This window comes from Marmota monax, unplaced genomic scaffold (assembly GCF_021218885.2).
Source record: "Marmota monax isolate L192 unplaced genomic scaffold, Marmota_monax_Labrador192_F-V1.1 WCK01_AAM20220418_F8-fsc00043, whole genome shotgun sequence".
In the NCBI taxonomy this organism is placed as follows: Eukaryota; Metazoa; Chordata; class Mammalia; order Rodentia; family Sciuridae; genus Marmota; species Marmota monax.
Window position 1 is genome coordinate 2,077,591 of NW_026691982.1, and position 72,089 is coordinate 2,149,679.

The window sequence follows — 72,089 nt, forward strand, 5'->3', positions numbered from 1 at the left end:
TTTTAATGTTTTGAATATTTCTATAATTTCTTTAATCAACCTCAACATGTATATTTTAGTTTACATTGGAGAGTTCTATCACTTGAATTCATGAGGGTGGAGTTTCTAATGACATCACTGTATTTACTGTCCCTTGTTTATACTGATTTTTTCCATGTGTTCCATAGTTCTGGATTGTAAACTCATCATAGGGTGGTAATAAACTCTGAGAATCTCTCTCTGAAGTCTCATCTTTTGGGATGAACTTTTAAATTTGTTTTTGCCAGATAAAAGCAAGGCTTATGGTTGTCTTTGTGGTTATTTTTCATGTTAATTTCTTAACCTGGGTTTGCCAGACCATATGAATATCATAATTTCAAATCCTAAACTCATGGAAGGTGTTGTCTCATGATGAAGAATCCTCAGAGTAGGTAATTTTTACTACTGAGTCTAGACTAAGATATATGGGGTTTCTTATCTTCTTGGGTTATTGGGTAGATTATTATTTTCTAATTGTTACTAGGATTGTAGTTCTTTGACTTATTTGAATGTATATGGGGTTCTTACAAGTTTCTGTTCCTTGTAGGCACAGGCCACATTTTCTGTCCACAAAATGGCCATTAGAATTCAGGTTCTTTTTTTTGGCAGGGGTTGGTACTGGGGATTGAACTCAGGGGTACTCGACCACTGAGCCACATCCCCAGCCCTATTTTGCATCTTATTTAGAGACAGGGTCAGATTGATTTGCTTAGCGCCTCACTTTTGCTGAGGCTGGCTTTGAACTCGTGATCCTCCTGCCTTAAGCCTCCCGAGCTGCTTGGATTACAAATGTGTGCCACCTGACCCCGCAGAATTCAGGTTCTTGATAATTGACACCAACAGACACAGCCCCACAGAGTGGTTGCAGTTTTGGTTTGAAGGGTTGACACTTTGATGTGTTTGTGGTTTTTGGTTTTGGAATGTAAGAGCTCCTCTTAGTTCCTCACAAGCTTGCTTTGTGTTTGGGGGGTGCAGATGGGATTTTAGCCAGCACTTCCAGGTGCTTTGTGATGAGAGGATTGCCATTTCTTTTTGCAGATTGATTTTTCTGTCAATTTTCAGGACAGTGAAGTATACAATTTACTTTTTAAAATTACGTAAAAGCTATAATTTTAAAAATCTAGCTTTCCTACACAAAGCTTTAATGATCTTGTCATTTCAATATATCCTCTGTTCTTTGAAATAAAATTGTTTTCTGAAGAAAAAAATAAACAGCAAAATAACAAATTTTGAATACCTTTGAGTAATCTATTTTGAGTAAATCATGACCATTGCATCAGTTTTAATGGTCCTTCACTCTTGGCAAAATTTAGTTATTCCGACTTTAAATCACTTAAATAAATACCTTCCTGGATGTGAGAAGAAAACCTCATATTTTCAAAAACAATACATATTTTCTTAATAATGATAATATGCTTTTAACAGCTTCATTGTGCTACAACTGACAATAAATTGTGCATATCTAAAGTATATATAATTAAGTCACATATTCACCTGTGACATGTACATTCGCCATTGTAATCAAGATTGTGACCATACTCATAAGTCCTTGTGCCCTTAGTAATCACTCTCTCCTGCCTCTGTCTACCACCCTGAATCCAGACATCCATGTATATTTCCTATCACTACAGATTAATTCCAATTTTCTAAACTTTTGCATAAATAGACATAGTATATACTTATGTCTGTTTTCTTTCCCTCAGTATAGTTATTTTTAGATTTTTCCTTGTTGTGATATATGTGAATAGTTCTTTTTATTGGTGAGTAGCATTTGATTAATACCAGTAGGTCACACTTTGTTCATCCATTCTCCTGTTTGTGAATGTATGAGTTATTTTCAATAAAGTGCTCTTACAAATAAAGCTGCTATGAACATTTGTGTATAAATATTTTTAAGGCTATATAGAGATATTGAATTGAACACATACATCAGTTGTAGAATGTGAGAGAGAGGTCAAGAATGGCAACAAGATTTTTGATGTGAGCAATAGAAATCATGTGCCTACCACAGACTGAGAAGCAGAATGCTGCAGGAAGGACAGGTTTGTTGCAGGCAGGGCATTGAGTGTAAGTCAGTAGTTTGCCTTTGGACATACTGAGTCTGAGATGTCAACTGGAAATCTACGTAGAAATGTTGGGTAAACTATTGTGTGACTGAGTCTGAAGTTCAAGGGTGAGGTCAAAGTTTGAGATATGAATTTGGAAGTTGTAAAAAAAAAAGTTGTGATAGATAGAATAATGACCATTCAAAGATGGCCACTTTCTGAGCCCCTGGATCAGTGACTAGGTTAACATATAGGGCAAAAGGGGCTTAGCCAATGTGATTAAGTTAAAGATCTTGAAATGGGAATATTAACCTGATTTATGCCAGTGTGCCCAATGTAATTGAAAGTGTCCTTATATGAAGGAGGCAGATGTGCCATGTCAGAGAGAGCAGGACAGGAGGGAGAGAGGGAGGGAGGGGAGGGGGGGAGAGAGAGAGAGAGAGAGAGAGAGAGAGAGAGAGAGAGAGACCCAGAAGTGCTACACTGCTGGCTCTGAGGATGAGAAAGGGACCCTGAGCCAAGGATGTAGGTGTCTCTAGAAGGTAATCAAGGCAGGGAGATGGGTTCTCCTGAGAGCTTTCAGAAAGAATACAGCCCTGTTGACATGTCAATTTTAGCTCAGTGAATCTTCTGTCCTCCAGAACTTTAGGAAAATAAATTGATGTTGCTCAGCCAGTGAATCTGTGATAATTTGTTATAGCAGCAATAAAAACTACTATGAAGCCATAACTTGGAGAGCTCCACCTAGAGAGTGAACCACAACTGATGTCTATCTTTAGAAAATTACAGAATATACCTACAAAGTAAAAGTCTTTAAAATGTGTATATATCCCTAGAAGTGTCTTCATCTCCCTTTTTAAGGCTGTTCTCAGTGAGTGAATGTACAAGCAGCTTTTCCTTTATCTGGCACTTCTCAGTGAGACCATTCCATGAACAAGCTGTGGGTCAGGGACAAAACTATCATTTTTGGAACCTCATCTTCTTTTTGGTGGGGTGAGAGATACCAGGGATTGAACTCAGAGGCACCCGACCACTAAGCCGCCTCCCCAGCCCTATTTTGTATTTTATTTAGAGACAGAGTCTCACTGAGTTGCTTAGTGCCTCACTTTTGCTTTTATTTTTTTAAGTTGTAGTTGGACACAATACCTTTATTTTATTTTATTTTTTATGTGGTGCTGAGATTGAACCTAGGGCCTTGCGCGTGCTAGGCAAGCGCTCTACCGCTGAGCCACAACTCCAGCCCCAGTGCCTCACTTCTAATGAGGCTAGCTTTGAATTCGAGATCCTCCTGCCTCAGGCTCCCGAGCTGCTAGGATTTTAGGCTTGTGCCACCTTGCCCAGCTGGTACCTCATCTTCTGTTTCCTGCTGAGGCTTTATTCTTCATCTAAGTTGTCTTAATGACCAATGTATTCCACGATATCTTGATCCTGTTATTTTTTATCTTTTTTCTCACTGGTTACTGAAGCAAACAGGCCTACTTTAATTGTTACTTCAATTGTCTTTTTTTTTTTTTTGTACTTTGTTATGGAGATGATGTAATAACACCCTGACATTCTGGCCTTGGATCTGATGACTATTTTCTTTATTTCATATCCAGAATTTTGAATGATAATACATCTTGATCACTGAGCCCACTTCTTTGTCTCTTGCTGTTTGGGTACCTTTTTAGATTCTGAAAATGAAGACCTTGAATTTTGTCACTATAGCTCCTCATCTTTCTGGTTTTAATCACGACCTGTTTCTGATCATGGATTTTTTCATCTTTCTTTCAACTGGTTTGGGGAACTTTTGCTTATACCTAGCAACAGGTTATTCTGTTCAGCTAACTACTGTCTCATTTAGTTAGTACAACATACCCACAGATAGTTTCATGTGGGGGGCCACCCATGAGCTATATTAAGCATTTCTCTCAGCCTTGGCCCAAGGGGGTGTTGGTCTGGCATTGCTTGCTGTCTGGGCTGCACATGCAGGCGGCCTCCACCTTCACTCAGCAAAGAAGTCTGCTTTCTCCTGGCTCTGGACCTGGGCTTTACTTGTTGGGGCTTGGCCAGCCCACCCCCTGCCTTATTTGGTGAAGAACATTCTATTGAAACTCCTTTGTTAATTTTCCTATAAATAAAGGGATTCTGGGTGTGCACTCTCTTTTTCCAGTGCTCTCTTTCCAGGGTGGAAGCTGACCCATAAGGTCAAAGAGGCATCTTGCTCTCAATTTGAAAATTATGTCTGTGTATTGTGTGACTTTTCGCAGCCTACTTAGCTTAATGTTGCAGCCAGCTCTTTTAAACCCAGTCTGTGTGGATCGTGGTTGAGAGTTAAAAAAAAAAATTAGAGTTCCTGGTTCCTAGTGGCAGAACCAGGCTTGAATACAGATTGCTCCAGTGGAAAAGTCTGTGCCCTTGGATGCCATGGTCTTAGGACTCTTTGGACCTCTCAGCTTTCTGATAGTTGATTTGCTGTGACAGCTATTCTTTCCCAGGGAAACAGTGGAAGATTTTAATGTCACATGTGTCAATATCAACCCAGATCTCTGACTGTTGCTGATTGGCCAGATGAACATGCTTCTTCTATTACTTGCCTCTATCTATATTTGTAAATGTTTTATCACTATTTATACAATTTAGGTAAATATATTCAGAACATTTGAATTTGTGTCTGTTATGGTTTTGACAACTATGTTCAATAGTAAGCTGGCAGTTTTTTCTCTTGACAATGAAATTTGGACAGAGAGTACCCTCAGATGATTAACCATTTAGTCCCTTGCTAGAAACCTCCACAGTTCTCCTTAACAAAGATCAAACAAAAAATGTGACATTAACAATGTAACAGTTTCAAAACAATGCCATTAGGATTAACAGAATCATTTCTATAACCTGTTTCATTCATTTGCTGTTTCTTATTTTACCCCATATTGAAGACATGGCTCTCCACTGAAGACGGAAACCCAGGAGAGACACAAGCCAGTGAGTCAGTAATACAGTCACCCTCACATCTCAAGTTAGTTGTAAGAGATGAAATGTGACACTTCTATAATAAAAAAAAAGTAGTGACAGAATTGTTATTTTTATTCCACTTTTACATAATTTGAATATTCTCAGCCTCCAAATCTACACTGTTTCTTATAACTGTGGTGGGCTTCCCAGGGGAGATTTCCCTTGTCAGAAGTTCTGGTGGGTCTGAAGAGTGTCTCTTGAAGTTCATCCCAATTCCCTCAATGGGCCCTTCTAACCTCCCTTTAAATTCTGGGGGAAAACTAAGGCTCTGAAGGCAGGTATATGCTCAGAGCTCTTTGGGACAGGCCAGCATTACTGATGACTACGTAGCAGGTTGAAAGTGATCTTTGGGCCCTTTCCTATGTCAGCAATGCCTCCCACACAGCTGGTACTGGAGCCCTGGTAGGCCCCAGAAGCACCCCTCATGCTTGAGGGGGAGGGAACTCCTTCTCACACAACTCCTGACACACAAAGATGAATGGCCAGTCCGAATGACAGGGCTGCTTCTTTCTGCAGGCTGCATACAGAGCACTTTGTGTTCATGACGATTGCGATACTTCCCTTCTGGCAAAGGGAAGCTGGCTTCTGGAGGAGTGCGGAAAGTAACGCTTGTTTCTGAATTGGTTAGAGTTCAATCTCAATTATGTCTGGAAACAACACACGTTCCTTTCCCCTTCTGTATGACTGCAGTGTTAATTTCCAAGTAAACTCATGCACACGTTGCCTTCAAGTTGAAATAGCCACACAACATTGACATTTAATGGGCGCTCCCCTTGGAGCCTTCCTGGCAGCGTGGCCACAGACGTGTTGCCTCTATGCCGGGGGCTTAGAGGCTCACTCTTTCCAGTCTTCATGTACCACCCTAGAGTGAGGCTGGAAGAGATTATTTGAACAGGATCACATTCAAATCTGCCTTTCCTCCACCCACACAGAGCTGAATTTCAATTTTTTCTGCAAGTGGCATGAAGTTGGAACCCCAAACCAAGTCTAAGAAAGACAAGAAAAATAGTGCAACTTAATTTGCTTGTCATTTAAAAGTAATTTTTATCATGCAGATGGACGATCCTTGCATTTTCATAAGGTAGAACATTCACCAGCAGTAAAATAAAAGTGATCTCTTACCATTTCAAGTTGTGTTTTTATTGCTCTTTTTAAAGCTTTAGTATTTCACTTGACTGTATTTCTGAATTCCTTGATACACCTCTAAAACACACTTTATATAAAACTTGATCCCATGGAGAAACGAGTGTCATTTTTTTTTTTAAGGCACACAACACAACAGTCATGAGGTGCACCTGTTACTAGTATCTGCACATACTCAGCCAGGGTGTGTAGCAGAGTCTGCTCCTGCAGCTGTTGTTTTGCTGTCAAAAGCACTACTGTCTTCCTGTAGGTTTAAGCCCTCGTGAACTCTGAAACTTGGACTTGTAAAAGGGAGGTTCCAAGACTCTGTCTGGACTGCTGATAATAGGTTAGATAAAGATCTAACACTGACCCCTCACACTGCAGCATTCATTTAATGGGAGGAAGTCTCTGGAACAATGTACAGTTGGCAGACAGCATATGTGTACCATGCAAAATTAATGATTAACTGCATGCCTGTGTGTGTGTCAGGGAACAGTACTGCTCTTTAAGGGGCTTATATAGTCTATGAAAGAAATTAGCTCATGAGAGGGACTAATAAGGATAAAAGAAAAAAAACTTTAGTAGAGGCTTGACATATCCTGCTTTTCTCACAGGGCAAAAAGTTAAACATAATGGTCTCCTTTTTATAGTGTGAAGTTCTGACTGTGAAGTTGGGGCAGATCATCCACTTGTTAAAACAAGACATGAGCATTCTTGTTATTCCTTAAAGAGGGGAGGGGAACGTTGTGCACTCAAATTGAACTTGAAATGTACCAGGGAGAAGGGGAAAATTATGGAACAATTATCCTCGATGTTGAAGACCGTGAAACCAAAAATAATTATGAAAGTGACAGCAAAGAACTAAATAAGACTTAGATGTTCATAATTCATGATACTTGTGGATTATTTGGGCTTTGAAATGCCCAGAAAGTCTCATCAAAATTCACAAGTAAAACTAAGTAAGTATAAGTAACCTTGTAATTTATTGAAGGCATGTTGCAAGGAATATAATCTCCCAAAATATTGAGTCAAAATGAATTTCATAATGATAATTTCTTCCCATGACCTAAATTCTTTTCACAAATTCCAACTGTGGTTCAGCAGATTAAAGATAATAGGAATCCAGGAATTGCTAAGACAGATGTAAATCCCGTAATGTTCATTTAACTGAGCTCCCTTGGGACCATTGCAGCCTGCTAACCCCTGGGGCCCTCCAGAATGTCTTTACCTCTCTTGACCTGGCATATCTGCATACTGACAGATTCAAGCCATAAGCATTGAAAGACTGTTCACAAAATTTACAGTCTGGTACATTTTGCTTTTTCTGTTTTATTTAATGTAAGGAATAAATGAGTGAAATCAGGGAGAGAGAGAGAGAGAGAGAGAGAGATATTAGAGTTAGGGGAGGACATGCTAAAGGGAATTAATCAAAGAGGAGGGGATACTTGCAATTTTTACCTTACATCCAAGATCTTCTAGAAACTAGTCTCATCATTTAACTTCATTTGCTATGGCATCCTCCCCACCCTGCATCCTGCATCCTGCCATTTCCTTTCAGGAATGTAGGTTTCTTTGCTTTTTCTCCACATCTGCAGTCTTTCTAGTTATTCTCTACCTCCTGAGGTTCCTGAAATTAATCATTTCAATATATTTCTCCTTTTTTGTTTTAAAATTTAATTTTCTTTATGTTTACTACATTGTTTAACTAGTACATTCTCTTCCAGTATTTCTTTCTTTCTTATTTACCTGTTTTTACTGGGGATTGAACCCCAGGAGCATTTACTGAGCTACATCCCCAACCTTTTTATTTTCATTTTGAGACAAGTTCTTGCTAACTTGCTTATGGCTTCCCTAAATTTCCGAGACTGTCCTTGAACTTATGTTCCTCCTGCCTCAGCCTTCTGAGTGATTACAGGTGTGAGTCAACCATGTCCAGCCTTCTTTTTCTTCTTTGTTGTTATTCCTTGAGGTCAGGTTGTGTGTGTATCCCCTGAGAAATACCTGGCTTAGAACTAGACAAGATGAAATTCACATTTAATTGAAGCTGAAGAATATGTGCTTATTATATTTTATTGCATTTGTTGATGTTATTTCCTCTTTCAATTTTAGATGGTGTAGTCCTCTTCACATAAGAATGAAATAGCCTCATTGCAACTCTGAGACCAGTCCCCAGCCTACCAAACCTCATTTTCTGTAGCTCCTGACTTTGGATATCCTCCCCACTCCCAGATTTGTTTCATTCCCTCATTATTTGGGTCAGTGTAGGAGGATGTGAGATTAGATAATGCTTTTAAATTTTAATCCTTTGCTCACCTTTCTTAGTGTCTACAGTTGACAGCTGATGCTATACAATTTGGGAAAGGATGTAATATGGATGGGAAATTAACTTAGACATACGAAAACTTTTATTTTGAGTATTTCAATAGAGAGCCTAGCAGGGTTCTTAGGTAGCTGTGACGTTTGCTCTCTTGATAGAACATTTGAGAAAAAATCCACCATTGAGATTATAGTAGAGGTCCAGTATATCGCTGATGGGATGGCAAATCAGAAGTACATATCTAGAGAAGTAATTTCTAGACTTTGGGGACTTTACAATCTAGTAAAATTTTAAAAATTGGGGTCAGACTTTTAAACTGTTTTTCCTTTGGCCAGTGAGGGTATTAAAAATAAGCAAAACCCAAGATAATAACCAATCCACATTAAAAAGTATCAGAATAAAGAATAATTCATAAAATTCAAAAAAATTCAATCTGCTACTGAACAAGTGAAGAGAAGACTCCCTGGAGAGACTTGGGAAGAGGAGGGCTCAGACACAAGCAAGGAAAAGGAGAAACTCTACAAATTTCCAAGGAATAGTCTCAAATAGCTCATATTTTTGAGAACTCTTGTTCAGTGGAGCATCAATTGATAAGACACTGGTCCATAGGAGATATGTATACTCAGTTCTGTAATAATGTGCCATATGCTTTCCTAAGAATCACTGTGCTGTGTAAAATTATGTAATTGGACAGAATACTACAATACCAGATGCAAATGGGAATGGTTGGTAACATACACAATGAACTGAGATGGTTGGTGGGTGTTTGAAGTGTGTCTCTGTGTGTGTGTATGTTCATATGTGTGTTATATGTTCTTATCCTGGCTGCAGTACTGCATTTACCCTAATTTGGGGGTATGGATTTGTGCTTAATCAAATATGAGAAATTTGCACTCTGTTTAAATAGTTCCCTATTGTAGCAATCAATGTGAACAAATTTCTGTTTCTAAAACAAACTGTATTGGACAACTGTGCATGCATATTTCAAAACAATGGCAAAGTTAGTAAACAGTAGATGCGACTTCAAACCTAAGTGAATTCTTTACCTTTGGGCCAAACAGACATCAAATGGAGACTTTCTGACCCCTGGTATCTAGATAGTGTTAATCCTCTAATTCCATATTATGGGGAAGTCTAGGTCTCCATGAGATTTCCACATCCTCATTATCTTACGGGTCTCTAGTTTCTGAGGTTCTAATTTCTTAATTTTTGAGCTGCCCCCATCGATCCAGATGTGAAACTCTGGAGCCCCTAAGAATTTTGTCAATAGTGGTGGTGGTGGGTGATCCCATAGAAAGAGGGAAGTGTATATGTGTGGTCGGGGTATAAACCCACCGGCTTCCTCTCTGTGGTCATCAAGGGCTGGCTATGTCACAGCTTCTTAAAGATGGCCCTCTTTACACTGTTTACCATGCTCACCACTTCCTATGCCCCTCTGGAGCAATGGTAGTAATGGCTACCATTGGAATTAGCCTTGGCAAATTCCATACACCTTCTTCATACATTTATTTAAACTCTCCAAAATCTGATTTGCATGTGGCATCTGTTTCTTACTTCAGCCAGAATACTTGGATTGACTTCTGCTTTTATTAAACTATGTATAAAATGGAGGCAATATCACTAAAGATTGGAGATTTCTTGGAAAGCTGGGAATGGAGCCACCATTTGACCCAGCTATTCCCCTTCTCGGTCTATTCCCTAAAGACATAAAAAGAGCATGCTATAGGGACACTGCTACATCGATGTTCATAGCAGCACAATTCACAATAGCAAGACTGTGGAACCAATCTAGATGCCCTTCAATAGACGAATGGATAAAAAAAAATGTGGCATTTATACACAATGGAGTATTACTCTGCATTAAAAAATGACAAAATCATAGAATTTGCAGGGAAATGGATGGCATTAGAGCAGATTATGCTAAGTGAAGCTAGCCAATCCCTAAAAAACAAATGCCAAATGTCTTCTTTGATATAAGGAGAGTAACTAAGAACAGAGTAGGGTCGAAGAGCATGAGAAGAAGATTAACATTAAACAGGGATGAGAGGTGGGAGGGAAAGGGAGAGAGAAGGGAAATTGCATGGAAATGGAAGGAGACCCTCAGGGTTATACAAAAGTACATACAAGAGGAAGTGAGGGGAAAGGGAAAAATAATACAAGGGGGACAAATGAATGACAGTAGAGGGAGCAGAGAGAGAAGAGGGGAGGGGAGGGGAGGGGAGGGGGGATAGTAGAGGATAGGAAAGGCAGCAGAACACAACAGACACTAGTATGGCAATATGTAAATCAATGGATGTGTAACTGATGTGATTCTGCAATCTGTATATGGGGTAAAAATGGGAGCTCATAACCCACTTGAATCAAATTGTGAAATATGATATATCAAGAACTATGTAATGTTTTGAACACCCAACAATAAAAAATTAATAAAAAAAAAGATTGCTATAAGAATTCTATGGGATTAGACTGATCAGTATAGTACCTGGAATATAATAAACAGTGAGTGAAAATTATTACTACTGAGGTTGTTGAACTGTTGTTTTTATTACATTGCTCCTTCCTCATTGCTTCACATTAAATCTGAGTAATAACCAACTTTTCTTTGGCAAAAAAATTTGAAGTTTCAACTTAAGACAGCTGAAATGCAATTTTCTATCCGATTTAAATAGTCTCACAAAATTTTTCTAAGGCCACGATCTTAATAAGTCAAGCATTGATTATGAGAGTTACATAGCATATCCTCATACTGAGATATTTATCTTTTGCCTACCTCTTATGAATGTGCCATTTGCTTCCACAAGAGCCCTTTGTTATTTGGGAGAACAGGTGTTATTAAAATTTTATAGGGGAGAAGTTGAAGTGAATATTTACATCAATCATGTCACATGCTCTATGGTATGAGACATTTTTTCATCCTTTAAGTCTTTTCTGGGCCACTTCTTCTTCCTTGGATTCATTTGCTAGTTCTTTCTCCCTGGACTATTTCTCTTATACTAGCCTTTATATTTCCTCCCCTCCTCCCTACCCCCCATCAGGTTCTCCTCTTTACTCTCACATTTTAATTTCAGTTCTTCTTCCCTTAATATTTCTGGATCCTGCTCTTAAAGTGCAAACACAGCTCTTCACCAACAATGTCTACTTTGCTTGGATAGCAGGCAGAGTTTCAGATGGCGGACTGTTTTTTTTTCCTCTGATATATACCGCCCCCCCTTCCCCCCATAGACTTTAATCGCTTTTCACAGCAGCCCCTTCCCTGTAATGGATCATTGCACATGGCAGGTAGTGGAGTTAGTATTGCTTCAGGCATGCTTTCTCCCCTGTTTAGCATTTGAGATAATCTCAGACAGCTACAGTGGCTGGTGAAGATCAAAGGTTTTCTGCCTGCCTGAGGTCAGGATCACTCTTGCTTAGCAAGCCTCTGAGCCCTAAAGTTATGTCAGCAGAGCCCAGGACGCTGCTTTCTCTATCAAAAAGTTTTAGCATACAATACTAAGTGAAAAGTCAAATATTTCTAAAGCAGTTCCTAAGTCTCATAAATTCAGTTCTCTGTAGTCTTCCTGAAATAGTTGGAATTTATGGTAATTCTTGATTGCGTGCAAGGCACTTTGTAAAATACTTTTCTAGGTAGAGGAAATAAACAGACCATCTTCTAACCAATTCCATACCTAAGATTCCACCTTTACCCAACCTGTGTCCACAGGTTGTGTGAATGAGCCTAGAGACAACTTTTAGAGAGTTAGTTAACAATAAACACCTCCGCTAGGTAAGTTTTTGGAATTTTCAACACAGATAAATATAAAAAAGATATAGTATAGGGAAAAGAAAGGGAAAAATATCAAGATTATCTAGGCAATTCAGCACCACAATGTGTTTGAGGAAGAAGACTGGGAAAGCTAAAATGATTCAAATTGTCTTAACCTGATCCTGGTTTTCATACCTTGAATATTTGGGTGTAAATGAAAAATTCCAAACAAATAAGCATAAATGAGAAAGAAGAATTTATTGCAGGGATATGCACACATGCATCGTGGATTTTAAAGGCAAGAAAATGTTGACTCTTACTAGAGATGAGAACAAATGCCTAGAAAATAGATCCAGGTAGCATCCCCACTTTACTTTATTTCTGGGTTCCACTTCTGTCTGCATATCTACTTGTTTACTCTGTCTCTGTTTATAGGAGTTTTCTACTTCTCATATAAAATGATAGATCCATGATGTGCAACAAATTTCCATAGTGATGGAAATATTCTGTGCTTGCTCTGATCAGTATGGGAAGTCACTAGCCATAAGTGACTATTGAGCATTTGAAATATAGCTGGAGTGACTAAGAAATTTTAAATGTTAAATTTTAATTCATCTAACCTAAAATTTAAATGGAATTTAATTTTAATTCATTTAAACTAAAATTTAAATGACCACATGTGACTAGTAGCTACTCTACTAGACAACAAAATGGCAGTAGATGACTGTCTATCAATGTCTGAGTTTGCATCCTTGAATCCCAATTCCAGATTGTTAAGAGAAAAGCATTAATTGGCCTGGCTTATTTCAGTCTACCCCTGGTCCAACCAGCATTGCCTAAGTGATATAAAATACAAACTTAACAGCCAGGACCAACCCTTACGTATGGGAGCAGGGGAAACTTAGAGAAAAATGATTATCTTCTGGGTAATAACCCCAAAAGATCTCTGCTCCTCATATTAACTTGATCACCTGATTAATTTGATTGATTAATTTTCAAATTACCTTTACTTAGTCTATGCAGAATAGGCCTAGGATGCTTGTTCATGCAAAACTTGGAATTATACCTTCTCTGACTTCAGCGAGATAGGTCAGTGGAATGAAAGGCAAAGAAATAAAAACTTAGGAATGATTCAGAAATCAGTTTCTGGAGGCAGCTAGCCCCATTTCAATTTTCTCTTTTGTATACAATTTAGTTAGAGGGGAAAAAATACTGTTGGACTAGGCCTCTAGAAACAGAAATATTATTTGTCTATGACTTATTTTTTCTACTGTCAAAAGTTATCTTTAATTTTAAGCAATCAAACTGGTAGAAGAGTCCACAGAGCCCAGACAACACTTGACCTTGGGCTGAAGCTCTCTGCTCCAGGGTGAAGCAACCTTTTGAGTGTGGGTAGATGAGGAATGTCATGTACAATCTGAGGTCAAAGCTCTCTGGGAAGCCTGCCCTTGATGTAGTCTATCTGAGTGCTTTGGCCCTGCCTGTTGCCTACCTCATCCCTCCTGACCTATGAGGCCTGTTGGCTCATTAAGATCTTGGCTGTTGACATCTGACTTGCTCTAGCCTTAAGCTTTGCTTTCTGGCTTTCCACTCTGCATGTTCCTTGATCCCAATTTTTAAATCAGTTTCCCAACCTCTAGTTTGCCCTATCCATATCAGGCATGGTTCCTGATTACTCAGCTCTTCCCTGAGGGCTTCAGTCTGATTAGTCCCAGTGCCTAGAATGATGGATGTGTCTTGTGGCAAATATTTTCAGATGAATGCTTTTCTTTCTTCTTTCTTTTTTTTTCTGCTAAAAGTACCTAAGTACTTAAAAATGTACATACAGTACACTGATACCTCAACTAGCAACAACTGTGTTCTACTGATGCTTCTAAAATATTGTCGAAGTGTTAAAAACTGGATTGAAATAATGGCAGAGCAGTAGGATTTGCATTTCTAATCTAAAGAAAAATTACCCAAAGTCTGTAAATAAGGCCTAGAGGATGGCTGCATAATTTTTTAATATCATATTTTAGACCCACTGCCAAATTATTTAATTTTGTAGACCAACATACCACTGTTGACTTTGCCATTCACTATTGATTAGTGCATATACACCATGGAGTCATTTAACTGTAGTTTTTGCTCAATAGAGATGCAAATGGTTCCTGTCTGCTAGAAGAGAGAAACAATGATTTATATTGCCTTATAGGACATTAACCAGTTTTGTGTTTCAACTAGCCATCTTATTCTATTATTACTACTATTACTATTATTGCTACTTGCCTATAAACAGTTCCTCAAAATGTTTTTTTAAATAATTTTACATCTACTGGTTTCCTCATTAGTCAATGAGCTAAATAAATTTTGAACATGTTCTTTGTATGAGTCACATCCTTACGTTATGAAAAATATAATTTGCAACTGCACATGAGATACAAAGGTTAGTCACACTAAATTAGTGTTAGAAACAAAGTCAAATATGAACCTGTAGTCCTAGCAGCTCAGGAGGCTGAGGTAGGAGGATCACAAATTGAAAGCCAGCCTTAACAACTTAGCAAGGCCCTAAACAACTTAGCAAGACTCTTGTCTCAAAACATAAAAAGGGTTGGGGATGTGTCTCAGTGGTTAAGTGTCCCTGGGTTCAATCCCTGGTACCAAAAAAAAAAAAAAATTAAAAAAAATGTGAATCTTAGGAAGGTGGGGGAAGCAGCACTGAAGACAGTAAGATTGAATAAGGCCAGAGAGTGCAGATTGGCACTCAGTCAGGGTCCCATATGCCAGAGAGAACATTTAGACAAAGCAGCCAGCTCCCATACCCCACTGAAAGTAACCTCTGGGTTAATTTTTCCCCTCACCCTATCACTATGAAGTCATGAAGGAACAGCCTCATGTTTAAAATTACTTACACATCTGTATCTCTGTCTACTTGCTTACATCTGAACACCAGGCATTTTCTTTACAGGAGACAAAGATTTTAGTTCAATAGATTGAAAAACAAACCAATCTTTAAAATACTATTGCTCAGAGTGATATCCTGAAACTCTTTACACTTCAGTTGTCTCTGAATAACAGATATAAATCCTTTCATTTTATTAGAGGGAAGTAATAGACAGCTTTAGGGAGAACTAGAGTGGGAGAGATTGACATCAAAAGAGAGGGGAAAGATGAGAGAGGAAGAAAAGGCCATGCTTTCTCTTCAGATCTCTGCAATTTTAAAAAGTATTTTCATTTCTTTTTAAAATAGGGACTTCATTATTGAAAGAGTTTTCTCCCAAATAATTTATTAAATGAGGCATTGCCACAATTTCTTCCTTTTTCTCAAAGGAAAAAGAACAATCTCAGTGTCACTTCTGGTGTTATTCAGACTTACATTCCTAGGAGCCTCTGGACATCCTAGAAGGATGATCTATGAACTTTGGATGGCGCCATTCCTGAAGGCTTGAGGGCCTCTGGGATACTCTGATAAAGCCCTCTCTGCTTGGGTCTGTCTCTTACAATTGTGAAAGACAGGAGCCATAGATACCTGGATAAGCTACTTGCAAGTCCCAGGAGTCCTTCAGAGGAGCTGTAGGAAGGGGGTCGGCCTGAGATGGCCTCATTCCTGTCTGGCCTCCAATTCTATCCTTCCCCTTAAACCAATGTGTGCCTTGATGAATAAGTGGGTGAGCATCCATCCACAGGGAATGTGGACATTGTTGACCTGTTTCTGTCCTCTTCAATGAGGACAGAGAATATATTTCCCACCCAGAAGTCTAGTTGGATGGGTCTCAAGCAAATTACAGCTCAGTCATCAGATTCTTGGCAGTGAAGAAATGGAGGTGAACGTGACATTAGACAGATAAGTTTCCCCTCTGGGGAAGCAAGTAGGGGGGAAAAAAGGCAAGAAAAGCACTTCCACAGCCCCCACCCAGATTTCACATTTATTTTTATGTCTTTTAAATAGGTTGCTCCAGCTTTTTGGTAATGTGACAAAAAGAGGTTTTCAAATCTTCCTTTCACATTTCACAGATATGAATGGTACCAGATTTACCATTAAAAAAAAAGTCACAGTTGAGCTTCCAGCCTGTGCTTTTTCTTTCGTACTTTTTTTTTTATTATTATTAATGGGTTCTTTCCAAGGCAGGAAATCAACAAGAGAAAATTTATAGCTAGACTAAGAATGCTGTTCTGAGCACGAGATTTTCTTTTCTGCTTTTAAATATCCCCATTTGTCTTCACATATTCTTTTCCAACCCCCCTCCCATCCTATTCCATGCAGCTAGATGCTTAATATGCTAACACTTATGAGAACAGAAGGCTTTCTCCAGAGAGAGTCACAGAGCTGTTCTGTGTGGCTGCCAGAACCACCAACCTGAGCCTTCCCCACACAGACCCACCAGGGCCTGCCAGGATGCAATCTGTCTCCAGTCCCACAGCAGACGAGAGGCCCAGAGGCACCTGGACTGGCTTCCTACTTCCAGAATTGGAAGATGCCTTCAAAGATTGAGCAAAGTCTCTGGAGGCTTTTTTAAAAAATATATATGGCTATCTATTGAGGTAACCACATGTAACAGATTAGGGCTCAGGACATGCAACTTATTTTTATTGTTTTTTTCTCAGAAATTACTCTGTTTATTTCAGACCCTCTTCTCATCCAGTTAACCCTGAAAGAAGAACTTTAAAAAAATAGTATGGGTGCTTCTCATGTTCCCTATAGTAATATGTGCTGAAATAATTAAGATGAAGCTTAGATAATTAAACATGTCAATTGCATCATGATATAAGACAACTTTTAAAAAGAGAAGAAAGTAGAAATGTAATTTAATAACTTAAAAAAATTTTTCTTTTTATATATTTTTAGTTGTCAATAGACCTTTATTGTATTCATGTATATGCAGTGCTGAGAATCGAACCCAGGGCCTCACACATGCTAGGTAAGTGCTCTACCACCACTGAGCCGCAACACCAGCCCTAATTTAATAAATTTTGTTCTAGTAGTTTCTTGGAATTGTGAGAGATACAAAAGTGAGGAAAGAGGACATTATTTTGTATCTCAAGAATTCTCTTTTTCTTCATTTTTTTTATTTAAAAAATGAAAGAACTGAGACAATGGTCACCAATTGGCAAAGGTTATTTTTATATGATCCTATCTGTTTGTAGTAGATAGAAGGAAATGGGCATTTTAAATTCTGTTCTTTGTGAATATAAATTGCATAAATTTTTGGAGGAAAATTAAAAATTCAAATAAAACTTACTTTCAGATGAAATGCCTTCTATACCTCTCTTTTCACTCAGTGTGTGTTTATTATATGCATTTCTCAACTGTCTGTTACTGTGCTGAGGGTCCAGCAGGGAGTAAACATACCTCTGCACTCAATGAGCTTAATCCTAGGGAATTGAAAAAACTATACAGAGGTAAAAAATGAGCATAAAATATATCAAGGAGTGATAACTGCTGTAAAAAACAGGAACAGATAAAGTGAGTAGCAGGTATTGTTAGTTTTGTGTTTTTAAAGATAAGATCTTTATAGAATGCTTCTTGTTAGTATGACATTTATGCAGGAAGTTAAAGAAACTCAGGAAACAATCTCTGTGGATATCTCACAGAACATTCCAGAAACATTCCAGAAAGAGGAAACAACTCTGAGGTGAGAGTATCTTGGTGTGTGTACTTATCAGAAAGGACAATCTAAAGAGTGGTAAGAGTAGAGAGATACCCGCAGGCAAAGATCGTAGGGCTCTGTAGGTTATTGGAAAGACACTGTCATTATATTGAATGAGATGAGAAGCCACCAGGGTGTTGAGCAGATGTATAATATTATCTGGCTGTTCTAAGAAGAAACCTCCTTTGGAGGAGAAGACAAGTAAGAGTAAAAATATGGAGAGCAGTTCAGAGGCATTTCTCTCATCAATGTGAGAAATAACAATGGGAAAAATCTTTGAGAAGTCATTGGATTTTCATACACAGAATCCTGATGACAGAGTCAACAGGATTTTCTGGTAAATTGTATATGTACTAAGGGAGAAAGAAAGATGGTTTCAGACTTTTGACTTGAGAAGCCAGATAAATGGAGTTGCCATTTACACATTTGCAATTAAAAAAAAAAATCAGGTGAATCAGGTGTTAGGTTTTATAGATTTTTATAGATGTGAGAGTAGAAATAACTTCTGGGTAAGACACTGACTAAGCACTTGAGTATGAGTATGAAGTTTAAGGAAAAGGTATAGATTAGGTGTGTAAATTTGGAAGTAGTTGGAGAAATGACTGTTAAAGCCACGGGATAAAAATAAGTCACCAAGAATATATAAAGAAGAGAAAAGTTCTAAAAACTAGGGCACTGACAACTCAATGTTAGAGGTTAGGAAGAACCAGCCAAGTGTGAGGACATACAAATGGTATGCAGAAAGGGTTTATGCAGAAAGGACTCATTCACTAAACCAAGTGTTACTGATAGACCCTGAAAGACAAAGACAGAAGTCTGGGCTTTATCACTGGCAATGAGGGGTGTAGTGCTGTTTTTTTCTTTTTTTTTTTTTGTTTGTAGATGGATACAATGTCTTTATTTCACTTATTTATTTTTTTATTTGGTGCTGAGGATCGAACCCAGTGCCTCACACCTACTAGGCGAACACTCTACCACTGAGCTACAACCCCAGCCTATAGTGCTGTTTTTTAACAGTGGCGTTTTCCAAGATGGAAGAAGAAGGAAATTTTGACAGTGAGTAATCACAACTCAGGTGGAGAGTTTTGTTGTAATGGGGATGGCTCAGTCAGCAGCATGGTGGTGAATTGACGGCACTCTTAAATGAGTTAATCTGTTGTGTTAATAAGTGGACTACTTACAAAGGTTTAGACAGAAAGTAGAGAAACATGGATAGCACACTACCCTGAACTTACCTAATAGTGGATTCTGTTACTACTGAAGGTCTGATATGTGAGGAGAGGAAGCCATTATGAAAACCTGGAGACAGAAAACAAGAAGAGCTATGTGGGGAAGACTCTCTGACAGAAGGTGGTACTAAAAGAAAGGCAACCAGTCCAAGGCAAACCTTCTGCAGGAATATATAGCCAACTTTACTCTCCCACGTCCCTTCAGTCTCTTGTTACTGTGACTTGGGGGTCAGTCCCAACCTCCAACAAGAGGGCCTGGGATCCTGTTAATGAAGTCTATAAAGATTCATCTCCTGAGACACAGAGGGACAGGGAGTGTATCAGCAGAGTTACAGAGAAGATACCACACACAAAGAAGAGCAGAAGTAGACCAGAGACTGGAGGAAAGATGTAGTTACAAAAGCAAGAATTGATGGATAAACTTTATAAATGCATTACATAAATTATGATCCCATTTTTAAAAAATAAAATTATATCTGTTTACCTAAAAACAAGACTGATTTAGGCAGAGCATTAATTACCATTATTTTTGAGTAATGAGAATTTTAATAATTAGGTTGTTTTGCTACTGCTGTTCACCATGTAGTTTGCATGATAGTTCTCTGTTCTTTAATACACATGCACCCTGTCCATACTTAGTTTGTTCCCTAGATTGGTCTAGTCATGCTTCTTGCTTCTGTTAATTGTATAGATACCTTATATTATCTGAAGCTGAACTCCAAAGCATCTAGATGGGGTCTTAACAACATATTCTGCTTTGTCTTTCTATTTCTTATAATAAAAATCACTTAAATGGCAGGCTGCCACATATCTTTCTGATGAGGACTGAACAGGGGAAGCATCAGTTCAGTTTCAGGGAGCCAGAGCCACACATGAGTCCTGTCATGGTGATGCTAGGATGTAACAGATAGTCACTGTAGTCAGTTGAGAAAGAGGGAGCAGACAAGATATCACCATGGCTGAAGCCTCATTTATGGACCCTCTGTTTAGGTGGTTGCTGTGAAGCTACATGGTGACTGCAATGAAATCAAATCAGTTATCAGTTTAATAAAAGGAAGTACTTATGAAGAACCTACTCTGTGCTGAATGCTAAGTTGAGAATTATGGTGGAGGAATCCATGAAATGGTATTAAAGAACTTCTTAAGATTTTGCTCAAGAAACAATTGACACAGGAAACAATAAGGACAGTGAGATAAGATATAATTAAGTGCATTTTTTTACTGGCGATAAATTCTATGCATTCCAGAGCAAACAAGGGGTGTTGAATTAATTAGGGATGTGCTGTAAAGAAGGTGATGTGAACTCTGAGGGAAGAGTGGGACTTGAAGAGTCAGGATGGAATCCCGCAGGGAAACTCCACAGCCAACAGCTTGCCAGGGTTGGGGTGAAGGGCTCAAGGAGCAAGCCAGAGCAAGGACGATGGCAGATAAAAACTTAAAAAAAATAAATAAATAAATTTGAACTTTCCAAAGTTAACATATGTGGATCAGAATACTTCTGTCCTGGGGGGAAAATTACATTCTTTAGCCAACTGACCGTAACATGACATGAGAATTAACTTCTTTAAAAATCTTTGAAGAAAGAGAGCCACTTGGTAGGGAGGTGATTTAGTTTAACAGGTCACTGAACAAGTTAGGAAACATGAATGTTAGTCCCCATAATGACTCTCTTTTGATACCAAGTCCATTAACCACTTTGACCTTACATCAGGGGAGACCACTATTTAGTGACTGCCTCCCCTAAGCCGAGTTTCCTAGATACATCATATCATTTCATTCTCATAACAATCCTGGGAGTACGATATTTGTTTCTGTACACACACACACACACACACACACATACACATTATGTATATTATACAAACAAGGAAGCTAAGACTCAGAGAAGTTAAGAAACATTCCCAAGTTCACACAGCTAGAAGAGATGAAGCTGGGATTCAAACTTGAGCCATCTGACTCCACGGCACCACTGTGTCTCAAGTAGCCCTGGTTTCAGAATGTCAAAGTGTTCCATAATGGGCAGTGGAAACACATATGGGAAGGTTTACATAAATTCCACCTTTTCTAGCCCTTGTAGATTTCTGTTTTTCCATCTTGCGATAGGGCATGACTTAAATCATAACATAGCTGCACGTTTCACAAGAGAACTCCTTAAAAACTGAAGTATCTGTTTTCAAATAGCACTGAAATTCTACAGGCCAATATGTTTTCTAAGAGTGAAAAGTTCTTGGCCCAGTACCCAGGCACAAGAGTCTCCTGCTATGAGCTTCCATGGAAACGGGCCAGGGATGTCCACAGCTACACAGCAGAGGAATGCAGTCCTTGCAGAGATAGTCAGGGACTGCGCTCAGCAAGAGGAGGAAATGGCTACATTTCAGTAACCTGCAGGACTTGGAATTCACAGGAAATGATTTCTTCCCTTGTGGGAGCTGAGGCATTCCACTAAATCTGAGCTCCTGTCAGAGCAGCAACCGCCAGTAGGCTTGCTGATTACATTTGCAGTTAAAACCCCAAACCAAAACAAAACAAAACCCCTCGCTCATAATAGTTCTTACTTTGAAAATTATATCTTACAAGAATCTTTGCTAATGTCTTCCTTACAAAACGTGTTTCATTTTTACTGAAAAATCCCTTCAGCCACAGAGATAAGCCACCAATATAGGGGCCAAAATAGTGAGTTATCCCCCGCATATGTAGGGGGAATTGGACTTTGGTGTGTTAATCAATTTCTACATAGCTAGATCTGCCTGGAACGTTGGGTAATTTTTAACAACACCACCCTTTACCTCGAATTCACAGAAGGCCATTCATGTTACTCCTTGAGTTTTGAGTCTGGTGTCTGATTGGTTCCCCAGAGAGGCCATGATTTAGTTAAGAGCACGGTATTTGTAAGTCAATGAAAAAGCAAACTATTCTTTGACAACCCAAAAGATGTTGGTGTAGATTGTTGAAAATTCCTTGTGAAATAATGCTGGTTCTTCTGGAAGCCTAGCTAACCATCCAAAAAAATACGTCAGTCCTGTCTTGTTAACTGCAGGGAACTTGGAATTTTAGAAGATATTTCTTTTCTTCAGAACCAACACATCTTTATGCAATTTTAGAAATTTCAGATATGTGGGAGGGTGAAAAAAGCACCTGGTAGGAAACAAATTCTCTAAGTAAAACATGTCTGCTGAGCACACATCCCCCATAGAATTGTGAGGAGGCCCCTGCAAAGACGTCAAACTAAGAATAATGATTCAGTGCTGTTCCCTTAGTCTGAGTTCTACAACAGAAATCTCCATCAAATCTATAAAGGTATCAGTGGCCAGATTCAGCTTCAGAGTGAAATCCTCCTGTAAGTTACTCACGTGCCCCTGTTGGCATTCCTGAGATCAGGCAGGCAGGATGTGTACTGGGACCTCTTCTGTGCAGCCTGAGAGCCACAACACACTTCCCTTTCTTTGTATCCCCATTCCTTCCTCACAAGTCCTTCTCTTCCCCTGCACCTCTTTCAGGTCACCTTCCTGCCATCTTCTTTTGCTCTGTTCTCATTTTTTCACTTCTTCCTCCCTACTTCCTTCCTTCTTCCTTTTTATGTTGTTCCTCTTCCCATTCTCTCTCTAGCCCTTCCTCCATTCCTCTCTCAAAACACAAATAAACACACAAGGACACTCATATTCATTGGAATGTTCACTGGGGGGAGCATCAGGGCTTACAAGCAGGCAGACTTTATATTTGGCTCAGTTTAGCCTTTTCCGGTATGTCCCGAGAAGGGCGGGGCCTCTTGCTGGCACACTCTTCTTGCTTTTGGGCTAATCTCCTAAAATTATTCAAATAGCAATGGAAAAGTGAACAATTTCAAATACTGTCAAGGATCATTATCTTCCTACAGTTTTAAGAGTTGAATTGGCAGAAGTCATGTCTATAGAAAGAGTAGATACAGAATGATTAATGACTGAAAATCAAACATAAAACTGTAAAAATAATCACCAAAATACTATTAAATTTCTATTATTTTTAAGATGTTGTAATAAGCAAGACAAGGCATGTAAGAAAACATATCACGAGTTATCAGGACTTCTGAACCTCCAGTAACTTATGATCATGTTTGGGTTGACAGAGAACTTCCACAATAAAAACTAGCTAGAAGTGGATTTAAGTAATATGTATCGAGTGCTTACTAATTGCTAGACACTGTGAGACACTCCTTATATGTGTTCTTTCCTGTAATTCTTTAATCAACTTTATAATGGTTGCCATATACCATCCAAATTTTGTGGATGTAGAAGATAAAGCTTAGAGATGAAGTGTCTTGTTCTAGGTCTCACAGCTGGGATATGGCAGAGCCAGGACTTGAACTAGTATAAGTCAGTGAATGTTAGGTACCAAATGAATGGGACAGAAGAATATTCTTGCAGTTTAGAGCTGGAATATCATTGTGTCCTTGGGAGGTTGCAAAGAGGTAGTATCCCAGAACTAGAAGAGGCCTTAGAAATCTGTCTCTTCCCCACTAATATCACACTTGGGGAAAGCGGAGCCGAGGCAGGGATAAGCTGCTAACAGAGGAGGAATGTGAATGGTATTTGAGAGATGAGTAGGGATTTGACAGTCTGAAAGGGCCAGAGAGCATTTCTAGGTTGGAAAACAGGAATTTTTGTCTCTCGAATGATATTAAAATTGTGTTTTATTTTTACTAAGAAACTTTCTTCAATGTCTGGTATCTAGGGAGAAGAGCTCAGGGAAGAGAGGAAGAAAAGGCACATTTTTAACTGTTGTCACCTCCTGCAGTTTAAGAGTTCTAGTCCCCCTGGAACTCTGGGTCAGTCAATGTTGCCAGTTGTTCCTGTCCATCTGATGAAGGATCATGGGTGTAAAAGAGTCTAACCAGGGATAGGGAATAACATGAATGAAATAAAACTGTGATAGAAAGAGAAATACAATAGAACATATATCAGAACACAGTTTAAAGTATTGAAGCTGAAAAAGTCAAGCTTACAGGAAAATCTGCCACAGTCCCTTTATTCCACATTATCCTTGAACAGAGCGCGCAGTTTTATATAGAATGTTTGCTGAAAAACGAGACACAAATAGTTCTGAGGATTAACTTTGAATTTCCTGGATTTGGTGGGTATAAATCAGAGCCTTCATGCTATTTTAACACTTTTTGGAAAACAAGGTCCTTGTGAATAAATGGCAAAGTGGGTCAAGAAATGCTTTATTCATTAATAAGTAAAATCTAGAACTTGGAGTAATGCTCCCTAATTATGAAATGGGCAGTGCTCTGTACTGTTTTTTGATTGGCTGACATCAGTTTGAATGCAAAGCTTTATTTCACTGCAGAGCCCTGGCATACTTCACACATTAAAATTCTAAGCTGTCTAAGTAGGTGTGAAACTAATTTTGTGTTTATTTTTTAAAACCCACCTATGATCATTTAGGACCATCCACTTCACTTTGGGAGGGCAGCACCCGGTTGTAGGTGGGCCCTGAGAGACAATAAAGGAGAGGATAATTTCTTAAATGGCTTAAACCAGAATATTTATAGCTTCCTGGAATAGTTGTAACTACTTATCCATTTTTCCAGCCACAACTCTTCTTAATAAGAAGGGCTTTGAAAAACCTGCTAAATCTGGGTATAAAAGGAAACAGAAGTTTTCCTAGAGCAGTGGAATTTTTTAAAAGTCACATAGTAACCTTATTGATGAAATCAGGAAGAGAGCACTTTCAGATCAGACTTGAGGGTGGTTATTTACAAAACACGGACTTTTCCTCAGCACACCAGGCGCATACTGCAAGGTTTCCTGCTATGCAGAGACACGTATGGTGACTGGTTTTCAACCAGGTCCAGTGGTCCTGCAGATTCTTCTTCAATGGGGAATGGTAAATGCTATCATTAGTCACTGATTCTCTCAGAACCACCAGGAAGACTGTTTGGAGAGATGGGATGGTGCTTTTAAAAAGGAAAAATAATAAAGTTTGCTTCATTAGAAGTTAAATTGGGGGAAAAAAAGTATGTACCTTTTTTTCTGCTTGGGTAGAATGTAACTTCCTTAGATTTGTCTTCTCATAACAGCATTTTCTTGTTTGTGAATGCCTATTTTGATAAAATTTAGATTTAAAATGTGTCTCTTTGTTGTGCCATGGACAGCCTGACCTAATGTACCTTTTGGAAAAGTTATATTCATACTGATCATCATTAAAAACAGATGGTGTAGTTCCTTATCCCGGGAGATTTTAACTGTTCCCCACCCCCCCAAAGGAAAAGCCTATGTAAAGCCATGATCTTGAGTAGTTTTTTGGTTTTTTATTTTTTTAAATTTTTTGTCTCTTTTTCTTTTTCCTAATCTTCCTCTTTCTTAAAAAAATAACTAAGTATTGAATATTGTAAAATGTTGTAGAATAACATCTTCCACTCCAGGTTAGAGGTCTTCTACTCTATAGGTCACCTCTTCTTATTATCTCCCCCTTAGCTGGGTCCTTAGAACAGACACTGACAAGGACAAGTTTGAGTGTGGTCTTCCCCTTTTAGCTGTGTTCTGTTTACATGGCTGAACCTGACCAGGGCTCTGTAGCTGTGCTTCATTGGTCCTGAAATACTGAAGGGAAGCTGGGAGTCCACCACTCCTGTGTAGGTTATGCAGAACAGAACCTGTTACATACAGATCAAAGGTGTCAACTTCAAATGTGAAAGGCATGCTCTGTAACTAAAGAGTGAGGTTAATCTTAGAGTGAGGGCATGGTGTTAAATGTCGATTCCTTTTATCTTTCAATAAATATCATGGAGCATCTTCTTTATGCAAATTATAGCAGAACATTAAAGAAAATGCAAAGATATATAAGATACAAGACTGTCTTTTGGGACCTTTCTAGAGCAGTAGACAGGATGATGCATGAACATCAATAACTAAAAACATGGCTACAAAATAGCATAAAAGTGGCCTAAGGAAGAAACAGATTTAGGAAGTTTCACTTCTAAATAAGCTTTCCTTTATTAAACACTTAGCATTTAATAGACATTGTGGAATCATTTCATACATGTTATCTCATTTAATCTCAGAGCAACCAGAGAAAATAGATATTATTTCCATTTTCACAAATAAGGAAACTGAGGCTTAGCCAATTAAATTATATACTCAAAATATATGAGAAGTAGGAGTCAGATTTGAATATTTGAACACCCATATATCAGGCTCCAAAGTCTATGTTTTTAATCACAGATTAACTCCCTGTTTCATATCCCATCTATTTATCAATCCCTCTAGCCCAGATGGCAATCTAGTCCTTTTGTTCTCTTCTTGAAGCAGCCTGAGAGAGCTCACCTAAGGAAAAAGAAAGATCTCTCAGTGCCCAGGAAAGAGCATCAAGTTGACATCTGATTGGAAAGAAGGAGGGGGAGCCCAGGACGAAGTAACCTGCATGGGGAAAGGATGTGAAAGTGCTGAACATGAAAGCAATCAAGCTAGAAGTTAGACAAAAACCTGGGTAACCAAGAGTGATACAGGGTGGCTATATTATTGTGAGGCTTGATGTCCTAGTTTCCCCAGAGACCTCTGGAGCATGTTCTGTTTCTCATAATGAAAGAAGAGATATTATTGATAGTTAAGGTTTATTTTATTAGAGAGAAATTAGTTGATTTAAATTTTGTTGTTGTTTGTGTTTTGTTTGTTTGTTTGTTTTGGTGCTCATGTAGGAATTAAGGCATCCGTCCCTTATTTACCCTTCTCTTCAATCTCTACTTCCAAGTATTTTTGTGATTTAAATCTCCATTTTGTAGTGTCCTCCAGTTAAGGTCACAGAAGTGATAGGGATGACAGAAAGAAGGCAATGCTTTTTATCTAAGCATCAAGGGAAAGAACTCCTTTGAGGGTGACCACTTAAAAAGCTTTCTTGAAAGGAAGTCAGATTCTCATCAGATCCTGATGTCTGCATGGATCACAGAGTCATCACACACAGTCTTCAGAAGAATGCTTGGTTCTGTGTTTGTTGGAATAAGAAGGGGTAAGAGGCAAAGCATTTGAAGTCTAATTATCTGCATTTCAATCTCAGCCTTACAATTTAGCCACTATCTAAACCTGAAATTTTTTCCGCATGTAAAAATCACAATTCTAAATTTCAGAGTTATTGCAAAAAATAAAGTAGATAATGAATCTGATAATACTTTGCAAACTGTAAAGCTTACATAGGCATTTATTGGAGGCCTAGATTCCTGGGTCTTCATTTATTCATTTTTTTCTGGGTTCTAACCAACAAAAAAGAAATGCTCAAATCTGAAAGGGGATCAACATAATTAATGGAGACCCAATTATTCTCAAAGCTGTGGCTTCCAACAAAAGTTAATTTGAAGTTTATGCTGAAGACCCTGAGGCCAGATCAGAGGGCCTTCTTGTTCAGGCTCTTAGAATTTGACCTTGGAACCCAACCACAGGGACAAGTGGGTTCTGAGAATCAGACCTTGGCCAGTGACTAAATGATCCTATATATCCAACCTGTAGAAGGCAGACCCTGAGCACTGACTCCAATGTGCTCTGCAAGGGAGGAGGATATGAAAAGGCCATGCTCACCTTCTGTTTGTTCCATATGGCTGGCAGCCATGACCTAGAGACAAGATGGAGCCTCTTCTTCCTTTTGAGACAAAGAAATCCATCCCCAACCCCACTCCCCATTGCAGAGAGTGAGGCCCATTATTAGAATGGAAGTTTATTTCCTAGATAAGACCAGCAGAGAGAGCTTCCAGGGTGCTCCATTCCAACAATTGTAATTGATGTTCCCTGTGGAAATGTGGGACAGGAAATAACTCCTGGGTTTTGGTTGTATTGAGATACTAGATTTTTTTTTTTTTTTTTTTTTTGAGGAACTGAAAAATATTTATATCCTCTCAATTTAAACTGAATTCACTTAAGGCCAATATGTCCATATAGTCTCAGGAAGTTCATAGACACCATGCATGAAATCTAACTGGGGGCTAGTCTAGCATCTTGAGACTGTGTATATATTCATTGTTAGGACTTTATTTTGAAGAAAGTTTCTTAGGAATCTTTAAAACCAAATTGATTTTTGATACACTAATTTGTATTTTTTTTCTTTTCCTATTAAGGGGTTTTGTTTGGCCAACATCAAAGAACATTGTTGATTCATTATTATATTAAATGACTAACATATTTTACCTAAAGAGTAAATAGTTACTATGCTACTTTATTGGACATTTTAACAGACATTTATTTGGAAGACAAATTTTAATTTGAATCATTATTTTCATCTTCAAACCCAGGAGTATATAGAAACTAATGTTATGGAACTTTGAACCAGTTGTCCTCCTCTTATTTGACATGATTTCTTTCTTTTGGAAGTACCGTGGCCTACAGTCAGCCAGGCATTGTCCTTGATGAATTACATTCTTTTTTAAAAAATTTATTTTTTAGTTATAGTAGAACATAATACCTTTACTTTATTTATTTATTTTTATGTGATGCTGAGGATTGAACCCAGGGCCTTGCACGAGCTAGGTGAGCACTGAGCCACAACCCCAGCCCTGAATTACATTCTTAATAACATTTAAATATGACCAAAAACTTGGACTAGAATTAGTATCTTTATTTTTCCACAAAAGAAAACTAAGGTCTTAGCAACTGTTCGTCATTGTCAGAGACTCTGCTAGGGAGCAAGACACCACATTTCCCGTCCTCATGACGTAAAATCATTAGTGTGCATAGGTATCAAAGAATTACCTAAGTAATTATTTAATTGCAGTTCTTATGAAGGAACAGCATAAAAGGGAAAAAATCAATATGAATTCAATCCGGTTGGATGTGTATCTTTGGAGTGGTAGACCAAGGATATGCTGTCTCAGCTAAAATGTGAATTAGCCAATTGCAAAAGGAAAGAGAGAGAGAACGGGAGGCATGTGGACCCAGTGAATTTATATGTGTGAATGCCCGGAGGTCAACTTGGTCATAGGTTAAATGTGGCAATTGAGGAAGAGAAAAACTTGGGCAGGGGTGATAACATCCTTCAGTTTTGGATAAACTACTTTTGAGATGTTGATATATCCAGGTGACTGTGTCCAGTAGAGAGATGGACACATAGATTGGTTATTAGGAGAGAGATCTGGGTTAGGATTTTATGTATGAGGTAACTATCCTAAATATGGTGATTAAAATCATAGACGATTAAGTTGCTTAGAAAAAGATTAGAAATTAAGAAAAAAGGACTGGAAAACATTATAATTTAAGGAGCTCACTGATTAAGATCTCAGAGTAGGTGATTGAGAAGGAATTCTCTGATGCCTTTCTGAGACTGGGAAGAGATGAGGGATTAGCACATCACCCATAGTGGAATGTGCCTTATGTACAAGGATGATGAAGAGGGCAGATAACCAGATTGTTGAGTCCTGGTGCAAGCTGCGAAGTTATTTCAAGAATGGAGAAAGGGAGTAGTTTCCAAGAGGATTCCTCAGATCCCAAATTGAGCTGAGTATAGGAGAGGACAATGAGTGTAAGTCAGGGTTTGGGAGAGGCCAAAGCAGTAGGGCTGAGTGTGGGTCAGGTCCTAGAGTCTAGAACTGCACCACCACTTTAGGACAGGAGCCAGGAGAGATGACCAAAGCATTCAAATGTATTAGCCTATGGTAGGTTGAAGAGATAACAGGAGACAAAAGGAACTTTGGACAATAAACCAAAGAAGGAGGAGAAGCAAGAAAACATAAGAACAAACCGAGACAGCCTGGATCCATGGGGGTAGGGGTCAGATTTCAATGACTGGATGAGAGATGGAGGAATACAAACAACCAGGTGAAAGCAAAAGTAGATGGAGACAAAGGTTAGGAGGAAAAGGGTCAAGGGAAAGCTTCCTTCTTAAGGTTGGAGAACTGTGAAGGAGCTGGAGCAAAGATGAGGGAGTAATGGAGAGAACAGAACAGAAAGCATGTCATAGGTTGGCAGATTGCCCTTGAAGCGTGAGGTGGACTGATTTCCTCAGAGCATGCATTTAATTTTAATAGGGAATAGTACTTTAATTCTGAGCAATATGTAATAGGACTCCACATATGAAGTTAGACTTTCTTTGTCAGTTAAAAAATAAAAAGGGACAGCTAAAATTAATTTTAATACTATACTAATTTTATAATATATTTAATTTAACAGAGTATTTTAAATATCATTTCAACATGTAACCTATATAACAAATATTAATGAGATGTTTTATGGTCTTTTTAAAAACTTAATCTTCAAAAATCTAGCGTATAGTTAACACTTATAGTACTTTTCAGTTTGTAGTAGATATATTTCAAGTGTTCAAAGGTCACATGAGGCTAGTTGCTACTGTATTGGGCACTACTAGTGGTTATGTTGATATTCTTCACCCTTGGGGTAGCTGGGTTGGGACTGAGGCAGTCAGAGTCAATTGTCTGAAGCATAAGTCTAACTCTATTTACCCCAGTAGGACACACGAATACGATGGGTGCCATGATTGAAAAACTTGGAGGAAAGTGCCATTTAGGATAATCAACTAGAACTACAAGACTAAAATCTCAGAAATCAGCTGAAGATAAAGAATTATTTGTGAGAAAATGTAAAAAGGAAACTTTTTCTGTGCCCAAAGTTATTCTATGCATCTGAGCACTGAAAATAATTAATATAAGGTAAAAGAAAATCAGTTATATACACAGGGCACCCCAAAGGTGCTGGAAGCTTATGCCTATACCCAACAGGCACTATCAAAATGAAGTCATTCATGTCTTACCATCCCAGGTGTAATGGGAGGAGATCCCCATCTTGCTTAACCACCAAAATCTCGTCTTTCCAGGTTCCTTCATCAAAGGTCCCTGGGAATACCGAGGGAATGCTTCCATGACTTTAACCCATCCTGGTTATCCCTTGTACCCACAGACACCCTCAGAAATCACTGCTTTTCTGGGAATCAGTCTAGGCCACTGTAGTTCAGCTACTTACAGGTTGTTGCTGCTGTCATAGTTTTTCTTTCTGAGTAGTCCAAGCTCACCCCTGACTTTCCCCACTGCAGACCTTATATGCCTGTAATTTTACTAAAGAGTTCAAGAACCACAGGAGGGAATTTGTACTCAATCCTCAAGAATGGATATTAGATAAGGCTGCTCTCAGAGTCCTTTGGACAAGGTCCCTACAATAGCTTCCCTGCAGGTATGTCTCTGCTGAGCTCCTGGGTGGCACACATTGATAGGGGTAGCTTTTCCTTGCTTTGAATTGGTCTGGGTCAATTTACCTCTTCCACAAAGAGAATATCCTTGATTATGTGTTTCTTATTTGCACACCCATAGACCAGGAAATAAGATATTTTCCTAAAATAATCTTCATCTGCCGAGATGCAGGTCTAGCCTCCAAAACAAAAACAAACAAAAGAAAAAAAACATCATGGCCTGGCTCCTCCATCTTTTAAGAACTTGAAATTCCAGAAGAGATCTTGGCTTTCTTATTGATTAATCTGTTATGAAAAAGAGAAAGCTGCTTTTCTCTTTTTTTCCAAAATAGAATTTAATGCTTTGAGAAACAAATCTACTTGCTCTTTTTAAAATGAGAACATTTTCAGCAATTCCAGAGAATAAGGTTGTATATAAGGAAACAAAAAGTTGGTAGTAAAATATCAGCTATAACTCCCCATTACATAATGTTATTTCTATTGTGTACATTAAGGGTCAAACTTGTATATCTTCTTCTGAGAAGTATCTATTCAGCTCCTTAGCCCATTTATTGATTGGGTTGTTTGTTTGTTTGTTTGTTTGTTTTTGGTGATGCATTTTTTTGAGTTCTTTATGTATCTTGGAAATTATTGCTCTGTTTGCCTCCCAGTGGATGGCTGCGCCTCATTTAGACATCATCCATCATAATTTAATGACATCCAAATATATGCTTAAGCTGCAGAGGCGCTGAACAACAGTAAATGTTGGTGAGGATGTGGGGGGAAAGACACACTCATACATTGCTGGTGGGACTGCAAATTGGTGCAACCAATCTGGAAAGCAGTATGGAGATTCCTTAGAAAACCTGGAATGGAGCCACCATTTGACCCAGCTATTCCTCTCTTGGTGTATACCCAAAGGACTTAAAAACAGCATACTATAGAGACACAACCACATCAATGTTTATAGCACCACAATTCACAATAGCCAAATTGTAGAACAAACCTAGATGCCCTACAGTAGATGAATGGATAAAGAAACTGGTATAAAAAAAAAAAGAAACTGGTATATACACTATGGAATATTATTCAACATTAAAAGAGAATAAAATTGTGGTATTTGCAGGTAAATTATTGGAACTGGAGAATATCATGGTCCCCCAAAACCAAAGGCTGAGTGGATACTGATCCATAATGAGGGGAACATGGGAAAAATGGAAGAATTTTGATTAGGCAAAGGGGAGGGTGGAGTGGGGAAGAGGCATGGGGGCAGAAAAGATGGTGGAATGACATGGACATTATTAACCTAGGTACATGTATGACTGCACACCAGGTGCAACGCTACCTGGTATACAATCAGAGAAATAAAAAGTTGTGATGCAATTATGTACAATGAATCAAAGTGCATTCTGCTGTCATATATACAGAATTAAAATAAATTAATTAATTAAAAAAAATTTAAGTGTGCACAATGATGCACACCTGTAATCACAGTTGCTCCAGACACAGAGGCAGTTGAATTGCAAGTTCAAGGCCAGCCTGGGAAATTTAGCAAAACCCTGACTGAAAATTAAAAATTAAAAAGGACTGAGGATGTAATTCAGTGGTAAAGCAACCCTGGGTTAAATTCCTAGAACCACAAATAAATAAATAAATAAATAATAAAGCAAGCTATAATATAATTTATTAACATTTATATGTTTCATTTTACAAAGATTTTCTAATTTAATTCCCTGTGGAGTAGAGTACCATTTAACTTGTTACCATTTTATAGGTAAGAAAACTGACAATTCAAAAGATTGATTTTCCAAATTTTTGGAGCTGGAACTCAAAATCAGATCTTCTTACTCCTTTTTTTTTTCTATGTTTATTTCATTAAACCACATGGTTTGGGTCTATCACTTATTCATTAAACAATTGCTCAACACCTTCTAAGTGTTCAGCATTTCCAGAATAAATGAAAAGCAAAAGTCAAGATACACTTTTTCAGTAAGGTGTTTGATGGTAGATGACATTTACTGACTGCCTAACATGGAAGGAATTTTTCACAAATCTTTAACCCTCACCATAATCCAATGGGACAGACTGTCTCAATTTACAGATGAGGCAAGTAAGGCTCTAGGAGCCTTGCCCAAGTTGCAGAAATTGAGGTCAAACTGCCTGATTCCAGAGGTAGCACAGTAAAGCCTTGATGGAAGTGGGGAGCACATTTATCACAGATACTTACTGAGTGCTACATGCCAAGTGCTTGTACTAGGTCCTGTTTACATAATTCGAACAAGATGCAGTTTCTGATTTGAAAGGTCAAACAATTCCATAGGCCTATAGATGTGTAAATATACAATAAGGGATACAATTTCTTCCAGCAGGATCCCAGTGTTCTTAAAATAACCACGGGTGAGCAGGCTCAGTAATAGCGCCAACGAGTGATTTTCTCAATAATGCCTCTAGCTATTGTCATTTTCTATCATTTATTTATAAACTTGGAAATCTGAAGTTCAGTAACAGAAAAAAACATTTCTGCAAGAATTAGAATTTTTAATACAGTGTTCAGTGAATACTTTCTAATTGGAAATAGTGAAAGAATTATTTAAATATACCTGTGATTTGGTGACTGGATAAAGTTAAAAGCTGCTTCTATGTTCTAAAAATCTAGGAGACAGAAAGGTATTTTATTATTTGAATATTTACTTTGGAATAAAATAAAATAAATGTATTTACAAAGGTATGTAATCATTAATATCAAAATATCACAGTTTATGTTTTCATTTCAGTTTGCTAAAGCCAAATGTCTTAGAAATTGTTTTTGTGCCTTTCTATTGCTAGCAATGATACTGTGGATTATAAAAAATTTTTGCAGAGCTGCAAATAGTTTTCCTTTTTATAATATGCACACTCAATAGTTCCTAGGCTGCATTTTGCATTTCATGGTTAAGAAGTTCCTAATGAAACTTCTCTTAGAAGTGAAGAGCATAAACCATCTCTGCGTATAATTCTACTGGATTGAACAAAGGGATTTCTTCCCTCTGTATTGTGCCTTTACCAGCCTCTGAGAAGAGGATATCATAGACAAGTAAGGTGGGTGTCTGGCAAGTTCACTGTCAGGTGACTTAGAAACTTAGAAACTCTTCTAGATATAAAAATAACAATAATGATGATAATAAATTGCAACCTTTTATAGGTGGTGACAGTCACAGCCTGGGAGTAAACAGTATAGACAGTGTAAAGTTAGTCATTATGTTTGTTAGCACCAACTTAAGTCTCCCTGGAGGAGTTTACAATGAGCTCAAAAATAAAAAAAGCTGAAAGATTTATTTTGAGTAACCCAAGACTCCATTATCTAAAACAGTGCGCTCTCTCTATATGTATCTTTTTTTTTTTTTTTTTTTTTTTGGTGTTAGGGATTGAACTCAATATGCTTGACCACCGAACACATCCCTAGGCTATTTTATTTTTTATTTTAAGTCAGGATCTCGCTAAGTTGCTCAGAGTCAGTGCTAAGTTGCTGAAACTGGCTGTGAACTTATGATCCTCCTGCCTCAGCCACCTGAGCTGCTAGGATTACAGATGTGTGCCACTGTGCCTGGTAAAATCAGTGCTCTTGATTTCCAACTGTGGTTGAAAGGGAAAGAGTCCTTGTTGTATCTACTTTCAGTTCTTTTTCAGTTTTGGAAATCCATATCTTGTGTATATGGAAAAAAATTGATCCCCGATTTTAGAATAATTGCTAAATCTTTGCAGATGGTGCTTAATAAGTCTATATGCAAAATCCTAATATTGGATCTAGAAAGGTCATATATAAAATATGGAGAGCATGTTTTAGCATTGTTTCACTTTTTTTTTGGTACATGGCATTGAACTCAGGGCACTTGACCACTGAGCCACATTCCCAGCCATATTTTGTATTTTATTTAGAGACAGGGTCTCACTGAATTGCTTAGTGCCTCACTTTTGCTGAGGCTGGCTTTGAACTCTTGATACTTCTGTCTCGGCCTCCCAGCCACTGGGATTACAGGCGTGCTCCACCGTGCTGGCCTAGAGAGGTTTCACTTTTAAGAAGGGTTTCAAATGGTTCCCTATTTTGTTATAACTCTCCTTCCAAGACTACTTGACTCTTGGCTAATTCAAGAGAAGCCCTGTTTAATAAATGGGTTCAAGAAAATTCAGGTGGTCAAAGTTCTTGGAGGATTGTATTTGGTTTGGAGCTAATGGGAGTACATGAAACATTGAGAGGCCAAGGGCTGGACACATGATATCATAAACAGAATAATTGAAAGCACAGAGGATATGTCTTCTGGAGAAAAAAAAAAGGAAGCCAAAGGTATATGACAGCATCACTAAGTAAGGGTCATAGGAAATAATAATTGCCGGTTACATTTCATTATCATGTCCCAACACTCTTCTTATCAGGGTTATCTAATTTAATAGTCACAACAGCATTATGAGGTAGAAAAAATTTTCTCAACCCTACCTTGAAGATGAGAGGAGAGAATTGAAACACGGAATAGATAATAGCTCACGCTCTCTTAAATAAACAGTAGTTATTATTAGTAGTAACTAAGAACAGAGTAGGGACGAAGAGCAGGAGAAGAAGATTAACATTTAACAGGGATGAGAGGTGGGAGGGAAAGGGAGAGAGAAGGGAAATTGCATGGTAATGGAAGGAGACCCTCAGGGTTATACAGTGGAGGAGGTAGAGAGAGAGGAGGGGAGGGGAGGGGAGAGGTGGGGAGGGGGGAGGGGGGAGGATGTGAAAGGCAGCGAAGCACAACAGACACTAGTATGGCAATTTGTAAATCAATGGATGTGTAACTGATGTGATTCTGCAATCTGTGTATGGGGTGAAGGTGGGAGTTCATAACCCACTTGAATCAAAGTGTGGAATATGATATGTCAAGAAATTTGTAATGTTTTGAACAACCCACAATAAAAAATTTAAAAAGAAAAAAAAAAAAAAAAAAACAGTAGTTACAAACCTGGATTTTCTTTCAGAAAAGCTTTTTTCCCCCCCTCAAAATATAGGACTACAACATACACTTATGAAAGCTGCACAGGTCACAAGCATACACCTGAGGATTATTATACTCTGAATGAATATAGAACCACAGTCCCTCTAGAAATGAACCTGTTGCTACTGAACTGCTACATGCACCCAAAGAATTCAATAAGCAGAGCAACGAGGTCTCCTAACACATGTAGTTGTAGCCAGCTAATGAGGTTATCATTTAATGAATGAATTCTATATCACATAGGCCTTTTTTACCTTTTTCATTCTTGATGAAAATCAGAATCATTTAAGCAAAAAACTTTACTAAAATTTGGTATTGAGTATTTGGAGCCAGCAATTCAGGAGATAAAATGACCAGGCTCTTGCTTTATCTCTAACTTTAAAGGAAAACAAAATCCAATTATGTATTTCCTTCAATAGTCTACTAAGTTATCCTCTCCTTTTGTGCCCTTGTATCACTAGTAGTCTTAAAAGTAGTTCCTGCTACTGTTGCATTTCTATGAAGACTAAGGAAAGAACCAAATACCCAGAGGGCTTGCAAAATTGTTACAAAGAATTTCTTTCTTGCTGATGCTTTGTTTTTACACCCATGCTTCAGAATCCTGATGTGATGGAATACATAGTGATCTTGGACAAAATACCAAATTTACCTGAAAAGCAAGCAGGATCTTGGTATACCATGGTGCTCTGGGAAGAGATTGGCTGTCGTTAAACTGTGACTCAAATGCTAAAACTACCCACTTTTCCCCAGGGAGACCTATTAATATCAGATCTCTTACATAGTTAGAACATATTTAATTAATTTGGCTTTTTTTTAAACTAGTACTAGTACACACTAATAGAGTACTTACTACGTGTTGAGCACTATTTTGTGATATATATATATTTATACTAATTTAATTATCAAAACAACCCATGAGGTAAGTACAATTATTTTTCCTTTTTTTACAAATAATTGAGATGTAGAGAAGTTAAATAACTTGAAAACATCCCATACATTACAGGCTGCTAAATGGATGACCCAGACCTAAATAGATATAAATGTATCATAGAACATAGTTTAAAAATTGCAAATATTCTAGAATAAAATAAAATAAGAATGTTCTTGCTAGACTTTTATTTCTTTACAGAGTTCCCTTCACTGCAGGTAACTGAAAGGGTTAGAGTTAAAAATTAGCTCTTTTTACAGGGTGCCATGGCGCACACCTATAATCCTAGGGATTCTAGGGGCTGAGGCAGGAGAATTGCAAGTTTAAAGTCAGCCTCAGAAACTTAGCAAGACCCTGCCTCAAAATAAAAACATTTAAAAAAGAACTGGAGGATATAGCTCAGTGGTAAAGCATCCCTTTAGTACTGGTTCAATCCCCAGTACTATAAAAAAAAGTTGCACAGTTTTTAGTCTTCTCCAGATAGTATGGATTTGTCTCTTAACTTATGATCATAATATTGAAAATGCCCCATAAAATGTTAGGAATTTAATGCATTCTATTCCCCTCCCTTATTTTTTTTTCCCTCCTTCAAAATTGTATCAATTACATTATTTTTAGATGCGTGTGTGTGTTGCTGGGGATTTAAACCAGGGCCTTACACATGCCCGGTAAATGCTCTACCACTGAGCTACACTCCCAGACCTAGTTTTATTTTTTTTTTTAACTTGACTTAAAATAATGTACTTGAACCTGTTTTTGTTCCACCTAATAACATTTCGTTTGATTTTCCACTTTCAGAATAACATGTTAATGCCTTTCCGTCTCCCTGTCACATCTTTATTTCAGGCATCTGCTAGGTATAATTTTATTTTTTATTGTTAGGATTTTAAAAAATTTCATTATAATGTCTAAACTATAAAGTCTTCATTGATAGGTTGATTTTAAAATTGAAAAATACTATGAAGTGTTCACAATGTAGTATACTTTAAGTCGTTTCTAGATTCCTTTAACAGCCAATACAGTGTACATGATACATAAGGAGTTGTTTCACTGGATTGTTTAGGAAATAAATGACAAGAAAAAAATGTCTGCATGTGCTCAGTTACAGGCATATTTAAAAAATACTTCTGGCTGGGCATGGTGGCACATGCCTGTAATCCAGAGGCTTGGGAGGCTGAGGCAGGAAGATGTTTCAAAGATGCTGAATTCAAAGCCAGCCTCAGCAATTTAGGGAGGCCCTAAGCAATTCAGCGAGACCCTGTTTTTAAATCAAATATTTAAAAGGGCTGGGGATAAAGAAAAAAAAAAAACCACAAAACTTCCATTCAAGGTGGGTTGAATCTGTATATGCAAATCCCATAGGTATGGAGGGCCCGTGGAAATAATTCCACAGCACTAAACAAAAATCAAAGTCAGAAGGATTTTTTTTATATTTCATGCCATCAACTGCCCAAAATTATTTCTCATTTTGATATACTTCATGTAACACATTTTTATTGAGCATTTTTTCCTCTGAAGTCTTCATTTATCTTTTTTTATGTTTACTGAAGCAAGAAACACATTTATATCATGCTACTAAGAAGTTTCAACTTCTAAATTTTGCCATGTGTCTTGAAGTTCTTTTAGACATTCAGGTTTCTTGGAATTCTAACTTCCTGTTCTAATTGGATCTGACTCATTTCTGGACCTGCCATTGGATTGTATTTATCTTCGTTACACTGCTGGATTGAGTCCCTGATGACTTGAATCACATTTTGTTTTGTTGTTGTTGTTGTTTTTGGCGGTGTCTCTTGGAAACATGTTTCTGGAGAATATATTCAGGAATTTTTTTTTTCCAGATAGTTTGCATAGAATGGCTTCTGAAGCCATGTACATTAGGGAATATATTTATTGAGGTTGTGTTTTGTGGTTGCCTCACAGTGAGCAAGATCAATTCTCCATCCAAAAGTGGTTAAAATATTGACACTGATGACTCCATGCATTCCCTAAGACTGTGTAAAAATGTCCATTCTCACATAATGAGGCTTTTGGAAGCTAGCAAGGCAGGCATCCATGCCAATCAGAAGTGACTTGGGTGAAAAGAGGGACAAGTGACTCTGGCTTTTATTTGACTAGGAAGAGAGGCCAGAATGAGGGTTTGAACTTTGCCCTTGTACCTATTGAGGGAGATCATAGTCCTTATCACTTTGTCTAGGTGTGAGGCAGGTGGTGAAGGGATGGAAACTGCAAATGTGAGACACCAAGATCGGAGTCAATGGCTCTTTGGCGGAATGTACAACTGCACATCGAGAATCATTTGCCTATAGAACTTTAAGTACATTGCTAAATTTTCTAATAGCATCTTTTGTTAAGGATGAAATTTTCTTTGTTGATAAAATTCTTATAGTTTCTCCTTGGAAACTTATGAGTTCTATAGAGTGTACTTAAGAGCTCTAAAACTTCTTTTTTTTTTTTTTTTTAACCAGGGACATTCAATCTCTGAGCACAACCCAAGCCCTTTTTTTGTATTTTATTTAGAAATAGGATATCTCATGGAGTAGCTTAGGGACTTGCTAAGCTGTGAGGCTGGCTCTGAACTCACAATCCTCCTGCCTTAGCCTCCTAAACCATTGGGATTACAGAAGAAGAGTGCCCCATCCCAACTCTAAAACTCCTTTCTAGTGTAGCAAAGAATAGATACTTTTTTTCCATTCAATTGGCTCCTTGACAACTTTTGCTTTTTATGTTCAGAGAGAAAAACATTCTGTCAATTTCTTTGATTATGTTCTTCCATTCAATTCTTCTTTTCTCTCTGGAAATACTGTTGGACCAGATTTCATGCCCCAGGGTTTATCTGTCATTTATGTGAACTTTGCTCTTACATATCTCTGCATTTTGTTCTATAATGAGAGAAATTGACTTCACTCTACCTTTTAGCTCTTCTATTATATTTTTAAATTTGCCAGTCTTAAGAATTCTTTCAAGTTCTCTGGTTGTTCCTTTCTCATAGTACGCTGTTCTTTTTTATGGATGAAGTATCTTACAAATCTCTTTAAGGATATTTTAATCAGTTGTGTATTTGGTCATGAGTAATAGAAAATCCAATTATAGTAGCTTAATAAATGTTTTTATAGTCTCCTATAGCAAGTATTTGGGGACAAGCATATTCAAGTTGGTTTTGTAAGGAAGGTCACTCCTTTTTTGATCCATCTTCATGCTTCATTTCTTCATGCTTATCTTTTATAGTAATAAAAGAACCATTGTACCATTAGGTTTTGTATGAGGCTCCAAATAGGAAGAGATAAAGGCAAAAGTGTATCCTTTCCATATTTGATATTTGTATATTTTAGAAAACTTTCCTGAAAGCCATATCCAGTAATTTCTCCTTATATATCCTTACACAGAACTGATCACATGGCTAACTCGATTAGTGTTTGGAAGGTTTCTGGAAGAGTTGTGAATGGAAATGAGTCAACTAATCAACAATATCTACTGGAGTTATAATGTTTTAATGAATGTTTCCTTCTGTTCTTTGTATTATCTCTTTTATCTATTTACTATTTACCATTTCTCAAATAACTAGCCATATCTGGTACTTTTGTAACAAAGAACTAGATTGATAAATTTATGACTATTCTTTTTTATCTTAAACTTTTTTAATTTTTCTGTCTTTAACATTTGTGAAAGTAACATTATGATAACATTCTTGTTATCTATTTAGGCATTTGTTAGTTTAAAAATGTTGCTATTTTACTTTATTATCTTAGACAGAGGGGCTCAATAGGCATACTTCCCTCAGTCATATAGGAAAATTCCTGATTTCCTTACCAAAGGTAGCTTCTTTACTCTTTTAACTAGATGGACAATTGTTCAGTCCTCTTTATAGTCTTTTATACCATTTACACTTTCCACTCTTCACTATGAATATATGAACTTGGTTCTTATTTGCTCCTGGATCTTTGCCAAAAAACTTGAATTGAAACAGAAAAACTCATTTTCCAAGGTTTGCAAAAAGTTTACCTCAGATTATTTTCATTATTTTTCTTTCTTCATGGGGTTCTGGGAAGATTCTGCTCTGGATTTTTGGAGTGGAGGAAACAGGAGGAGAGAGAGAGAAAAGATTATGAAATGGAGCCAATAGGATAATAAAGGCAGTCAGAGTGTTCTTTCTTTTTTTAACTTCTGAGTGGTTTTACCTTTTTAAAATTTGTTCTTTTTAGTTCTATATGATGGTAGAATGTATTTTGACATATCGTATATACATGGAGTATAACTTTCCATTTCTGTGGATGTACATGGTGTGGAGTTACAATGGTCATGTATTCATACATGAACATAGGAAAGTTATGCCCAATTCATTCTACTCTCTTTCACATTTCCATCCTCCCTGTCTTCCTCCCACTCCCCCCCATAACCAAGCCAGTAAACTACTCCTGGCCTATTGTTAGTCAGCATCTGCATATCAGAGAGATACAGGATTAGTTTATTTGATTAAGCATGATAGTCTCCACTTCCACCCATTCTCCAGCAAATTTCATAATTTTATTCTTCTTTATGGCTGAGTAATATTCCATTGGTTATATGTACCATATTTTCTTTACCTATTCATCTGTTGAAGGGCACTAGGTTGGTTCCATAGTTTAGATATTCCAAATTTAGCTGTTATAAACATTGATGTGGTTGCATCACTGTAGTATGCTGATTTTAAAAATTTTATTTGTTGTAAAAAGTTATACATGAGAGCAGAATGCATTTTGATTCATTGTACACAAAAAGGAGCACACCCTTTTATTCCTCCATATGATTGTACATGATGTAGAGTCACACCATATGTGCAATAACACATGTCCACTGATTTTAAGTCCTTTGGGTATAGATCAAGGAGCAGAATAACTGGGTCAAATGGTGGTTCCATTCCAAGTTTTCTGAGGAATCTCCATAGTGCTTTCCAGAGTGGTTGCACCAATTTGCAGTCCCACCAGCAATGTATGAGTGTAACTTTTCCCCACATCCTCGCCAATATTTATTGTTGTTTGTATTCTTGATCATGGCCATTCTGACCAAGGGGAGATGAAATCTGAGAGTAGTTTTGATTTGCATTTCTCTAATTACTAAAGATGTTGAACATTTTTTTCATGATCGATTATATTTATTTTTCTGTGAAGTGTCTGGAGCTCTCCCTTCACTTTTTATGTACTTATCCTGGGACATGGAATCTCTCTCCATTGATGGCCACATGCCCAGGTCCTTCTGATGCTTCATCTTCTCTAATGTGGCCCTTCTCCCTTGTTCCAATCTCACCCCCAGAAATACAATAACTTCATTTTCCTGAACCATATTTCAGAATCTCTTTGAGCAGTGATACTTGGGGTGGAGTTAGGAGTAAAGATAGCTAACTTAACCTCTATTCCTCACCTTTCTCTGGTGAGAGATTGCCTAATCAACAGCCCTTTGCCTAAATCAATGATGGTATTTAAATTTTTAAACACAGGACTACATGTGTGCATGGTGTCAAGGCAATTGTGAACCAAATTCTGTATAATAGTTTGTTGCACCAATTTATATAAACATGCAAAAGATTCAACACCTATTAACACCTAAAGATTAAGACACATCTTAAAAGTTGGACCTGACCAGGAAAGATTGTGATGAGCCAACAGTGAAAATCCCATCAACTAGAAGGCAGCACTAGCATCAGGTACGACTACTGCCTAAACACCTTTCAAACTGCGTGTCTTAAAACAACAATCACCGACTTGCTCATGACCCTGCAGAGTGGGCAGGCTGGGCAGGAATGGTCTGTCTCTTTGTGCTGTCAGCTCAGGATCCTCCATTCAGTGGACCCTCACCTGAGAGTACAGGAAGGTCCAGGGTGGCATCATGTTCCTCTGCGACACTTCAGCTGGGAGGGTGGGAATGTCCAGTCACCCACTGGACCTCTCCCTGCCCCACCCCTGGCCCTGCCTTCTTTCTCCCTCTCCACAGTCTTTCCAGGAGGTGGCTGAGCCTCTTTATATGAGTTCTGATGTGAAAGCTGTCCTGAAGGCTGAGGCCGGCCCTGTTACCGCTTCATTTCTGTGGCATCCCCACAGGTCAGAACTCAGAAGAGCAGCCCAATCCTGGGAAGGGTGAATAGGCTCCAGTTCTTGTTGAGAGGAGCAACTGAAAAGTGTGGCCACGTTTAATCCACAATTATGTTTCTGCAGTAAAGTTGGACAGTCACTCCAAACCAGAGAGAGGAAGTTCAGAGGGGGACCGAGGATGATCTGAAGACAATTGTGCTATTATTGTTGATGGAATTGGTTTTACTTTTTCAGACTTCCAACTAAGTTCTGGAGAGGAAGGCACAGTGGTCCAGACTTGGAGAGGATGGCTGCTGGGCTTCAGACCTCACCCGGATTCCTCTCTCTCTCTCTCTCTCTCTCTCTCTCTCTCTCCAATAAAAAAAAAACATTTGCAACCTCAATTTTATTATACAATTTGTGAAAAAAAAGGAATAAATTTCTCCTGGGCAAAAGGACAAAGAGGAGGGCAGAGAGACCTGTCCCAGGGACAGTCTGTATGGTGTGCTCCACAGGTGGGGGCAGAGGAGGCTCCTGGTGGATGTAGATGCGCTGCTGCCTGCAATCCCTGCAGAGAAGCCTGAGCCACTCAGCACACCTCACTCCCCACCACAATGTCAGTCTCCACAGGCTCGGGTCTTTGGGCTGTCCATCAGTTCTGTGTGTCTGGGCTGGGCATTTCCATAGGTGCCACTCTGTTTCTGGACACTGTCCAACAGAAGCAGGGTATGCAGCACAGTTGTCACATGCATTTGGTGATCCTCCTCCTCAGCCTCTTCTAACCCCTGCTGTTGTAGTGGGATTGCCCTGTGGAGGTACCTTGGGAGGATGAGCTGGGGGCACAGGGTCATGCTGGGAGGTAGGCCAGGAGGGGGAATGTCCATGTGGAGAGGGAGGGCAGGCACACTGGCACTTGCAGCACCCTCTGCTGGGACTGCTTGGCCTCCTCAGGGGGCTGCTGCTCACAGGGCCAGGGAAGGGCAGGCTCACTGGACACTTCTTGGGGAGGACTCTGGGAGGACCCACAGGGCCCACCCCTGGGTTCTCTGGTGTTTGAGGATGAGGTAGGTGGCCATCGCATTGTCAAATCTTCAACTGGCCAAGGACACCCAGGTATTATAGGGGTGGTGACCCATGTTGATCATGACTTTCATGAATGAAGGATATGGGGGTTTGGGGAGTGCCTCAGGAAAAGGACTGGGCAAAGCAGCTCCTTTGCCCTGGCTCAGCCATGGGTGCCCCATTACCTGCTCTATGGTGGGCCTCTGCAAGTGGTCCACCATCAAGATCTCATTGATGAGTCTCTGTGTTCCTTCAGACACATGTGAGGGAATGTCATAGTTTCCCTGTGTGATGAGCTTCTTCAGCTGCTCTCTGCTGGCTGCCCTAAATGGGCATCTCCCTGTGAGCATAAAGTAGAGAATGATGCCCAGGCTCCTGATGTCTGCTGGGGGACCCTCGTATTCCTCCCCCTGGGTGAATTCAGGGGCAAAGGATAGGCAAGTGCCCCAGATCCTCTTCAGCTTCTCTCCAGCTGTGAATCTGGTGCTCAGCCCAAAGTCGATGAGTTCAACATTGCCGCTGTCATCCACCATGATATTCTGAGGCTTTAGGTCAAGGTGCATGATACCCTGCTTGTGGCAGTACTGCATGGCGTGCATGAGCTGCCTGAACAGTTTGTGGGCCTCGTCCTCCTGAATGCCATCAGATGGGTTGAAGTCCCATAGCCATCCCCCACCTGCATGTTCCATGATCATGTAAAAATAGTCAAAGGTCTCAATGACCTGGAAGAGCTGGATCTCGTTTGGATGGTCCAAGGCCGTCATCATATAGGATTCAGAGAACAAGGGGAATATGGAGGCTACTTTTACCAAAACCTTCACTGCAACCTCTGTCCCAGTGAGCAGGTGGCAGGCAAGTTTCAACTGGGAGAAGCCGCCTTTTCCAATGTCCTACAGGACCATATAATGGTCTGTGAAGGATGGCTCTCAACATGAACCCTGCCCCTGCAGCAATGCACTGCTCTGACTACTCTCACTGTTCATCCTAAACCAGAACAAGGATGCTAGCTTAAAAATAAATAATAAACCAAACCAAAACAAAACAACAACAACAACAAAAAAAAAAACAGAAACAAAGAACAAAAGAAGAAAAAAAGAAACAATATCCAAACACCACAACCACCAGCCACCAACCACCACCAAACACGTTAACTATCTGGGAAGTCTGACCGTCACCACCAAGAGCTTCCTGTACTTATGGACAAAAACCCAGCTGCAGCCACTTGTTTATACACATGAAATTCCCTCACGATGACCCCTTGTGGGGTCAGAGCAAGAAATGACCCAGTCACACCTGGGCATAACCTCCCGGTGGTCATCTCACTTTGGGGACTCCAGGACCTTTTCCACTTTCATAGTAAGAATAAGAAAGGTCTCTGGGAGGTCTTTTCCTTTAGTGAATTTTGGGAACTGATATGTCCTTGTTTAGAAGTTAAAATTTGTAGCATACGTCAGAGGTCTTTTTGAGTCTGAAAATTGTAATAACTTTGTGGCTTTGAAAGACCTCATCATATCTACTCTCAAGGTTTCTGCTTCTTTGCTGACCTGAACTGAGCAGCTTTCCTCCACTGGGCCCTTGCCCCATGATGGACTGCCTCACCTTGAGCAGAGCCATGGAGGCAGCCATCTAGGAACTGAGTTCTGGAACTGTTAGCCCCAGAGAAGCTTTTCCTCCTCCAAGGTGTTCTTGTTGGGTGTTTTGGTTACAGATGGACAAACTTAATTAAAACACAGTCACACATCATTGTGCCCAACTTGTCAGATATACTTGTGTGTGTGTGTAGTGGGGTGGGTGGGTGGTGCTGGGATCCGAACCAGGTCTTTGCACATCCTGGAGAAGCTCTCTTAAGTTGTACCTCCTATCCCTGGGTTTAGAGCTTCCTGGCCTAACCACCTCTCAGTACTGATACATTGAGGCTGAACTGTCAACAGGAATTTGGGAGGGATACACACACATTCAAACCACAGCATGCGATAAACAAGAGCCCAGGGAGCTGGTCCCCACTAGATGTGCCCTGTGTGAGGGGAGTCCTTCAGGTTGCACTGAAGGACATTAGATAGGAGCTCAGATCTTGATGAAGACCGAAAGATCCCTGGTAAAGCAAATTCATGACAATTATAAAAGCTAGTGCTACTTTTGTTTTCTACAAGATGTAAGAAAATAATGTATCAAAACACCCCCATTTTATTCTATAGTATTGAATAAATACCAATTATAACACTGTAACATTAGTAACTAAGGGGGAGGGTTTGGGAGGGGTTGTACAGGTACAACAGCCACATCTGTACACCACTGGAGTCATGTTACTGTAGATTCACATCAGAGTGGCATCTCTTTCTCGTTTTAAGTGGAACCCCCATAGGAACCACAAGAAAATACTTGTAGAGCATACCCCAAATGAGAGGTAAGGGAATTGAAATGTTTCAGTATAATCATCAACTAACTAGGAGGAAAGATAATCATATAATGAAGCATCTCACATTGAATTGAAGATTGCACTGCTTTCCTTGTAAGGACACAAGGCAACTCGAACCAAGGGCCCCACTCTGATCTCCTTATAAGGACACAAGCCACACTGATTCAAGGGCCCCACTCTGATCTACTCATACAGACTCAAACCACACTGAAACAAGGGTCATGATAAACATTTATTGTTACTAGTTCTTGTCGAAATTTTTCATTCCTTAAATTAGTAACATTTTATAAGTATTTTATTGATTTTGTTTTTATTATCCCCAAGATTTATTAGTTCATAGAATCTTCAGAAGTAAATTGTTTAAAAATGTATTAGGAAGATACTGACTTAACCCTACACCTACTTGAAGATGCAGAGACTTGGATGTAGTTCAAGTTGAAGTAGATGAGAGGAGATGGTGGATGAAGGAAAGAAGCAAGCTCTGATTTCTCTCTCTTTTTTTTTCTTTTTTAGAGAGAGAGAATTTTTCATTTTTTTTTTTTTTAGTTTTCGGTGGGCACAACATCTTTGTTTGTATGTGGTGCTGAGGATCAAACCTGGGCCGCACTCATGCCAGGCGAGCGCGCTACCGCTTGAGCCACATTCCCAGCCCCTGATTTCTCTTTTTAAGTCTTTTTTTTTTTTTTTAGAATAAAGGAAGAAGAAAAATTAAGACATTAAGGTTATCTTATTTATATAGAAGTTTGGGGAAGCTCAGTAGATGTGTGCCTAGGATAAAAATTGAAAGACTTTGAAATGTTAATCTAAGAAGTAAAATTCATGAATCTGTGTAGGACAAATCCAATAACTTACACACGTGTGGCATCTATGAAGTCCAGGGTGATTAGGATGGTTTTAATGTCATATGTATTTGTCTTCTTCAACAATATATTTTATTAAATAGAACTTTCTGGGCTGGGATTGTGGCTCAGCGGTAGAGCGCTTGCCGGGCATATGTGAGGCCCTGGGTTCGATCCTCAGCACCACATAAAAATAAATAAATAAAATAAAGGTATTGTGTCCAACTACAACTAAAAAATAAATATTTTTTAAAAAGAGCTCACTACATTTATTGTGTGTAGTTTTGTTAGGTGCTAATATGCACATTCATAAAAAGTATTATGTCAAATTATGTTCCCACACAGACAAGGTGACTACATGTGGAAGAAATAGATGAAATTACATTCCAAAGATTACTCATTCACTTGTCAGCAGAGGCAGTGTTAGGAAGGAGAAGGATTAATGTTTGGGCAACTGCTTTGTGTTGGACACATAATATAATGTTTATATAAATCATTGTTTTTAATTTTATAACTTTCAAAAAAAGAATTTTTATTTTTATGTGACTTTTCAAATTGTCAGATGAAATTGTAAGCATGAATTTTGTACAGTATGATATTTCAGAGTACATAGTGGAATGGTTAAATCTGGCTAATTGACAAATGCATTACCTCACATCCTTATTGTTTTATAATAGGAACACTTAACATCTACTCTGCATTTTCCAAAAATACAATGTATCATCAACTATAGTTGTTACCATGTTGTTCAACAGATTTCCTGAACTTGTTTCTTCTAACTGTAACTATATACTATTTTAAATATAAGAAATCTGACAAAAGTGCTCTCAGGGTTAATTAGTCCTTGGTGTATTTGCTAAGGCTGCAGTAACAAAATACCACAGACTTGTGGCTTAAACAAGAGAAGTTTAGTTTTTTACAGTTCTGGATGCTTCAAGTCCAAGATTAAGTTGTCTTTTGAAACCTCTTCCCTGGTCTTGTAGATGGCATCTTTCTTTGGTGCCTTTCCACTGTGTCCAGTGTACACACCTTGTATCTCTTTGTGTGTTCAGATTTTTAAAAGGACACCAGGGAGATTAGCATTCATCCCAATAGCCTCATTTTTATTTATTCAACTCTTTAAAGGCTCTATCTGTAAAAATAGTCACATTCTGAGGAACCAAGGCTCAGAATTTCAACATATGTGTCTTGGGTAGGGAGGACATAATGCAGTCCATAACAAGGGGATTGTTGTTTTTTAGGAATTGTAGAGGACATGAGCCAGGAGGACTTTCTTTCTTCTTATGATCTCCGAGTGTCCTGAAATATAGAGGGAACATTTGACTAGATGAAATTGATCTTCTACCATCTATCCCACATAAGGGTAGCCCAAGTCCAGAAGGGGGTCCAACTAGTGTGGACAGAAAGGATGCCACACTCAAATGCCTTATGCCACAGTATTCAACCTAGGCAGAATCTGGAGCTACTCACTCTACAAATAAAGAAACAAAAGTCCAGTTATCAAATCACTTGCAGACTATTGTAAAATTAGTGGGTATGTGTCAGGGTTAACATTTTAATGACTTGCTGTTTGCTATTCATTGAATATATACATACATGAATATGTATATATATATATATATATATATATATATATATATATATATATGCACATACATATTAACTGAATATAAATACATGTATAATATTTAAAAGGACATTTGGAGGAAGCCTTTATTATCTCCATCTTATTTATTTTTTTTAAAAAAAGCCCTGAGGATAAGATCTACCTTAGAGTCTTTAATGACTCAGTATTTTTTTCTTTATATATTATTTAACCCAGGAAGGAGTTCATAAAATCTCCAGAAGGGAGAGAATATCCAAAGACATCCAGACTCTTAGAAGTGATGTATGGTAGTAGTCACAAGAAACAATATCTCCTTATCTCCTTGTTTCTGACTTTCATGTTGATCACAGAGCCATGGCAACAACAATTAGAGGTGACTGAAGACAGGGCTAACTTGGTTCCTGTTTTTCATTCTGTTACTTTGGCAGTGAAAAAGCTGCTACTCCTTGTTAGGTAGTTTTAAGATATTCCTTTTTGAAAACAATAAAATTTGTCATATCAAATCCACTTTTTTAGGAAGTTACATCAACTGATTATGGGTACCAACTTCTTTCATGAAAAAAAAAATGTCTTTGTTGAACAAAAGTGCCTCTTAAAATTGCAAATCCCTATTCAAGTCCCAGCCCTTTCTCCTGACATCGGGCCTATAGGTGGCAGCAAGTGTTAGCTGTTGAACTTGGGTGACATGTACCAAAAGTTCTCTTGAGATACTTGAAATATTTTAAATATTCTTGAGCACTTAAAAATTAAATTTTCTCTAGATAAGCGAAAAGTCAAATTTGAATTGTGACTTTTGAATGGTTCACACACTATGGTCATTATTATATAGATTATAAAATAGTGTATGAGCTTGAACGTTTTATGTTTTAGAAGTTCAGGATGGTTGAATTTAGTCTTTAAGATTTGTGACCACTATGGTCAGATTGATTATTCTTTTCTCTCCATTATTTGTGTAGAATTAATTTTTGAACATAAAGTAACCCAGAATAAACCAATCAACTCCTCTATGCCAAGTCTTCAATATGAATTATGATTTTAATTCCTGTGCCATGTTTTATATAATGAATGTGTCATAGAAATGTTTAATACAATTAAAGTTTTTTACAAATCAAACTCTGCTTACTTGCATAAAACAGCTTATACTTTAAGGGTAACTTGTGTGGAAAAATCCTATTACAGTTTGAATTATTCATAGTAAGTTGTTTTGAGAGTTTGGAATTTTGTTTATCTGTTTTGCTGGATGAGGGACACCTGTATTCAATAATGCCTTCCAAGTGTCTGTTAGGTTTTAGGGGAACTGAGACAACATGGACTGTAGCTGGCTGTTCATAGTTGATGGCTAAACTGCACTTTGGCATGCCTGCTGTGATCACATCCGTCATCTTCATGGTTTATATTACTTGTGGCTCAATCCATTGGAGAAACAGTAAATTGCATCAGCCCCATTCAGTCAACTAGATCTAGCCTTTGTCTTTCTTCATTCTGAAGATAACTTAAAATGATGTTGCTTTATCCACTTGACCTTTATAAACTCCCTAAAATACCATATAAAATAAAACTCTTGCTGCTTCTAATATAGACCTTTTACTACTCCACTAAAGCAAGTTTATTTCATAAATTTCCAAAGAAGATTTTTAGTGTCCTTTATTTAGTTAGTCTACTTCTATAGTATGAAGAAAATGTCATTTCCCTTTATCACATTGACCCAATTTGAAAAAGAAAAAAAAGAATGCCATCACTTTTGTAACAAAAGTTTCAAGGCCTGCCAATAGCAAGACTTGCTGAATCAAAACAGATGGTGAAGGAACAATTTGGAAGGGATGCATCTATCTCATAGAGATCTGCTAAGTAATTTTGGAAGAATGAGGCATGGTCTTTGGAGAGTACAACCCTGGAAATAATTCATCGGTTTTTATTTTCAAATAAAAGGGCTAAAATTGGAATTGAGTGTGAACAATGGAACGTTGATCGTACTGAGGCTTATCGAAGATTAAAATCAAAGGGCTGACCTTTTTTCTATGGAATTGATGTGCAATTGATTTGTTGGTGTTTTGTCTGTTTGGTTGAATTGGTTTTTTTTTGTTTGTTTGTTTTGAGTGTGCTGTGTGGAGGGAAGGAGACAGAACATAGATACACAGACATCCATAAAAGCAAATATTTTACATAGTCTAGTCAGCTACAGTATGCATTATTAGATAAAGGTTGTTGGGCATCTCAAGAGAATATGTTGGAAAATAAAATGTCACATAACATCTAGGTTGTTGCTGAGGGAAGAGCCTAAGAGAAATGAAGAAATGAAAGAATGTGCTTCAAACAGATGGGCATTTTTTTTTTTTACAGAGGACTTCCTTGTTGTCCTTGCACTTGAAAATATAGCATACTGTATTCAACCTTTTAATCCTTATCTTCAAAGATAAGAATTTTCCCCAATGATTATTTTATCATTTCTTCAAAGCTTATATAAAATATAATATGTCACAGGTTTTTTTTAAGAGAATACTGCCTTTGTAGTTGTCAAATTCAAATTTTATTATTGCTAAATAATACTTGGTCTATTTCTATGCACCAAAAATATATTTAACAAAATTAATGCGAAATGAATGGTTAAGTCCAGATTCATTCATTCTCTTAACAGTCAGTCTTCTTATACCCTTGGACTTGCTTGTACTTTGTGCATATTCTTGATGCTCTTCCCCTTTGTCTCCAGTTGAATGAACTACAACCATCTGACCCTGAAGGAAATGTCTTAGGCAGTTTCAGAAAATAAATGATTTCCCTCAAGCAACCCTGTGATTTTGGAGATGAAAATATAGAGTACTTCAGGAAGATACCCCTTGTCCCCAAATTAGTTCCTTCTCTGAGATATTTTTTTTAATTCTATATTTTAAAATGCCTCCCTTGCCCACCCAAGCGTTTATACACACATCATCAAATCAAGCTGCCATTAATAGTAATACACCACATGAGGAACTGTATTAATATCTCTTTTCTCCATAGATCAGATGCATCGTAAAGCTTCAGGAAGAGATAGTAACTATATTTCATTAAAGAAAGATGACCAGAATTGATGAAGACTATTCTTTACAATTTCAGCATGGTTGTATTTATTATAAAACAAAATAACAATCTCTAGGATGGGTATAGCTCCATGAGGGCAGAATTCTCACGTCTATTTTTGTTTTTTGCTAACGCCTTGAAGAGCTTGGTGCATAACAGGTGCTCAACAAATACTTGTTAAATGAATCATTAAGAAAGTAACTGGAACAAATTTTGATGATTTTGCTGTGATAGGATGTTTATTTTTCTAGCTTGCAATTCAGTTTCATCCCAACATACTGTTACCCTGACTGCTCACTAAGTTCCTAAATCTCCGAGGGATTTATTCATTCTTATTTCACTTATCAGCACTTCAGTGCTCTGACTAGAAGAGCACCATTTTCTCCTCTCTTCCACCCACATGAATCTACCTTTACCTCAAGAAAGAATGCTCTTGGATTTTCCTCATCCTTAGAGTGCTCTGAGGCATTGCAAGACTTTGCTGTCTACTTGAACAGCTGATAATAGTCCTTTGATGTAGAGCTTTGAACAAGAGATAAGAAATAGTAATCTAACCATAGCCTTTGCCGAGAGTCAACAGGACCATCTTGCTATTCAGGCCATTAAAGATCATTTTCCATCTGGTGTTTTCAACAGAAAAATACACTCAAAATTAGATAGAAGCCATAGAACAAAACTTCTAATTCACACTTCTCTCTCTCCCCCTCTTTCTCTTTATTTAGTACCATTTATTTTTCCTAGGTCATGTCTGCAGGACATAAATATAAAGAAGAGTGACATTTTCTCTCAGCCCTCTTTTTTATGGTCTTGAAATGTAGAGTTGGGGTATAAATACACATCTCGTTCTTTTGGATTACATGGTTTCAAGCAAGAACCTCACAAAGTCTTCTTTTAAAAAAAAGGTCATAAATGTTGAGTTTTTTCTTTTCTCTCTTTACTTTTTTTCCCTATCCTTTTCTTTCTTTTTCCTTTTTTTTTTATGAGTTGGAAAGAGAAAAATTCACAATTGTTGGTGCCAAGACAGGTACTGTAACCCACTCATTTAATGCAGATTTGGGAGGTGACAGACACAGAGCCACTGAGAATCTATTCCTGCATTCTTGAACCATGAAGAATCTTGAAGTAAACTCTCAGAACGAGCTAACTGGCTAACTTCCTTCATTTGGTTGTTTACATTGTCCAAGAGAAAACTAGTCAAAGGGCTTATTTAGTAACATTTTTCATTCTGTTGAGACTTTCAAACATTTTCTCAAACCTTCTTTCTAGACCCATCTGGTTTTCCCGCCAAGATACTTCCTCTCACTGCTATGCTGTTTCCTGGGGTTTGGACATTAGCTATGGATCTCTTTCTGTGGTTGGCACTCTGTTGTTGTTTCCATGTTAAATTGACTTACCTTCATCTAAATTATCTCACTCCATGAAAAGTCATGATCACATTTTTTGAAAGCAGAGCTGAGGACAGGGCAGCTCCAGGGACATGACTGCGCAGAGGCCTGGACACTCCCCAGTGGGCTCCCTCTGGCCCTCCTCTGCTATTGCAGCAGGTTTCTGGAGTCAGACAATGTATTGTCATGCGGATTACACTGATTAGCTCTAAGTCAGTTAGGTAACAGGAGCCCTTTCAATGGTGTCCTAGAATTCTGTCAGGTTGACTGTTCAAACACTGGTTTTTGGGATCCCCTCCAGCATTCCTTAATGTAATCCAGGCATGTTATTGCAGGTTCTATTTGAGAAGGGGCTACTTACTTGTCACTTAGAATATTTTTGGTTTTAAGTGGAAAAAAGAAAAAGAAAAAGAAAAGCCAAGAAATGAGAGAATATGGTGTGGAGTGGAGGCAGTGTGGGAGAGGCAGGAAAGAAAAGAACAAAATACAGAAGTGGATCAAATGCCAAACTTATATTAAGTGCACATGAGCTCTGGGGAGTGAAGTTTCTGTTTTGTTTTATGTAGAAACTGTGATGATCTTGCACCGTTTAGGGTTTTGTTTTTCTAAGGAACTAGTAAGATCCTGTGAATTTAAATGTGGCAGAGGAATACAGGCAGAAGAGTGCAGGCCAGAGCTGCTTACAAGCTGGAAGATGTGTCTGTGTGTTCCACCCGGGTGGGAGGAAGTGCTACATAGGTCCCTGTTGGATACCTCATTTTGTGATATCACAGTGTTGGACTGCATGCTATTAAGAATGGCACATTCCTAGTGCCAGGGTAGGGACAGTCATTCCAGATGAGTCATTTTTAATGCTGCTATCATTCCCTCACTCTTGAAAGGACAAGACACAGCAGTTCCTTGGAGGTATTCAGAACTTGAGGTGAAGGCAGAAGAAGGAAATGGGGTTTTCAAAGATCATCTGTTTGACAATATCTCCTAAATGATATGAACTGTTACCTTTTAGCAAAAAATTTCTGAGCATAATCCTCTTAGATCTTCACCGTGATGAAGGTTTTTTCCAAACCTGGCATAACAGAGTTCAGTAGTTGGGTCTAGAGGGAAGGGAGACGAGACACTGTAGATTCTAACCAAGGACTTTTCTATATTTGACTCTTTCTCCTCTTGGAATCTCTATCCTAATCCCATCCTGGAAGGCTGTAAAGATACAGTTCCTTGGGGCACCATTCAAATTATGGAATATATAACACAACCTGCAGACACCTCCAAGTTAAACATAATGGAAAAACAGACTTCATGGAAGCCCATGGTGGTCTTTTACCATAGGATTTCTGGTTTATTTAATAATATACACTCTTTCCTCACTCCAGTTCCCTTCACACCCACGCAGCACACACACACACACACACACACATGCACACTTAATACAGCATTGAAGATTCTATATCAGTAATAGGTTGTTCATTTCTTATCAGACTGTACCTGATAGGTCAGGGTAATGTGGCTGAAATCAGCTAGGGAGGCAATACAGCAAAATAATAAGACAGGCAGAACAAAGAGTGTTCTTACTTTTAAAATTCAATTATCAACCATGGCTTTAAGTAGTTGATATGAACCCTACACAGCTGAGGATTCTGAATATATATGGAATATTTTGTGTGTGTGTGTATATATATATATATATATATATATATATATATATATTATACATATATACATAATATATATGTATCTATTACATATATAGATATAGTCATTTTAAAATGTTTAATTTGGTGCCTGACATCCAATAAGTGGCATTTCCATTATTTCTTTCCATACAAGTAAAAAGCCTTTTTATAAGAATTGATGCCTAAAATAAATTATGAATTTATGCATATTTTTAGACTGAAAAATGCATCTCTCCCACCCTGTTAATTTCCTTAGATAGTGTGTCTCCTTTTTAGTTAAAAATGTCACTAGGAAGCTGAGTGTGGTAGCACACGCCTGTAATTCTGGCCACTCGGGAAGCTAAAGCAGGAGGATCACAAGTTCAAAGTCAGCCTCAGCAACTAAGCAAGGTCCTAAGCAACTTAGAATCTGTCTTGGAAAAAAAAAATCACTAGGATAATATATACATTTATCCTTGATTTGTGGCAATTCAATAGGCCTAGTGAATTATTAGTTCAGTGGGATGCAAGAATCTCTCCCTATCTCATTAGGTCCTAACAACATATCCCTTCTTCTAAAATTAGGCTGTTCTTTTTGGATTCCCTCGAAAAATCCTAAAATAGATAATTTATCTCTGATGCTAGGTATTGGCCTATATAAATCCCCCATTTACATGGTCTAACTTTCTAGCAAATGCACTTTAAAATAATAGTACTTTCCTCAACAGTATCTTCAGGACTTTCTGCCAGTTAGATGCTTTTGATGTCTTTTTTTTTTTTTTTTGGTTTCTCCTGGTTGTTGGAGCTGTCTCATACTCTCATGCTGCCAAATCCCTCAGCCCCTTAGAGAAACTATCCCAGATACAGGTTGGATGGGGGTCAAAGTAGGGGAATACACAGCTCTAGTCCATCTGAGATAGAGGCCGTGTGGGCGGCATCCACACCTATGTATGTTTTCCTCACAAGTAGTGGTTAAGTTGTTAATTCTGTTTTTCATAATCAGGTTTTAAGAGAAACGGAAGAAAAAGAAATGCTCGGGCTAAAGGGTTCAAGAGAAAGGAGCAGCAGTGGTTGCTATGCGCTTTGAAACATGCACACGAGCGTGCGTGCACCCACACACAAATACACGGACAAAAGGATAAATTGAAAAAGAATGCAGCAACTGCTTGCTTGGTTTAGCAGTACGGTCAGCCCCGCAGATGAGGAAGTGCTGCTTTGTTCCTGGCTAAAGCCTTGTTTTCTTGTTCATTGTCTTTCAGGGTAAAATCTGGGGGAAATTCACCTGTCTGATGCAAAGTTAAACTGCTGGCTTTAATGTGACTGCATGGGAACTTGGGTTTATTAATGAATACAACATACCCTCTTTGATTTGAAAGCTTTCACCCTGCTGAAAAGATTCAAAAGGCATCGCTTCCTGCACCAGCGGCATTCCTTTATCCGTCTCAGTGGTTCACCCCTACCCAGCTGCTATATCTCATTAACAAGCATTTGACCACTGCAGCCGGCCTGGGAGTGTTGACACTTGAAAGGCCCAGGCAGGCGTGGGCAGGCCATCAGCTATGGCAACAGGAAACTGCCCCCAGACAACATTGAGAAAACAGCAGCTGCAAAAGCCAAAGTCAGAGCAGACATAAAGGGTTGCCTATATCCTCCTTGGTCTGGGGTATCCATGCGTGCCTGTGGCTCTGAATCCATACATCTGTTTACTGCATTTATGGGATATAAGTACGCTCTCAGCATGTATCAGACTTTGAACTTGTTGACAACCCAGAAAAAAAAAATTTTAACTTAACAATGTTCTTACATCCTTACATTTCCAAAATCTTTGTTTTCTCCTTGCAACCTAAGTTCTTGTTTATACACATAAAAGTTTTCACTAGAGGCCTCAAACTTGATATGTATATTCACCCTGGTAGAAGTTATATAAACAATAAAAGCATGTATATGCCTGTATGCTTATACATTTTTAATGCTACCACGTTGTTTTTCAAAAGCAAGTCAACCATAAAACTATCATATAAACATGTAAGATTCCTGTAAGAGCCTTTGGTTTAGGAATCACGGTTTAATGTAAAATATTTAAGAATGGATTTGTCATTTAAGATGGGTAAACATAGCTCTTATTGTAATTGATTATGATTTAGGTATCAATTTTAATTATATTTATTTCCCATTCATTAAATTGTAGTCTTCCCAGGATCATATCTCCCAATCTAAGTCTCTACATTGTCATTTCTATATTATTTGGAGCTCAAAATGCAGACTGTCTCATGTAATGTCAGAGCAAGTATTTTTCTAAATCTAGTGTGTCCATTTTCAAGCCTATTATCAAAACATTTTTAGTGGCTAGGTAAACAAGATTTCAAAATTAAAGTTTTTCATCCCAAAGCAAATGACTCTTTTTTAAACCAGGAAAAAGATCACTCATAATAGGTGAAGAAAGAAAACTAAAAGAAGTTAGCTGACTGTCACTCAAAGAGCAATGAACTATTTTCCTGTCATCCTGGGTACAATAGACAATTAGTGATTATTACATTTCAGTATACTATTACTTTAAGTCTTTTCAATAATTTAGATGTATGTACATTCACCTTTCATTTATCATAAAAACTCTTCTAATTTATTTAACCATTTTATTCTAAAATAATTAATTAGATAAAAAGCACTGGATATATTTAAAATTACTGCAGTTTAACTTTTTTTTTTTGGGGGGGGAGATCAGAGTGCAGTGAATTTTCCAATTCTATCTTCATTCACTTTTTTTTTGTCTTTCAATTTTATGTTACACAAAAAGAGAAGCTATACCAGCTAATACTGGAAATTTATGTTTGGGACAATAAAGATAGAAATATGGTCCTAAAGGTCATTAAGATATTTCCACTTGATTTCAGTTTTTTCATCCATTTATATTAGGTCACATTCATGTGTGACAAGCAGAAAGATGCCCAGGTTCTGGAGGTGAACAACTTGGGAGCAACTTCCAGATTGGCCAGCAAAGAAAATCTTAATTGAGTAAGTTACCTAAGTTTTGTGTGCCTCGGCTTCCTCGTCTGTTAAATAGGGGTAAAATTAATAGTACTTAATTCATAGAGTGTTACAAGGATTAGATAAATGTATACTACTTTTACACTTAAAAAGTGCTTATCATATACTAAACGCTCAATAAATGTTAACTATTATTACTGTTATTATTTATTTTAATTGGTTCTTTTTAGTTATACAAGACAATAAAATTTATTTTGACATAATTATAGAAGCATGGAATGTAACTTGTTCTAATTCAGTCCCCAGTCCCCAGTACTTCTTCCCCTCCCTTCCTCCCACCACCTGTTCCCTTCCCTCTATTCCATTGATCTTTCCTCTATTTATAGTTTTTTTTTTAAATTAGTGTCTGTGGATGTACACAATAGTGAGATTCACGATGGTATATTCATATGTATATTCATTTATGTATATATGGTGCTGGGAAAACTGGAAATCCATATGTAGTAGAATGAAATTTAAACCCTCTCACTCTGCACCAAAGTCAACTCCAAGTGGATCAAAGACTTAGGAATTAGACCAGAAACCCTGAACCTGCTGGAAGAAAATGTAGGCCCAACACTCTAACATGTTGTCTCCTGAGCTGACTTCATTAACAAGAGCCCTAAAGTGCAAGAAGCAAAATCAAAAATCAAAAAATGGGATGGTATCCAATTAAAAAGCTTCTACTGTTGTTATTATTAACTTCAATCACATCATAGGTAGACACTGTTTTATTTTTCTGTAGTACCTATTCAAATGTATATGTTGACTTATTTATTTTATAACAAAGACCCTCCACTGTCTTTCTTCATCCTAACACACACACACCACACACACACACACACACGGATATAAGCTCTATAAAATCATGGACATTATCTGTCTTGTTTACAATTGATTCCTATGAGACTAATACAACAGATTTGTTGCATGCTGAACGCTGAAAGAATGAATTTGTATAGATCTAGGCTCAGAAACAAAATATAACAAAGAATAAATTTTAACAAAGTAACCTATGATGGGAAAATACCTGATATATACAGTTCTAGAGGCAGGGTGAATACTATTTTAATGAATATCTATATTTGTCTATATTATAAAATTCTTGCCAGAGGTCTGGGAAATACCTTGATAATAGTGCTACAAAATTGACTAATTATTTTAGACTATGTAACTACCATTCTAATCTTATTCAAAGAATGCCATTTATAATATCGCTCATATGTTAAATTTCTTACAATATACCATGTTTCTAATTAAAATTTATTAAAATTGCCCTGATTACCAAGGCATTGTTTGGAATTTTTATAACTTGAACTTTTATTTTCGTAAAGATGTTTTTCCTGGTATTTCATGGGGAGGTTTGAGGACAGGGAACACTGTGGTGATAGAATAAAAGCATCTAACATCAAATCAAGATAGATTTGAGCGGACCAAATTTAAGACATTCCTAAAACCATCCAGGAACTTCTATGAAAAAAATTGTCTTTTAGCTTACTCTATACAGTTTTCAGAATTAATTTCTGCATATTTGTTGTTTTGTTACTCTTGTTGATACTTCTGTTTTGTGGGATACCAAGGAAGTAGGGAGCTTATGGCACTCTACTCTGCCTTGGATTTACCATACAGACTGATAGACTTAGGTAAGGTCTCGTCAGCTGGCCGGGTTGGTGATATAAAATGGGTTCAAAGGAGCTGGCTGTATCAATAATTAAGAAAACGGCAAAGAAACCACTCAGCATAGGAACATAAGTTTCTAAGGCAGGACAGCTTGGCTCGTGACCCCAAGGGTCAGTTTTAGCACTGGAAGAAGCAAGAGAGAAAGCACTCTTGAAACCTTCTATTTATTGGGGGGAAAGTCATTTGAGCAAGTTCCACCTAAATAAAGCAAGGGATTGGGTTTCAGGGGGTTGCTTGGTGATGGCTTGTGGTCAGCAGGTTGACTGACATCTTGGAAAGCCACACCCATCTCAGGTGCTGTGTGGGAACACAGGCAGAGTGAGAGGAAAGGGCACATGTGTGTTGCACAGCCCAAAGAGCACACAATGATAGGCCAGTCCTCCCATATGCTTAAATGTGCATAGCTCACACATACAGCCCATGGATGGCTTGTGACAGTAAGGGAAGAAATGTCTGTGAGGAAAAGAGGAAATATAAGGACAGGGATAAAGCAGGGGCTCCTAGGGACAAAGTGCAGGTTATTCTCAAGGCTTTAACCACACAGCCTGGAGGCACTGTCCCAACACTGGAAAATGATGCACTCCTATCTGCCTAGTGCAGAGACAAATTTTGTGTTGTTTGGGTGAAGTTGGTTTTTCAAACTTGAAAATCTCCTGAACCACCCCAAAATGTGTTGGGATTGAACTCCAATCTGATGCTCATCATAAGTCCAACTTAATTCAGACTCAGTGATAATATGAAAGAATTCATTCCATCTTAGCATTGATTGACTTTTTTTTTTATAACTTCACTCATACATTGACTATCCCCAAATCCCGAATCATTTATTTGGAAAAGTAGAAAATTGGCACATAATACTATACAATTGTGGAATTATAATATGCTCTTTCATTTAACCTTTGCCATAATCCACTAAGATCAATATTTTTTATCCTCATTTTTGAGATGATGGAATGGAAGCAGAGACCAGTTTTAAATACAAAGAAGTCAGGTTCATTCTGATATATTTCAGAGATCTGATTTGGCATATGAGGCTTCATGATTCTTGATCACATTCTTTTTATAATTAATTTGTTGAGATTTTTTTGTTATGAGAATTTTTTTCAAATGCTTTTTCTGTATTCATTGAGATGACCATATAATTTTGTCCTGCAATCTGTTGATGTGGTATATCATAATTACTGTTATTTTCCCCCTCTGATTATATATTTTCAAATAACTTGTTTTCAAATTCACAGGTTTTTTCTTTTGCCTGATGAATTCTGGTGTTAATGCTCTCTGTTGTTTTTTATATTATCTTTCCATTTCATTTACTGTATTTTTCAGTTCCAAAAAAATTCCATTTGATTTTTAAAAAATCTCTCTATATAGGAATGGAGGAACTTTAGATAGGGCAAAGGAGGGATGGAGGGGCTGGGGGGTGGGGTAAGGGAGTAGAAATGATGGTGGAATGAGTTAGGCATCATTACCCTAAGTACATGTATGAAGACATGAATGGTGTGAAAACACTTTGTATACAATCAGTGACTTGAAAAATTGTGCTCTTTATGTGCAATATGAATTACATTGCATTCTGCCATCATGTATAACAAATTTGAATAGACAGTTTAATAAAGAAAAAAAGGAACACATCAAAAAAATCTCTATAAATTTAATCTTTCTTTTAATTTTCTTGTTTTGATTTTTTTATTTCATTATTTCTCTATATTTTCTTGAAGTTTGCTGAACTTTCTTAAGATGAACTACTTTGAATTTTTGCAAGCAATTCATGTATCTCCATATCTTTGCATTCAACAACTGGTAGATTGTTGTGACTTTTTGGTGATGTTATGTCTCCTTGGCTTTTCATGTTTCTTATTATGTTAATGTACTCGTTTTTGAAGTGGAGACTTATTCTAGTCTTTGTAGAACGTGTTTATCTGGTACAGTCCTTTCCTGATCAACCCATCCAGAGATTCTGAGCAGGCTATCTGGCATAATTTGAGATAAAATTATTGCTAGAGTCCTCAGGCAGACTTGGGTTCAGGCAGGTTCTTGGGCCTGATGCCTGGGGCCATAGATCTGGGCATGGAATCTGACTGTATTTGTAGAGGTGGGGCCTGGTGACTGTACATGGAAGAGCCATCTGAAGCCTGAGTCCTCAGAACTGACATGGGGTATCCTTGAGACTAAGGGTACAGGGGCTGGCCAGGTATTGGGACGGTGTCTATAGCTTTGGAGCTATGGGAAGCAGCTTGTGTCTGATGGAGCTGTCCTGGAGTCTGGGGGTGCAGGTACTGGCCTGGGAACTAAGTCTTTGAAGGCTGGTTTAGGTCCCGGTATATTTGGGGGCTTCTTGGAACTTGGGTTTCCAGGGTTGGTCCAGGGCTGGGGTCTATTAGGATGGGCCTAGAACTATGTCAATATGGAGTCAAGTGACCAGGCTGGAAAGTGGAAACTGGCCTGACCCTGGGAAGACCTAGACTATATGTCCATGGGTACTGGACTGATGCCAGAAGTTAGTTATGCTGACCTGTTTCATGGGAGGACCTGGAAACCTGTGGTTGTGTTGGCCAAACTGTTCTGCTCTGTACTTAAGCCTGGTGGTGATGGTGGGAGCCTTTATCTGCAGGTGGCAGCCTAGAGACTATGTTTGTGATGCCAGCCTGATGGTAAGGACTGTGGGTGGAGGGTGTGTGTGTGGGGGGCAGCTGCTTGCTACTGAAGCAGGTTTGAAGCCTAGCACCATGAAGCCAATTTAGTGTTGGGAACAGCCCAGAGCTTGGAGCCACCAGGACAGGACTTGCTGTGGGAGTGGACGGGAGGCTCAGACTGCAGGTACTAGCCTGGGAATTGAGGCTGTGAGGGCCTGCCTAGCATTAGGTTTTACTGGAGTGGTCCATGTGTTGAGGTTCAAGACAAAGTCTTGCTTACTTTCCAGTCCTTTCCCCCAGAAGGGATCTTTATCTTTGTGCTTTGCTGCCTGGGGGTGGGGAAAGGGTGACATGGATAATGTAAAATTGTCCTTATCCCCTTCAATGTGTCTTTTATTTCCATGCTACACCTAGTCACTGCAATCTATCACCTGGATTTTAAAAAAGCCTCTTGTGAAGGTATTTTTATGCATGTATATTTGTTCAAAGTTGATATTTCTACAGGGAAGATGAGTATTATATAGTGCTGTTTTGTCATCTTGTTGACATCTGTTCCTTATGGTCTTCCTTCTTCTGTTCTTTGCTTCTTACAATTTTCATCAGCAGCCATGCTAGTCCTGGGTACAATGCTTAAGTTTTTCAAGATAAATAATTTCTGGAGTTGTAATGTACAACATGCTGAATATAGTTAACATTACTATTTTGTATAATTTAAATTTGCAAAGAGGGTAGATATTAAATGTTCTTATTATACATGCAAAATGCAACTATGTGAGGTGATGGATGTTGATTAGTTTGATTATGGTGATCATTTCACAATGTATAAGTATGTCAAAACATCAAGTTGTACACTTTAAATATATACAACATCTATTTGTTAATTATGCCTCAGTATATCTGAATATAAAAATAATAAAAGTTGCATCTGTCCAAAATATGGTAGATTAATTATAAAAGTGGCTACAATTAATGGCTCACTTTATCTAAAACCTCTAATGTGTCTTTGCAGCAACTCCCATTAAGATTTCTAGTCTATTTCTACATTCTTTGAATGTGCTTTGGCCAATAGATTGTGGCAAATATAACATTGTGCGAATTTCCATTCTGGGTCTCAGGAGGTCAGATATACCTTTGTAATTCTCTTGAAACTCTGCTTTCACCACGAGGACAAGTCCAGGCAAGCCTGCTGAAAGATGAGAGAACTTCATGGTGGAAATGAGTTATCCCAGCTGAGGACATCCCTGACTGCTGGGACACAGCACGATAGACCCAGGCAAAATCAGCAAACCTTGACCCAAGTCAGCAATGGATGGTTACAGATCAGTGGGAATTTGTGGTTGCTTGGTATGCATCATTATTGCAATAATAGATAACTAATATACAAGTTTACACTGCAGGTGAGTAGCTGAGATAGGATTTGAACTTATGTTCTGTCTCCAGAGTCTAGCTCCTAACCATTTCATAAGTCCCACCCTTATAGCACTTATAGTAGAAAAAAATCTAAGCAAGATACATATTGTGGTAACTAAAATAATATAAGCACAGTTTGGTAGTACTCAGAGGAGAAAGTTGTTAATTTTTTTCTGAATTGGAGAGGGCAAAGGAAATTATATGATCAATGACTGTCACAGGGGAATTATAATCAAAGTTGAATTTGGGTGAAGCTCTCCAGGTAGACTAGGAGAAGAAGGTCTTTTTGTATAGCCTGTGGAAAGGGAGACTCATTCAAGGCTTTTAAGCTAGGGAATGCTATGAAGAGATTCATGTCTGGAAAGATCAATCTGGTAGCACTATAGTCAGTGCACTTGGAAGTGGCATGACTGAAAGGAATTGAAGCCCTCAGAGGCCATTAGAGAGTTCTGAAAATATTGAGCAATGATAATGGTGGTGAAGATGGAGATGAAAGAAGAGCTTTACCTACTTGGAAAATAGTAGAGAAAAAGAGCCTTTTGAGGAAGTAGTATTTGAATAGAGAATAATGGATACACTTCTAAAGTAGAAACGGAAGCACAGATGAGGCCAAAAGGATAGGAAATGTAGATTATTTTTAGAATACAGAATGTCTTTTTTTTTTTTGAGGGGAGTGGGCATTTGTTTTTGAATTTAGTTTAGAATAACAATAGTAGATGTCTTGAAAATAAAATTGTAGACCAAACAAGTAATCATTAAAAGTGTTCCGGAAGTTGAAAGTTTTTCAAAAAGCCTGCATTTTTCTCTCATTCCTCTCTGATGGTGGACGAGTGGTAGTCTTGAGTAGCAATATGTTAGCCATTAATATTTTATTTCCAATTCATCCAAAAAGGTAATCAAATGAAGGGCTACAAGGGAAACTAGGCTATGTTGGACCAGATGTTCAAGACAACCAGAAATGGTGGTGGCAGCTGCAATAAACAAGGACTTCTCTGAGTTAGCCACCAGTGGTGGTGTGGCTGGCCAAATCCTCACCAGTTATCCTTGGTTCAATGGCTGCTACCTGCAGTTTGTACTTCCTTCTTAAAATCTCTCTTAAGGGAGGCAAAAAACATATTTGGAGAGTAATTTCTGTTAGTACAATATGCATTACAGGTAGACAAGTTCATGTAGAGTCTAGAACACAAGATTGATTACTGCTGAGAAATAAGAAAGGATATAATAAAGCCATGGAGTAGTAGATTATTTTTCAGATCAACCAATTAAGTTGAGGCCATGATATTCAAGTCCTTGAAAGTCAGGGTTTAAATTAATTTAGTAGTTTTTTGGAATCATTGTTAATTTTTGAACAGCTGTGAACAAGCCTTTTGTAATAGTCTGGGAGAGAGACCAGGGTTTCCAGTGGAGGGGAAAAGAAAATGTGGATTTGGAATGTCTTGATCCCAAAGAATTTATGGGAAATGACATGTGATTTCATTGGCAAGAGAACTTGCTGGCTGTCTTTAACAAAAATGATGGAGAGTGGTGAGTCTGGGAAGGAGGAGCAGATGACCTGATTTATTATTCTTTGAGTCTCTGGTTCTAGAAAGATTCTCAAATAGACATATGGAGCACTGAAATGGAACTGAGTGTTTGGAGCTTGGAAGGAAGAGCAGGGATAAAGGAGTAATTTGGTAGACACTTATATCGAGGTGATATTTTGATGCTGCAGAAATAGATACCGCAGAAAGAGGAAAAGAAGGCAAGATACAGAGAGGGTGACTACATAATTTATCCTTCAAACTGGGGCACTTTTAAAGGAAAACCTTTGATATTAAAAATTGTGCCAGGGTGATAAGTCTTTACAAAGATATCCTCAAGCCAACTGGGGTGCGTTGACACCTCAGAGGCTCTCTGGAATTAGTGATTAACAAGGGGGAAACTTTGGAAGGGCTAAGAGGAAAGATACTAGGATTGGGAGATTTTGGCCTCAGAGTTCATTCTGAGTAGGAAGACCTGGGTAACCACACTGGGTTTATCAAACAGGTGTAAAAGGCCAAGTTAGACTGTTCTATGGGTCCTCAGGAAGACAGATATCACAATAGCTATGGTACATTTAAAAGCTTCTACCCTTGAAATAGTATCTGCTCTTGAGAAGCTAAATCTTACTGTTTTAACTCCCTGCCCCTGTTTTAGTCAGCTTTTCTTGATGCTGTGACTAAAAGGACCCAACCAAAATCATTGTAGAGGAGGAAAGGTTTATTTGAGGGTTCACAGTTTCAGAGGTCTTAGTCCATAGAAGGTTGGCTCCATTCCTCGGGGCTCCAGGTAATGTTGAACATCATGGTGAGAGAGTGGTGGAGGGAAGTACCTCACACCATGATCAGGAAGCAGAGAGAGATTCCACTTTCCAGACATAAATATATACCCTATAACTTGGCCCCAATTCCCACCTCCTCCAGCCACACCCTACTACTTTAGTTACCACTCAGTTAATCCCTATCTGGGAATTAATCACTAATTGGGTTAAGACTCTCACAACACAATCATTTCTCCTCTGAACCTTCTTGCATTGTCTCACATGTGAGCTTTTGAGTTATACCTCACATCAAAACCATAACAGCCACCTAAGTTTTTCTCATGTTAGAAAGTATTTTCTATGCTGAAACATCAATGTGCTCCTCAGAGTATCCCAGGACAGCTTCACAGCTCTGAACTGAGCACAGATGAATGACTGGCTTTTTCCATTTCACACTTTGAATTTATAGGTGTTGGTTGTATTGCTTCTCATCATTACTGCAATTGGAAAACATTTTTAAAATTTCCAGCATGTCAGGCTCTGTGATTTTGGGTAAAATTGGATTTTACAGTCTGTTGTGTGCCTTTAATCTATCTTGTATTGAGGAAAATTATAAAAATAAAGCAAAACACTTGCTCTGCGTGAAATGTCTTCTGAGTTTTATTTAGTGCGGTTTGAACTGGGAGGGTAAAATTGTGTTGTTAAGCGAAAATTGTCATGAAGAAATTACTTCTCATGTCGTTGTCTTTGCTAAGACTTAGGGATGTTGTATACTTTGTTTTAGCACTGGTACCCTTCTGTTTGAGTGGTATCCTTTAAACTAAGCCACTTCTTAGGCCTGGGTCAATGCTCTGGAGGAATCATTTTGTTGGCTCAGGTGGTCAATCACTTTGGCCCAAGATGGTTCTGGAAAGCTCCAGGAAATATTCCTTGAGCCTCTGGGTAGCTCTCTATCTTGCCATTTGCCCTGGTTGGGTAATGAATGCCACTCACTCTGATGAAAACTTTCAAGCAGACAAAATAGTCATTTTCTGGTTCTTTTGACATAAAACAAGTCCCACTGACTTCTTACTGCCAGCTTATGACTATTATGCATTTGTTGAATCAAATTTGCAGAAATTGAATGTAAAGCATTGGTCAGTATAGGGCTTGTGTGTATATAAAAACACATACAGAGGTTTATGATATTCACAATGTGTCTGGCTTGTTGGGAATGAAAGTGAATTTAATTTTCTAAGTAAAAAATTATCCAAAATTATTTTCTGCAAATAAATATTACCTAAGTTACCTAATATCAAGAGAATCTCAAAAGAGCGCTTACAGGAGGAGACTGCAGTAGGAGAGGACATTTTCATGTTTGATTATGAAATCATATAATTGCAGGTATGTTGAATTGGGGAAGGTCTCTAAAGCTCATGGATTGATTTCCTTAACCTTTCCAATGAGGCACAGAGGCCTAGAAGCAATGGAACTACCTTACTTTCACACTGGTGGCCAAATCTGCTCCCAAACCCAAGCACTGGCATCCCAACTCCATGCTTTCCCCCACTATATGAGCAGCATGACAGGTGTCTTCTGATCAGAACACCCGAGCACTTCAGAGAACAGTTGTCTGACATCACGGGTGATATGTGAGCCAGCTGCATGGCATATGCTTTGTGTTCCTTAGAGAAAATTTTCAGAAACTCAACTGCTTGTAGCATAGGGCACATTTTTGGATGCATAGGTCATTCAGAAATGGCAAAGAGGCTCTTCAGGGTCACAGACCTGGCTTCAACACCTGCAATTTGTGCAGGTGACAAGTGGATCTTTGATGAAAGGTAGAGACGTTTATGGGAAAGCAAGAATGTAAATTGTTCACTGTGCAAATATTTACCTGAATCGTTTTTCCTTAGTGAGAGCAGTATGTTCTGCAGGATCATCAGTTTCTGTGGTGTGAATTCCCTTGTAGTCTGATCAGTCTTGTCCAGCTCCCTTCAAAATCCTGTGCAATGATAGATGACACCGTGTTCAATGTACGTCACTCATTAGCTATGTGTCCTGGAGTCGTATTTTTAAATCTCAGGTCAGTACCAGCTTAAGTGCTTAGGTGGCCTATGAAAATTAAAAATAAAGTTACACATTCTGGAAATTTCTGCAGTGGATGATGATCTTGACCATGTGGCTAAAGAGATGATCATGTGAAAAAACTGGGATAGCTTCAGAGGAAATTCTGTGAAAAGACTTAAAAAGTGATGGACTTCAATTATGCCTCTATTCCTTCTATTATCAAATAAAGATGAGATCCTAGGTATTCAGAAGAGACTTCTATTATGAGTCTACAATTTTCCTATTATTAAATGTAACAGCCATTTGGCAGAATATTATCCTTAAAGAACAGGGAAATAGTAAACACCCTGTACCCCCTTTCAGTTCCCAAAAACCTAACCAAGTTAAGGGAACAATGAGAGCAAGCCTGGGCTGGAAAGTCCAGAAACATGTTTTCTTGAAGGACACTGGCTTTCTCTCATGTACAATAGAAACTAGGGAATGTTAGTGTTATCTGTAGAAAGCTACTTTTTTAAAAATTTTAATTTGTCATTTATGACAATATAACACATTACAATTCATAGTACACATAGAGAGCACAATTTTTCATATCTCTGGTTCTACACAAAATAGAGTCACATCATTAGTGTCTTCATACATGTACTTAGGGTAAAGATGTCGATCTCATTCTACCCACCGTCTTTCCTACCCCCATGCCCCCTGCCTCTCCCCCCTCTTTGCCTTATCTAGGGTTCATCAAATCCTCCCATGCCCCCCTCCCCCGAAAGCTACTTTCTTGCATGTACTAGGACAGTTGTTCTCTGAGATGCAGCGCATACAAACTAACTAAGCAAGCTAATGCTGATGATGTGACTGCTTTTGCAGCCTGACATATAGAATCCCTTTCTCAGTACATACTGAGGTGGAAGTGAGGGTATTGTGGACAGAATACATGTCACTTGTCCACTCAGCAGCCACTGAACAAAACTCTATGCGGGAGAGAAGGCATTGTTGGTGAAGAACCTTGAAGGTCAGAGATGCTCTCTGTTCGCCATAATTACCCTCTTCTTGGAATAGTCACTCATCTCTTATTAGCTTTCCCTAATAAGTCATATGACTCACATGCCACATCTGCACACTTTCTTTGGCCTCATTGCAACCTACCCTGTTGCCCCAGCACAACTGAGCTGTAGATGTGACACAAAATGATACTGAAAGTTTAAATGTATAGTTTGTGTTTAAATTATGCCATTGATCATAGGAACTGTTAGAGCTCAAGTTCCAGTTGATTAGGAATGGGATTAGAGGTGTTCATAACCCTACTGTTTAAAATAAATACATGTGATAGTATTTGGCTCTAAAATAATATTTGGACTGGTTCTCCCTCTTTGGATGCCAGTGAGTAGAAAAAAACTACACTGCCATGATTCACAAGAGAGAACCATTTTTCCATTTTGGTTCTTTGCCCATATGAGTTTTAGGAAGGGAATTTCTTATTTATGACCACTAGCTTGAAGCTTGACTGCTGTTTCCCATAATGCACTTGATAAGACATCAATATGTACTAGTGAACTCAGGGATGACCTCTACAGAGCAGATCTCAAAGTCTTCTTCTTTAGTATAAATTTCTAATGAAAAAATTTTAAATATGTTTTTATAGAATTGAAGCAATGATACTCCACTCAATGGCAAAGGATTTGAGGATAATCCTTCAAATTATTTGGAAGCAGTAATAATTTTTTGTCAGGATTGCTCGGACACATCGAAATTTCCAATACATTTTGGAAATACTTTCTGGCTCCTGTCTCACTCCATTTTGACTTCAATTCATTTTCAAAATCAAAGCCCCCACCCCTTCTATTTTATTATCTATGAATACAGGGCCATGAACAATTTGCTACAGCAATTTAATAAGATTGAACTCACTCCCAGAGGAGGAGGGAGGTATAAGAGGAAGGAATGAGTGAAATTATACTGCTCGAACAAAAATAATATCAAGCTTTCCGGTGAGATCTCATTGAAATGACAATGTGATCTCTGAACTCAGTTGAAATTGTTTGGTGATTACAAGCAGATTATTTGGATTTCTTATTAATACCTATTTGTATTTATGCACATTGCTTAACCTCTTCACACTTCAGTTCCCTGATCTGTAATCAGGGAATAATAAGATTTCTCTCATAGGACTATTATCAGAATTAAATGAGACAAAGTACTTAGTTTAAAGCACATTTACACTAAGATATAGACCTTGTAAAAGTGCAATAAATAGTATTTATATTATTGTGACTATTATTACTGATAGTTACTAATATCATAACCACTTTAATATTTTCTGGCATCGTTATTTATGTAAATCATGATAATTCTCACCCATTGGTTTAGTAAACATCAGAAACATACCAGGTATCAGGCTAACGACTAAAGAGATAAGAAATAAAAGGCACACATTAATTTTATATATTATTATGAAGACATATATTACATATATATTATTAAAATATATATTATAAATATGAAGATGTTTTTTGTGTGTACACACATATATGTATGTACACATACTATATTAGCTATGAGTATATATTAAATGTACAAATAAACATATCAAATATAAATTTCTTTTGCCTGACTCAGAAGTACTGACCTGTTACATCCTTTGCTTTCTTCACACAGCAAAATGAGCTTTGGGTATAGGGCATTACTGACACAAAAGTACTGAGAGGGCCATGGCCAGATGTCCTATTTTTATAATTTAGTCTTATGACTAGTATTGAGGACTCAAATAAGTTTCAAATGAATACATTCATCATCAGCTATTGACAGATATTTTGACTTTATTGTAGGAGCCAAACCAGGGAGGATAATAAAGAAAGTGCACTATTTTTTCTTTTTCTTTCTTTCTTTTTTTTTTTTTGTAGCTGGATTGCTATCATCTAGGAGCCATTTAGCAACAGACAATAGACACATGGCTTTATTTATAGCAGTCTGTAGGGAAGGAATGCTGCCCATTGCACCATCTCTTCCGCAGCAGTTTAGCTACAGAATTATCCCTATCAGGTGGAAGATGCATTAGGCAAATACAGGATCATTCTGGAATGTAGGAGAATTGATTTCTGAAAGGTGGAGGGAGTGCTGGTTAATTAAGCAGCACTGTTTTCCCTGGGCAGTGATGATTTCACAAGTGGGAGAAATTCAGTGCGAGCAATTTAAAAAAAATTTTTTTCTTGAAATAAGCATCATAATTTTTGTATTGTTCTGCCAATTCAGAGACTTGGAGTTAAGATTATCCTAATGATTTATACCACTGATATTTCCTGCCATGTGTGGGTAATGCCGGGCCTGTTTCAATTGCACTTCTCTGATGGTATCACACTTATACCCTTCACTCTGAAATAAACATTCCCCAAAGCTCTCAAAGAGATAGTGCTCAGAGCTTTCCCCTGGGTCCTCTTTTGAATTAAATCAATTAGGGGAAGGCCATATGTTCACCATATGTATGTCAACTTGCCAGGGATTCTTTAACAAAAGGGAGAAAGAAATTTAAAAAAAAAATCACAAATCACTTGAAAACACACAAACTGAAAAAGAATTAATCAACTAACCAGTTAAATCTCCATTTATGTAAATCAAGAGTTGATTAAATTTAGACAAGATAATGTATCTCCTGATTATCATTATGTATCATTCTTCCATTTTTCTTTTTTCATTCTCATATGCAATTAATTTCTCAGGCAGTATAGGGAATCAATCACTCTTTATCAAGTTTTCTTCACCTGTTTATTCACCTGGAAAAAGCAAAATGATTGCCAGGCTTTTTGAGT